At 41.5% G+C, this 62,093-nt stretch overlaps 1 protein-coding gene across 12 annotated transcripts; it reads right to left on the bottom strand.

The window, feature by feature from the left end:
- Positions 1-7,392: 7,392 nt before the first annotated feature.
- NFYC (nuclear transcription factor Y subunit gamma) lies at positions 7,393-56,054 on the bottom strand (the record flags this gene model as incomplete). 12 transcript variants are annotated; one of them, XM_084243159.1, is made up of 10 exons in its annotated part: positions 7,393-7,512; positions 8,772-8,831; positions 11,823-11,930; positions 15,147-15,305; positions 18,454-18,627; positions 23,465-23,560; positions 26,899-27,012; positions 28,308-28,379; positions 35,973-36,085; positions 55,885-56,054. In XM_084243159.1, the coding sequence occupies 9 exons, from the start codon at positions 36,075-36,077 to the stop codon at positions 7,393-7,395; spliced, it is 1,008 nt and encodes a 335-aa protein (XP_084099285.1). The 12 variants fall into 12 exon arrangements, with proteins under 12 accessions (XP_084099285.1, XP_084099289.1, XP_084099292.1 ...); XM_084243163.1 differs by lacking the exon at positions 55,885-56,054 and having other exon boundaries at positions 7,393-7,509; positions 35,973-36,077; XM_084243166.1 differs by lacking the exon at positions 55,885-56,054 and having other exon boundaries at positions 11,823-11,924; positions 35,973-36,077.
- Positions 56,055-62,093: the final 6,039 nt, after the last annotated feature.

Genomic DNA, 62,093 nt, shown 5'->3' with positions numbered 1-62,093 from the left:
GTTGGCCTGATAGGACTCAAGGAGCCTGGCCAGGCCTGAGCTTGGCATGCTGCTGAGGCTGTGTCTCTGTAGGACACAACTCAGGTAGAACGGGAGTCATCAGCTCCCAGGGAGGCTGGCAGTGCCAGGGGCAGAAACAGCAGTGAACTATGAGCCCAGGGTTAGGCATCCCGGGTCTACCTCTGGACTAGCTGGTGGCCTTGAGCAAATCACACACACCCTACTCCCCTCCCCCCAGCAGGAGTGAGTGAAACAAGGCATGAAAAGTGAGAGAGGCATGAGAAGTGGCAGAGAGCTGTATACCTGGGAACCACTGATCTTAGCACACTTCAGGTGTGTGATCAGAGTGGAGAGGGGGCGCTGTGAGATTCCCCTAGGCTTAGCAGCTCTTCTCAATCTGGAAAGGCTCCCTAGGAAGGCTTCCTCCTCGGAGGAAGGGGTTGGAGTGGAGGGTGGGCAGGGGTGATGGCATTGCAGGCATCATTTACCTCTAGGGGCCCACCTCCACCAAGAGCAGGAAGAGGAAGTATGAGAGAAAGGTAAGGCCTGCTTTCTTTTCCCAGTGAGGCCCAGAAAGGACTCTATAAAGACTTAGGCCACCCAGCACTGAGAGGTGCTAGGGGCTGCCTGGGGAGTTCCTCTTCCCCCCAGATTGGGGGGGAGGGGTGCCACAGAGCTCAGCAGGCCTGCTGGGCCAGTTAGCTCAGCGCCACAGGAGGTGGGGCGGGAGCAGTGTTGCTGAGTTCAGTGAAAGTGAACCCCCATTGATCCTCTGGGTTGGAGGGGGCCCATAAGGAGGAGACCTTGAGAGAGAAGGGGGTGTGGATATCAAGGTCAAAGTCATCCCTTGTGCTGCTCTCCTCTTCCTCCAGGACTCTTCCTCCTTAATCCCAGCTCCCAAAAGACCATGGACAAGGCAGTGCTACAGCTGTTCTCCATGAGAGTTGGCTAGCAAATGAGGAAGGATGCTTCTGAGTTGCTGAGAGTGCAATGGAAGCAAGCTTCCCTACTCCCCACGCCCTGGTGGGAGAAACCTGGGTGTGGGCTCAGGCTGAGAAGTGTCATGAGCTGGAGGGACTACAAATTGAGTGGCAAGAAAGGGGTTCCACAAAAGAGATAAGTTTTGATAGGGGTAGAGGTTCAGGGAGGAGATGGTGGCTCAGAAGGAGTACTAGGTGCTCAGTGACAGGGTTGAGAGGCTCAAAGAGAGATTTCCAAGTCAAACTTGATGGAACACTTACTGAATACTTTCCTTCTTAAAATATTAGATATCTAGGGCCTCCCTGGTGGAGCAAGGGGTTAAGCACCACACTATGAAGCAATTTGCAGCCTCTGCAGCACGAGTTCGATCCCTGGCTGGCCGGGGAACAACCCACATGGCCCAGCAGGCCTCTCCTGTCTCGCCCGCTGCTCCCCTCAGCAGTGTATTTCAGTCAGTCTGCCTGTTCTGTTCTCCACTCTGTCTCTGGTGAATCCTCTCACTCCTGCATCTCTGGCCTGTACCCAGCTCTTGTATGCATAAATAAATCAATCTTTAAAAAAATGTATTAGATATATAACATACATCTTGGATAATATATATATCTCCAAGCTCAAAAGCATGATTGAGAAATATCAAAAGGCCAGAAATGAGATGGAATTTCAGTAGGAGCAGATAAGTAGGAGTTGAAGCTGTACTCCAGAGGAAGGGCTCAGTGGCCCAGCAAGGATGGGGTGTAGTTCCTCCCCACCAGTGGCAAGGACTCCAGTAGGCTCCCCACTTAAAGCTGGGTCTTGGGGAAGTGTTGCCCCCTATCCACAGAACTAAACTAATCTCTGCCCGATTAGCCACCTGGCCCTGGCTTTGGGTAGAAAGAGCATCCATATGGGGTTGATACCTAAAGCCTGTCCACATGAGGGGGTGGGCTCAGGACTTGATTTTCATGCCATGAAAAAAATCCCAAGTCAAGACATTAGAGCTAGTTTGGGGTCCACACTCTGCCCATGGTGTGGGCAAATACAACAGAGAAGTTGTCCCTCATAGGAGCTTCCCTGTTCCACAGTACAGTCAGGAAAATGTGCTGAAAATAACTATTTGAAGGATTAACATCTCAAGATATAAGAAGTATGATATCTTGAGAGACTTCTTTCTCATGGGAGAATTATACTTAACGATCTATAGATAATGTGACAATCTGAAAGGAAGTTTAACATAGTTAACATCTTCAAAAAGATAAAAGAAATGAATAGCACCTATAAAATAAGAACAGAAAGCTATCAAACAGGAACATGTAGCAGATATGAACAGAACCATAGTCTGAATTTTTTGGATAGAACGTTCTGAGATTATAGAAATAAAACCTGAAGTTACTGACATTTTTTAAAAAATCAATAAATCAGTAAATGTAGCTGAAGAGAGAATTTGTAAGTTAGAAACTAAAATGGAAAGTCTCCAGAATGAAGCACAGAACAATAAAAAGATTAAACATAACACAAGAGCATGGAAGATTGAATGAGAAACTCCAGCACATACATATTATTAGTTTCAGAAAAAGATACTGGAATGAATGACGAAGCTCCTTCCAGAAACAAGATGTGAATTTCTAGATTTAAAAGGTCCAGACTGCCTAGTAAGATACTTTTAAAACAAAACTACATCTAGACACCTTATAGCTTAAGTATAACATTAAGAATAAAAAGAAAATTCTAAAAGCCACCAGAGAGAAAAGATGGTTTATCTACAAAGGTCCAATAATTGAATTGACAATAAGCTTCTCATCAGCAACAACAGATGCCAAAAGACAATGGAATAGTATCTCCAGAGTGCTGAGGGCAAATAATTGTGTGCCGAGAATCCCACACATTGCCAAGTTGTCATTTAAGGCAAAATAAAGACATTTTGACACATCCAAGATCTTAGAAAGCCTCTTTCCCACAGACCTTCACTGAATGCAGGGGAGCTTGGGAGAAAGGTTGGGAGCTGAAGAGGTGGTGGATTCAGGGCTGTGAAAGGGAGACAGCTCTGTTTCAGGTCTCTTTGGCACCAGCCAGCCAGAGGAGCCCAGTTCAGCCTGGCACAGCTGGATTCACCCCTCCTAAGTGACCACCTTGCTGTCCTCCTGTCCCCTCTTCCCATACTAGGGTGTGGGCCAGCATCCAAGCTGTAATGTTGCCAGCCTGGTTCAGGGGGCCTTACAGAGGCCATACCCAAGTTGGTCATGTGACCAGGCTTTGGACCTCACCCTAGGGTCCTCTCCTCAAAGGGGTTGGGGGGCTTAAATACCACCTTACGGAGGCCAATGGATGGCTAGAGAGGCGGGTAAAGACTAGGCCCTGCTGGTGCTGGGCTCTGCAGGTGACCCTCACGGATGACCCTGAGCTGGGAGAGGACTGTCTGTGAAGATAACAGCCCAAACCAGAAAGTTCCAGCAGAGGGGTAATTTCTTCAGAGCTGAACTGGTCTTGTGTTTTGTCTCTCTCTCATTCTCACTCCTACTGTCTCCTCCTGTCCCCGACTAAGATAAACTCCATGATAGCACAGACCTGGTCTGACTTGTTTTCAACTGTCTTCATAATGTCCAAAACATTGACACACAAAGTGTCAGAGAAATATTTGCCTGATGTGTGTATGACCAATAATAGAGGCAATCAGAGCTGTTGGAGATCAAAGAGCTCTTCACTAATTCTACCCCAGGAGTTAGAAGTTGCTCAGTAAGACCACTGAAATGAGGCCTTGATATATATGGAAAAGACATAAAAGGATATTGCAGGACTGGGGCCAGTACATTCTGAAAACATGGAGGTGAGTTTAGGACCAGTGTGATGGAAGCAGAGTGCAGGAGAAAGGAGAATGGAGACAGATGTAATACTCTTGGATAGTTTTTCTTGTCCTCATTGTTGCCCTAGGGAGGCCCCTCCCTTCAAAATTTAAGGGTCTTGGGCCTCCTGGTGGTGCAAGGGATTAAGTCTCAGCACTATGAAGCTATTGGCAGCCACTGAAGCACAAGTTCGATCCCCAGCCAGGGAGTTGACCCACATTGTACAGCAGACCTCTCCTGTCTCGCCTGCTGTTCCCCTCAGCAGTGTATTTCAGTCAGTCTGCCTGTTCTTCTCCCACTCTGTCTCTGGTGAATCCTCTCACACACACACTCCCACCTCTGGCCAGCACCCCAGCACTTGGATGTATAAATAAATCTTCAAAAAACAAACAAAATTTAAGGGTCTTATCAGGGAAGAGGTTAAAGATCGAGTATCCTCTGAGAAAGGGAACAATCACTCCCCGTAAGTTTCCTAGAGTTGGCGAAGTTGGGAAAAGGGTGGGACAGGACATCTTCAGGAAACTTAGGTGTTACATGCTGCCCCCTTGTGGCCTTGGCAGAATTGAGCAGCAGGGTCAACCAGGTGGGCTATTCGAAATCCCAGGGACTTCCAGTCTCCACCTAGTATCAGCCTCCAGAAAAGTTAAGTTATCCCAGCTCAGCTATCCACACCAGATCCGACTGCTTTGTTTATACTGCATATACTTATGGCTGGGCCAGTGATTTTGAGGAGACTTTTTGCCAAAGGAGACAATTCACATTTAGTAAAAATTAATGTTCTCTCTCACACACACGGGCACACACACCCCTTTGGCCAGAAGGCAATAGTGTATGTACAGGGGTCAGCAGAGCAGGGTTTTGGTTTCAGCTCCACCCTTAATTCAGTGTGACCTTGTGCAAGTCACTATACTTCTGAGCCTCCCTGTCTCCATCTGTAACACAGAGATCACAATCCCTCTTCCTGTCTCCCCTGCAGGGTCACTGTGAAGATCATTGGGAGGACGGATGCTGCAAATGTTAGGAAAAAATGTGTAAAGAGTGCTCCGGATGTAAGGGGATCGGCTGGGTATTAGATAGGGACTCTCTTGGGCTGCACCAAAGTGTTTGTTTACACCCAGACAGGCCCTGCTGGCCAAGGAATTTAAAGGGAACGTGCTCAGCAAGGAAGTTGCTTGTCAATCACAACCAATCGAAACATGTCCAGAAGAATGAAAGCCTTTGGGAAAATGGGGATCCACCAACTGTCCTGAAATTCCTGTTACACTGGAGTTTTCAAGTGGCCTCCACATGGAAAGTTAGCCAGGAAGTGAAATTCTGCCTCTTCTCCCAAGCCAGGACCCCTTCAGTGCATGCACACAAGTGCTCCACACACTTTCCACAGGGGGAAGGCCCAGTATCTGTGCTCACATGTCTCATGGAGACGTGTTTGGGTACAGGACAGTGGGAAAGGCCAGATGATCCCCTTCACAGAAAAGTCTGGAGCTAGAATGAAGATTAACTGGATACAGGAGATGGAACGCTGAGTTTGGGATTCAGAAGTCTGTGGGGCTGCCGCTGACCCAGCTGCAGGGGCAGAGCTACTGACGTGAGGTCACAGCATCCCTCTGCACCTGCCCTGAAGACATCAGAGGGACAGAACCTTCAAACCAGTAAAACTTCGACTTTTGCAAAAGATTCTTTTTTTCAGTCTACAGTATCACTCTTGCCTGGCCCCATCTTTTTGCTTTAATGGCCAAGAAGCCGGGGATCAAATGTGAAACCCAACTTCAACAACTATGTAGATCTTTATGGCCCAGATATTTGTGTTCCTGCTTTCTATTAACGCTGATTTCCTACTCAATGATATTCTTCTTCATTCTAATTTGTCATCTTATTTCATCATACATGGTTTTCATGAAAGTCGTCTATTTTCCTGGTGGCATAAGGTAAGCTCCATTCAGGGAACTGACTGAAAATGAAATAGATGGCAGAGATGTCTAAATACTTACCATGGTTGACAGCGGTGGATATACAGTGAGGAAATTCGAAAGGCATCAAGGTGAGACATCATGTAATAGTAAAGCCTCTTGTCCAGCCCCTTGAGACAATCCCAGAGACAAAGGAGTTGTCCAAGGTTTGATGACCTATTACTGGCAGAGGAGAAGTTAATACCTATATCCCCTGGCATCTAGTTCTCTGCACTTCCCGTGACAACGGGTCTCATTCTAGTTGAAAGGATGGCACAGTCGAGGTAAAACACAGAGCTCACCACTGGCCCCTATGGCCAATGAAGCCCAATGAAGAGGAGAAATATTCTTTCTATTCTCCTGGCTTTAATTAGTAGGAAGCAGGCACTCCCTGGAGAACCTTCTGTATCATCGTCTGACAAGGAGCTCGAGCTGCCCTTAATAGCATATGCCATGCTATGAGCAGGCAGCTCAGAGTGCCTCTCCATGCCACAGCAGTTAGCAGTGGAGGAATTTGCCCGGTCCTTGTTTGAAGGCTAGTGACAGCTTTCTCCATGACAGATGCCCTCTTGACTCTTGACCAAGCAGGACATATCTGAGTCTGGCAAACATGCAGCGGAGGCCAGGAGGAAGGCAGGCAGGCAGCTTGAGCAGCAAGTAGATTCTGATGAAGTTCATTTCTTAAATCAGTTGAAGACCTCAGCTTGAATCAGATAACCAGTGTAAGTTCCCTTGGCTTCTGACATCCCCTCCTCACAAGGGTCTCCCTCTTTCACAGACACCCAAGCTGAGGGAAAATAAACCTTTCCAAAGCAAAGTGGCCCCATGGATTCTCCCAAACACAGAAACCCAGACTCTAAGTTATCTAAAATGAGATTTATTGCATTTCATGCAGTTTGAAGTCCATGCAGCAAAGGAGACTAGCACAATTTTTAATGCATTTTAAAAATGAAATAAAAAATGGGGGGAGGGGAGCAAATGCACAAAGTTCTAGTCTCCTCAGGTCCCTAGGAGAGAAGGGTTTGGGAATGAAACCACCCACTCTCTGTGGCAAATGAGTTCATCTCCTAAATCGGGAATGTTTCCATGACCTCTGGATCCTGGATGCAAACATACAAAGCTCCGGGGCAAGAACAGGAGGGCACAGGAAGAGGACCACTAGCGAGAAAACAGGCTACACATAGTCACCTAATTTAATCTGAGGGCAGAACAAGGTGGCAAATCCTCAGGGCAGTAGCCTGTTCCAAGAATCAGGAGATAACATACACCCCTGAACAGATTTGCTCTTAAAAAGAAATGGCTGTAAGAACTAAAAAAGAAAAACAAAACACGTATTTCTTCAACAACACTCTTCAAGAAAATGCCATAAATATGTTATTTAATATTTTCATTTCATAGAATTGGACACATAGCTCACATACTGAAATATTGATTTCTTGGAGAAAAAGTGGAAAAAAGGAAATAAAAAATATTGCATCTTTCTGCTGGAGAATCTCGGCCCCCAGGTGTGGGGCGTAGTGCACCAGTGTCCTAGCCTGCAGGAGGCGCTGAGGTCGACCCGGTCCTCTGGGGAGGGAGGCTGTGCCCACTGCCCGGGGCTATATGGCAAAAATTGTGTTGGGTGTCCTTGACCTTGCCAGCTCAGGCCCTCAGTCGGCGGTCACCTGGGAGGCCTGCCCATCGGAGGGCTGGTTGGCTGACTGGATGAACATGGGCTGGGCGAGGTCCTGGCCGGCAGGCATGGTGACTTGCTGGATCTGGTAGAGCTGCTGCGAGGGGTGGAGAGGAGAAAGTGAGGTCACCCCGGGGAGAGGGGCATGCAGCTCCCTATGGGCCTCGAGCTGGCTGGGGGCCCCAGATACCTCAACCACCACCCACTGCAAGGCATCAGAGGGAGGAGGGGATGTGGAGCTCTGCTGGGTTTGGGCACAGCAGACACAGGAGGCACCACCAGCCTGGTGTGGGTGTGTGTGTGTGGTGGGCGGGGAAGAGGTGCAGGGAGTTGCATTTCCTGTGGCTTTCACTTCTCTGGACTCTGCCTCTCCCGTTAGCTCAGAGCATTGAGCTTACTGCACGCTGTTCCTCTGTGACAAACACAAGCAATTCGAACCACTGTACCAGCAGCTTGGAAGTCAGCATTTCCCTATCTCGGCATTCCTCACCGGTAGGGGCAATATGATTACCCCCTTTCTTCTGGGTACCTGGCTCAGACTGAGGCTATAGTAAACCTGCATTTCCTACATGGGGCTTGCTAAGGAAGAAGCCTGGAATTAAACACTTACTATAAGCCAAGACCCATGAGGGGTGGCGATGATGCTCACTTAGCCACTATGGAAGGCTAGGGCCAACTGAACACTTGGCTTCTCAGGTGTCTCCAAAAGAAACCAAAAGCCAATACCATCTGCCACAGGAGCCCTGGCATGTGAACCTAGCACCTAGAGCTGGTAGAAGTCAGAGGTGGATGAGGCCAACTCCTCTTTCTCTGGGCAAAAGAGAACACAAACTTACCCATGTCATCCAATTATGTCCTCAGGGAACTCTGAGACTGCAGTGTGTGGGGAAAGGGGGTGGGAAAGGAAGAGTCCTTCCTTTCATGGGCTTAGAATTACTGAATTCCAAGCACTGAACAAGCATAAGAGGGCACAGGTTCTCTGCCTTTCACCTAATCCATACTATTAGCAGCACGGCTTGGAGAAAAACCAGCGGTAGAGAGGGAACCAGGAGGCCGCATTCTAGTCCCAGTTCTGCAGTGAGCAGCTGAGTGAGTAGGGTCAAGCTACTGCCCATCTCTAGAGCACAGTTTACTCCTCTGAAAAACAGACTTGAGCTAAGATTATCTTCAGCCCCCACCAGGCTATAAATCTAAAGGACAGGAATCCTGATTTAAAGGCTCTACTTGTTTGTAACAATTTCTGTCCACTTATTGTTAAGGAAGATAGGCTAGGAGCCCTAACCATCCCAACCCACAGATATCACCTGCTAACTTTCATAACTCCTCACCCTGTGCCCCTGTCCAGGCTGGGCCTACCTGTCCATCTGTGAATTGGCTGAACTGCTGCTGTCCTTGCTGGACCTCGGTCTGTGTGATCTGTGGGAATCAAGAGGCAGAGCAGGCATGTCAGCTGCAAGGTCTGGTCACCAGTCCACCACCCAGGAGAGGGTGGTGAAGATCAAATGCGACAATACACATAGAGTGCCAAAATGAGGTCTGGCACAGCACAGATACTCAGTAAGTCAGAGGAAGGCAAGGGTCCCTCCCACTCCCCAGCACTTGGGGCGCCTCAGAGTCAGCTCATGCATAAGACTCCAGAACACAAAATATACAACCCCTATAATTCTCTTTTAATGTCCACCTACCCTCACTCCCCACCCTCTGTAAGGTCTTTTTGTGGCTTCGGGTTCAAGACAAACAAAACCCCTAGTTCCAAGGTGCTGGCAAGATAGGGCGTAACTTTTATGAAGTTTAAGCAGCAACCCTAAGCGTCTGTCTTTCAGCCACTGAAGGAAGACTGCAAAGTGTTAGCAAAGTGGTGAGTGGTCTCTCTCATTCTTGGAAGGTGGGCTCCAAGCCAACCCGTATCACCCAGATTATCTGAGTGGAACATGAAACACCCTGGCAAGCAGGAGGCCTGGGCCCTGGCAGCCCACATGGCAAACCTATGAAGTACTTTTTCCAAGAGCGGCCACATGCAGCCATCTGGGCCAAGGAGGAAGGGGGGAGGGACAAGGGAGATGAGCAAAGAAAACATTTATCACAGACTTCAAATCTTCTGCAGGATTTTAGAAGATTTTACTGATATGTAGAACCACATCATGTAATGCCACCTGATGGACACGCCTGGAAGACTAGAAGGAAGACTGATGCGTGCTTGTGCACACACAGGTGCTTATGGAACATCTGACTAGCAATATCCTCTGTGTGCCCTATCTTGCCAGCACCTTGGAACTAGGGGTTTTGTTTGTCTTGAACCCGAAGCCACAGAAAGACCTTACAGAGGGTGGGGAGTGAGGGTAGGTGGACATTAAAAGAGAATTATAGGGGTTGTATATTTTGTGTTCTGGAGTCTTATGCATGACCTGACTCTTAGTGCCCCAAGTGCTGGGGAATTATCAAAGCTAGGTAAGGACTATCCTCTTGAATGTTGTCTTAACAGCCCAAAACAGCCCGTCAGGCCTACCCATGAGGCTCTGAAGAACCAACAGGTATGAAAGGGCTTCAGGAGGGTTTCTTATTCTCATTCCCTGTTTTTCCTCTCAGCAGTCTTTAAGCTGCTTGAAGGCAGGAGTTAAATTTTGTCTTTACCCCTCCCAGTACAAAGTAAGTACTCAAGAAATGTTTGCAAAATAAATGAGTGACAAAGACAGATGGAAAATATTTCTTATAAATAAGGTTAACTGGCCCCTGTGGCCAGCAAGATTGCCATCCACATTAGCTGAGAAGAAAGCTTCATTTGCCTTTTAAAGTCCTTTTATATATTGTTTACCCAGGATTCAGTCAACAAACATTTACTGAGCACCTACTAAATGCTAGATTTTCACAATTACAATCTCTTATATTTTGACATATTTTTGACACACATATTTTTACTGTATTCTGACAATCATAATTAGCCCTCAGATGCCCGTTTGCGTCTCCTTTTCCTCTCTGTATACTCAACTCTCTGTATACTCAACTCTCTCACTTCCTGGCTTTAGTTCTAGTGCCAAACTTGGCTCTGGAGAACCAAGAATGCATTTCCTCTCACCCCCATGCCATAAAAAGTTTTTGGATGCCAGGGCCTCCCCGGTGGCGCAGCGATTGAGCGCTGGGTTGCGAAGCTGCCCGCAGCCTCTGCAGCGCCGGTTCGATCCCCGGCTGCTCCCCGGCCACCAGAGGAGGGTCCCACATGGCGCGCAGACCTCTCCTGCCGCCCGCTGCTCCCCTCAGCAGTGTACTTCGGTCCTTCTGCCTGCTCTGCTCCCCGCTCTGGCTCTGGTGAATTCTCTCACCCTCCCGCGCTTCTGACTGTACCCAGTGCTTGTATAAATAAATAAATCTTAAAAAAAAAAAAATGCAGAAAAAAAAAGAGAAAAGGAAAAAAAAAAATTAAAAAAAAAAAAAAGTTTTTGGATGCCAGGTTAGACTCCACAAGGTTTCTTTCTTCTTTAAATAGAGGGGCGCCCAAGGGGAAGTGACCAGTGACTCCCAAGGGTATGGCCAGTCTTCAGATCCAAATCTTTATCATTGAATCCCAAGGAAGTTAGGGAAAAGCCCAATCCTTATGCAAGACAAGGAATGAGTTTGGAATGGCTTCTTTAAGGAGCCCAGAGACTATATAGAACACAAGCCATGCTTTTTGGCTCATTCCTCCTATTTTCCCAAATGAGATCTTTGGAGACCTGCTCTACAAACTCAGCTCTGTCACCACTGTCAATAGATACATCACTAGAAATGCAACTGGGCCAGATGGGCCCAGCTCTTAAACGATTGCTGCTTTTTTTGGGTCTGAGGCAAAAGAATCCATTAATAATGCCTCCCCTTGATCAGCACCCCCACCCCTGCAAAATGATGCCCAGGACCCCAGTCCCTGAGCCCAGGAGGAAGCCCCCTCAGCACATGCAGCTCATAGCCTTCAATATCTCAGAACACGAGAGAAGATTCGGAGGAAGGAAGCCATTTCTGGCTAGGGATGGGGGTGAGGAGGGATCTAAGCAAGCTTTCCAAAGGTCACAGGAGGCGCCAGGACACGACAGCTATTTAGGTTTAAAGATGGAAACAATGAGCCTAACAATGAGGCTGTCTGTCAAAAATGCTTCCTCCAGTTTAGATATGCGCACCACACATCAGGCCATCTTCAAGTATCCTTCAGACTTCTGCCTTGTGTTCCTTTTTCCCCTGAGAATATGATGGCTAAGAAACATTGAATCCAATCCTCCAGTTACTCCCATTGGTCCCTTGGGATGTAGAAGAGCTGTGCGGGTGTGGAGATGGCTCTTGCTGAAGGACAGGTGGTCAGAGCTGTGTGTTGAGCGCTCCTCTCAGCCTGAAGCCAGCTCCTGCTGGTCCCCAACTCAAACCCTGCATCTCTGGTGTACATACCTGTTGAGCATTGGTGGCAAGCGTCTGGATCTGTCCCTGCACAACTTGGGTGCCTGATACAGGCTGGGCTAGGCGAATATACTGCAGTTGGCCAGCATTCAGCTGCACCTAGGGCAAGGGCAGAGACCAACAGACCACAGGAGACTGAGTACAGCCTCAAACAGGCAAACTTCATGACCAGAGATGGTGATCATCCCCGACCCATAACACCAGCCCCCAGCCTTCCAAAGAAGTCTACCCAGAAAAGTTCTTTTTTTAAACAGAATTCAAAACAAAATCGTAACATCCCCACGACACAAAAGAATGTTGTTCTCTGAATGGACTTGGGAAAAAATTTCCAGAGGATCTTGTGATATGTGTGAATAGAGCATGGATGCAACCTCAATATTCACTGACTCTTAGCTGTCTGCTATTTACCTTGGGATTTTATCCCAAGACTGCCTGATATGCTTGGAATGCTTGGACTTAAGTAACCCCCAAGCCCATCTCCACACGCCAGTTCCCAGAACGGCTGAGCTAATATTGAGCAGAGGTCCAGCATCCATCAGGAGCCCAAAGCATCCAGCAGTCACTCCATGCCCGAGCCCAAGCACTGTCCACGCCCATGCTGCATACCTTCAAAGTAAGAATGGCCTGTTAATCTCTCTTTATCCCCAAGAGTCAGCACCTATGGGGGTCTGAGAAATTCTTAGGATCCTTGGTGTTCAGCACTAGCTTTTGGGCAAACACCTCCCAAGGGGAAGCTGAATCAATAAACCTTTTACAGAAAACCCCATCGGGGGAAACCAAAGCTACAAAAATACCCTTAGAGTCCCTCATGCTTAAGACTGAGTTTCAGATAATACAATAATACCACATGCTTCTTTTAATTGTGTGCTAAAAGCCTTAACTCAGGCTCTTAACAGTCCAGTATACCATGAAAGTATTAGTGCTGTGAGCATGAGGATAATGAGTGGACCAAGGCAGTTACAACGTGAAAGAAACTAGGGCTCAGCAGAGAGAACAGCAAGCAGAGGAGGACTGCAGACATTCACACTTGGAATTTGGGGGATGAAAGCGATTCTAAGAGGAGGAGTAGAATGGTCTATTCATTGCAAGGGTGAGCTTCTTAAGGCCTACAGGAAAGTCATGATGCCTTGTCCTGAAGTGAATCTTCTCCTTGCCTTAAAGAGCCAGGTTCACTGCAGGGAACTTTATTTCCATGAGGAAAATGCTGACAGGATGAAGCTGCACTCCTGCATACAGTGTTAAATCAAACTGCTTCGCTTAAACGTCCAGCCTCAAAGACAATTTAACCACCAAAAAAGGACTAAATTCTTGGCAGACAATTCCAGAATTGTCTACTAAAGGTAAGATGGACAAAAATCCAAATCTGTTAAGAATATATGCTTCAAAGAAGACATAATACTGTGAAGGCAAAATACTGTGATCAGGGTCTCCCCTGGCGGTGCAGGTGGTTGAGCGCCACGCTATGAAGCTGTCCGCAGCCTCTGCAGCGCTGGTTCGATCCCGGCCAGCCGGCGAGGGTCCCACATGGCGCTGCAGACCTCTCCTGTCGCACCCGCTGCTCCCCTCAGCAGTGTATTTTGTCAGTCTGCCTGTTCTGTTCCCCGCTTTGTCTCTGGTGAATCCTCTCACCCCCCCGCGCATCTTGTATAAATAAATAAATACAATCTTTAAAAAAAAAACCAACAAAAAAACAAAACTGTGATCTGCAGTCATTTTTCCCCTAAGAATATGTCAAGAGGAACTGCTGAGAAGCCATAACACCAAGCCAAAACTCCCCACTGAATCCCATAATGTGGCTTCCAGGAATAATGTTAAGCTAAGTGTGGGGATGAAGACAGCTAGGTAGAGACTGAGGAAACCTCATCTTTTGATACTGATGGAGGCTGGTCCCAGGAGTCATGAGGACTCCAGCCAAATAACGGGACAGAAGACGATCGCCTTGTTGTGGGAGTGGGGAAAGATGTCCTGCCGGACACAGGGATGGTTTTCACATTTCTCAGTTGTGGGGAGCTCTTTGCATAAACTCAAATGTGACTGAAAAGTTGTTGAGGCAAGAAGCTCTTCTTTCAGGCTTAGGTTTAAACATCTGGTGATGTTCCGCCCCTAGTCTTCCACAAGGATAGGTCTGGGAATCCTCATAGCCTTTTTTACATAAATTACAGAACAAGTAAGTCTACCCTTGGACTTTCTAAAGAGAAGCAAAGTTTCCTTCTGAAGGTCATCACTATTCTCTTGCAGAAATGTGGACTCCTGCAGAAGATACCTAAGCACAGTGAAGACAAGGTTCTGAATTTTGCAATAAATCTGTGCTAAATTTCTGTGTCCAAAAGGATTTAAAAACACTAAGTTAAAGTTATTACAAAGTAGGAACCCCTTCTCTGGCTTAAATGAACATGTTTTGGTGCCTTCACATGCAAAATGAAAACCACTCAAGAGAGAAGTTGATGGCCGGAACAATAAGGCAAGGAACCTGGAATTGATTGGGGTGAGGGAAGATTCGATAGAGATTCTCTGGACAAAGAGAGCAATGTACAATCCACTGGCCTGTTACTTTTTAACTAAATGAGAACAGTTCCAAAAACAGAGTTGAGAATACTTTCCTAATTTTTTTCAAAGAGGACGTGGTTAACCAAGTCCAAGTGAGTTTCTATATCTGCCTACGCTGCATTTACAATAGGAAGGGCAAGAGGCAAGAAACAGAAGGATTACTGCACCAAGTCACTCACTTTCCACATTTTTCGGTGACAAAATGACCAATGTATAGACAGCAAGTGTTAAAAGACAACGGATGTTCTTTTTTTCTTCAGAAGAACAAGTACATGTAAAAAACCCAACAACTCTAAGAAATGAAATCCCTCTAGGCACACAGGAAGCAGCAGTCCACAGTGAAGGAATGGAGAAGTTAAATGAAAGCCAAAAATACACTTTGCTCCAGGCTCCACTGGGAACTGACTCATGAATATGCAACAAGTGTATTTATGGCCTTCCCTACACACCTCCCTCTTATTCTCTGCTAATCAAAAGACAGGATTGCCTCACAGGGCCGTTAGGCCTTGCCATGAAATAGTGGTTACAATTTCTCTTGCATAGGTGGAATGAGGGGAAATCGAGAAGAGTTACCCCAAATGATGAACCTGAACCCCTGAACCTGGATTAAAGAAAAGCAGTGAGTAAACAGTGAAGCAGATAGTGGTTTGGGATAACAGGAATATAGACCGAAGAGAACGCGTGTGAGAAAGAGAGAAATCTCTAAGTATCTCCTGTTTCAGCACTGAGTACAGTGCCACAAGGATGTCGAAGCAGAGTAGGGCTTACCGGGATCTGCTGGATCTCTCCCGTGTTCGTGATGATCTGCTGCATCACCTGCATGGTCTGTCCAGTACCACTCTGGGCCTGCTGGGCTTGACCCTGTGGCTGGGCCTGGACAATCTGCACCTGCTGACCTTCTCCAACCTGCATGGTCACAGGTGTGGTCTGTAAGGAAAAGTCATGAGTCATGAGAAGCTGACTGAGCTCTGGCTCAGAGCCTATAGACTTCCCAAGGGGTTAATGAGCACTTAACTAGGTGCAACCCCCTCCAGGAATATCTTAACTCATCTCAACACCAAGAGCAATCTTCAACCTAGAGTCCTGTGGGGACTGCTCATCTTAATCTCCAAAATAAAAGGAGGAAAAGTCAACTGAATTTTTAGGCTCAAAGTACAAAAAATTTGCCTAGGCCCCAAACGTCTATTTCAAATAAAACTTTTCGCAGCCCCTTTAATGATTTTCATACAGTACAAAAGAATTAAAAGCAACTATGACCGTTCACTTGAGAAATGGCCAAAGTCAAGTCTGGAGCAGGTGAATTTGAGGGCAAACTAAGTAGAAAGTGGGGTCAGTATGAATTTACTAAGTACAGGATGCTGGGCATCTTCTTAGGCATGCAAGGCATTAGAAGGAGAAAAAAGTGCACATGGCTTCATCCCCATTCAAGCAGCACAGCCACTCCAGCCCACACCAGCCAGCTGGCTGCTTGAGATCATAACACAGCTTCCCATGGGAGAGGCAAACACTTAGAAGATACTGGACACAAAGACATGGATCTTAACTGAGACTACCCCTAAGTTACAGAATTTAAGAAAGCAAAAATTTTTACATTCTAGAAACAGGAATCTCAGATTCAAGAAATTTCTATCGAATGCAAATGGCCTGGAAGATTCTGTATTTCTTACATACTTAGTGGATTACAGTCTCATGAAACCAGCTCCTTTGAAAGACAGTAAAGATTTGAACTGTCAAAGGGTCCGTCAGTAATTTCTTGGATTCACAAAATTTCAGCCCTAGATGTAACAGATAACCTAAAGCAGTGAGTCCAGCCTATCTTGCTCCTCTGGTGGTGGTAGTGCAAGGAGGGTGGCATCCCACCCAACCCCCAATTTGGATATGATCTTTCCCCATCTGAATTAAGAATCACCTCAATAAGAACTCTGGGCATCTGAATGAGCCATGGGCTTCAGTTGATGCTGCTAGTCTGATAAGCTTACATTCGGATGGCACAGGGCTACTGTGCTTCTAAAGGTACAAGGGGAGGCGATATGTTCTGGGAACTACAGATGAGATTCAAGGAATTACTAGGTAAGGAGAAATTACTACAAACTGGAGGAACATAGGGGAGAACGAGAACAAGGATCTCTGTAAAAATACAAGCAGTGGACTAGGACAATATCTCCTGTTCTCACACCACAATCTTTAACTTGTTCTATTTGGGAAAATGTCTAGGAATTAAGTCTCCAACTCTATGAAAGAGAACACAAGGTTCACTTTACCAAGAAATGCTGTCCTTCCAACATTAATATGTAGTCTGTCCTGCAAAGGACATTCCATCATTAATATGTAGTCTGTCCTGCACTCAATTTAAAATAGCCATTACTACTGACTGCTCCAGAGAAGTGTGACACAGCACAAGGACACCTGAACCAGCAGGACAGTGAAATAACTACTGGGAGATGCTGGAAGAGACCAACTTCACCATCCTTACACAAGCCTTATCAGTTCCAAGCTGAGCAGTCTGGGATGGCAGAGAAGAGGATAGATGAAATTCTTGCTGACTAAAAAAAAAATGCATACTGCCAACTCATCACTGTACTGTATCAACTCAATTTTCCCAAGAGGATTTCCAAGGTATTTCCAAATCATTTCAGGAAAATGAGGGCTTGTGTTAGCATGGCAGCTGTCAAATCATTTATGCTATGCCCTACTCTTAGGACTCAACAGCCATGAGCTTCTTAGGACCATCAGCCACTCAGAACCATTCCTTGGCAGACTCTTATTTCACTCTGTAAAGGGATAAAACCTTTGGCAGGTGAAGCTCTCAGCACTGCTGAGGCACAAGCATTAGCCAGAGAAGGTCCTGGAGGCATCACAGCACAGTGAATACCTTGAGGCAGGGACTAGCTGTGATCATCTTTGAACCCTTCCTGCCTAGCACAGAGTATGGCCAAGTGCTAGCACTCAATAAATTTGTTACATGGATAAAAAGAATGAACAGGAAATTAACCCTAAAATCCTAATAGTTAAAGCTACCTCCATCCAAATTTTTTTTCTTCTGAGCAAATCTCTCTTTACTAGAATATACAAGGTTGCCTAGGACGTGTCCTCTATCTTTTTAGACTGTGTTCCCCTATGTTAACTACACCTTCCCACCACTCCCTGTGCTGTTTCTCATCTCTAAGCCTTTGCTTATGTTGTGTGCTCTACTGGGAAAGCCCTCCTTCTCCTCTTTATTTGATGAATTTCCACCATCCCTTCTAATATCATTCCCTTCAGGGAACATTCTCTGACACTCTCTCCTACCACCTCCCTCACGTCTTTGTTAGGTACTCCTTTTGAGGTATTCTCATAAGTCCCTCTACACAATCCAAAGAATAACTTACACTTTTCACATAGAGGTATAATCTTTAAGTACTTGTAGTCCTAATTGTGAATACTTAACAATAGGGACTGTTTTATTCATGCTATGTCCCAACACACAGCATAGGGCTTCATCCGTAGAGATGCACAAAGTATGATGAATAAGTTAATGATTAGAACTGAAACTGGGAATCTGGATTCAGAACTCAGAGAATGGAGTTCTCTGAAGTCTCTCATGATACCTGACAAATATGAATGTTACTGCTCTCATGGGGAGTAAAAGAATCTTCTGATTACTATTATAAAAAAGTCTCTTGACACAAACATGGAGGAAGACAGAAATGACGGGAAGAAGGGGAGGAGGTGTGCGGGATGACAATGATTCCAATTCTGGTTTAAGTACACAAACATGACAGGCATGGAGTCCACTTAAAATGCCTTCAACAGAGATGCCACCACTATTCATGGGACCATTACTGAGCTATTTTTCCTTCTAAAATTTTTAAACTCATAGGGATCTTGTCCACTGCAGCACTTTCCTCATTTGACCCACAAGGAAAGTAGGTGAGGTGAGGGTGACATGTCACCTCAGTGGGGAAAGGCCCAGTTTCGAGACTTCAAACCCAGTACTCTAACTTGCCTCCCTGCCCTAGTCCTGCTTTTCCCATCCAAACTTCGGTACTGTCTTGCTGGGCAGGCACAGGTACAGCACCCTCCACAGCTCACAAACCTGGCCTTGTTGTGGCTGTGCGATGATGATCTGGCCTGGCTGGATAGTGGTTGTGGAGCTGGTGGTCTGTTGACCTTGTTGCTGCCCCTGGACTTGGACGGCGGTGGGCTGCTGAGCCAGCGTGAAGTAGTACTGGACAGGCTCGGCAGGAGTCACAGACTGGCGCACCTCCTCCTGTGGGGTAGAAGGAGAGGCAGGTAAGAGGAAAAGAATCGACTCAGCAGCCGCCACAGTGAATTTCCATTCTTCCCCCAAACTGGCTCTGTGCAGTTGCCTGCTGAATGCTGAGCTCTCCACATTTGAAGCCAAGGGAAAGTGGAATTCGAAGAGACCAGTTGTGCTAAATCAAACTAAAAATAACAGATTCCATAGGCTTCACAAAATATACAGCCAATTTTCTGAAGTACAGAGTAATCACCCATTGCGTGATGAGTTGCAAATGGGCAAATAATTACCGTAACTAAAAACCACGCACCAGCAGTGCTTGTCAGTAAATGCTGTCAAGGCTTGGGATCTGAGAACAGTGCTAATTGCAAGCACTGGGAAGATGCTACCCAAACTTCATGCTTACAGGCCGGCTCCGAATCTCCCAAACAGACAGCACTTGCCTTCTTTTGTTCCCACCACCTCAGAGAGGACTAAGCAGAGAAAAGGCAAACAGGGCTTTTCCAGGGTTGGAATTTTAGATTCCAGTGTCAGGATCTACAGCACTGGTGGGCAAGTGCCCAGCTTTTGGCAGCACATTAAGGGTTCTAAGGTCACTGAGAACCACTTCTATCCAGCGTCACCTCTGGTTCTGGTTGTACTTAGCCACAGAAGCGCAACCCAGGGGGCCTGAGGACAGCTCTCCGCTGGGGTGCTGCCTTGGCTGACTAGGGAGGTGACATTCTGTCCGATCTGCAGGGTGAAGAGACTGTTTCTTCTTCAGCTGATGTTTTCCATGGCAGAAGGAGTAAACAACCCTCTCCCAGCCACCTTGAGCTCACAGCTGAGAGTGTAGGATGTTTACACACACTACAGCATGGTTACAGCCTGAGGGTCCAGAGCTGGTCAGTCCCTGACCTCTGACACAGAGGTCGGCGTCTGCTCCGGAGGGCCCAGTGACACACGGTGCCCCTGTCTGGGACAACAAGAACAACAAAAACATACAACCACTTGGGCTGAATGAACAAAAATATCAGCTAAGTTTACTCCCTGGTTCTGGGCTAAGTTTGCCAGGTTCAAGGAAAGAGGAAAAGACACTTCTTACACCCTGTAGACTGCCTCCAGCTCCCCAAAGTGACATTTACAGAGTTGGTACTGATTCTATCCCCTCACTAGATGAGCTGCCCTGATCTGTGCTTCCATAGTTCTTTCCTTACACTGTTTTGTACTTGCTTATTAAACACTTTGCCTTCCCTGCTAGAATGGAAGCCCTATGAGGGCAAGTCTAGCTCTTTTTTGCTCCCCAATATCCATACTATCCACTCCTTTGAAGGCACTCAATAAGTACTTACTGAATGATGAATGGGTTTATAGAGCCAGACAGACAGGTGGAGGTAAGCAAGTACTTCTTTTTTATAACTTAAGTTGGCAGCAATGACAAGTTTCTTGAATAGAAAAAGAGTTCCTAAATTCTCTTTTGCTACCTCTAAGATTCTGAGGCCACAGTGTAGGGAGAAGCTCATTTCCCCTATAGGACAGGGCTGGCTATTCTTTTGCTTGCCTGGTGAATGGGGGCCAGGACACTAAAATGAACTGATAATACATAGTCTTTGAGAAACTTAGATTTCTGCATGACAGGGTTCCCCGACTGCCAACCACTCAGCCTGGGCACTCTTGTAACATTCTGGGTTTCTAACCTAGTTCTCAAACATAAACCAGCTTTCTAAGTTAATGCTTTCTGTGCTACGGATCCAAACAGTTCTAACCCTGAATATGTTTATGCTAAGAAAAGGTAGTCTCCTTTTCATTTTCAACTAGGTTTCAGTTTCCAGAACAATTTAACAATGACAATGTCATCTCCATTTCAGCTCCAACTTCTCCCCATTATAAAGGTCAGCCTATCAACTAGCTCTTGGCTATAGCAAACATAAAATACCGATATTCTCCTTAGCCAAGAAAACAGAGACTGACAGCTCTTTTCAAAGCTCTTAAAATAAGTTCAATGTATTTTATTTTCCACTGAGAGGTCCCTTCCCAATTTATTAAAAAAAGAAAAATCAATCAATACAGTCCAACCTAACTTGGAAAAGCTCTTGGGTGATGAAAGGATAGAGAGGACCAAGACCCCAGAACCAACTTGTGGAAGTCAGACAGCAGGAAGACACTTACTATTTCCTAGCCTTGACGTGTGATTATTCTGTCTCCAGTTATTCCTGACTGCAGCTGATGTGCAATTGAGTATGCTCTTGTTACCAGACAAAAAGCAAACCTTTTAAATACTCCCTCAGAAACCAAAACACCCACTGCCAAAACCTGAGAGCAGGGAGAGTATCTTCATGTCTTGTGTCTACTATACCCTCTTGAATACCTTCTTGAATTGTGTATCTACCAGGCAGTGTCCAGGACACTGAGTTTCAAGTAGTGATACCTAGGTTTGTGTTTTTAAGACAAGGTATGACTGTTATCAAATCACTGGAATGGAAGGAATCATCTCTAAGGTTCTTCTATATTACAAAGACTCATTATTCTGCCAATGGAGGTCAAGCTAGCAAGGGAATGATTATGCTTGATTTAAAGAAATGGGTGAAGAGAAAATGACATTTCAATGGGCAGGAACTTTCAACTCATAGCTTTAGTGGAGGTAGAAGTCAGGCCTCAACTACCTTCTGCTTTGCAATAGTCTTTACTTGCTTCCCTGAAGAACAAGAGAAATTCCCTAGCATCTTTGAGAAGTCAAGGGCCTTAGATCCACAAGTCAGTATTTCCTTTCCCCAGCAGTGGAACATCACCCAAAATGCTAAAACAATCTCCACTTGACTGCACCAATCCAGAAAGGGGCACTTGCCCAGTTTTAGTAGTGGCCTCCCCAACCAGGGGGCTTGCCCTGTAGTAGCCTCAGAAGTAGAGACTAACAACCACCACCAGAGAAGAGCAGTATCACCTCCTAGGGCTATCACTACAGTGCTGTGCAGCCAGCCCTAAATTAGAAAAAAGTGCATCTGCTTCAGTAGCAAGAGTGAATTGCTGCCTCCTTCAGAAAGGGTGAGTTTTGGAGAGTAGGCGCTTTTAAAGGACTTAAGGAGGTGCCAGGCAATTTGGAGCTTGGGAAAACTTCATGTCTACAGAGGATTAAAAGTGCTATCTTAGAATTTCAGGCCAGCTTTTAGCAATCTCAACCTTTCAAAGGCCAGGCAGCAGCTGTCCCGAATAGGACGCCGATCAATGACTTGAACACCCACAAAGAACTGAATCCAGGCAGCAAGGAGCCGGTTCAGCTAGACATGCTTTAAAAGATGGATCATAGCACTTTGAGTCAGGCTAGGATGGAACAAGGAGCTGACACCCTGAGAGAGTGAAGCACTGAGGACTTTGGAGAAAAGGAAAGGACATGACCAATCCTCCCAGCCAGCTGGTTTAGCAGGTTGCCCACAGAGAACAAACAGGAGTTAGCACAAGTGTTGAGCAAGGCCTGATTTTGTCACAAAGCTCACCAGTTGGTTTTTAAAAGGAGCTTAGCTTCTGAAACAAACTCCAACAAGTAGTGCAGATGTGTGGTTTCATTTGTTTTGAAGGAAGAGAAGTGGTCTGAGTTCTTGTAGTGACTTCTCAGGGAGGAGGGAAGTACCCCAAGAGGAGGAATTGAGCCTGTGGGCACACCCTGCTATGTCTCAAAGGTGATGCACAGCCGGGGACGACCGTGGCAGCCTGCCGCTGTAAACATCCGACTGAAAGCTCCTCTGAACACCTTACAGCTTCCAGTCAAGGATGTTTACAGTAGCAAAGACTGCCCAGAAAGAACGGAGACGTAGTGAAGCTCTAGTAAGGAGGTGACAGAGGAGTTGCTAGTCCAAAGGCCCCTAGGCAGGGTCAGGATCACAAGTGTCCTTTAGGATGCCCACTTCTATACTCTGCTGGTTATTAATCTAAGATAGCATGGGAGAATGGTTGTCACTGAATAATTATAAGGATAATATACTATGAAATAATTCATTAAAAACACAATTGTATTAGCAATATAAAGCAAGCAGAACAAGGTACAGTTTTGCTCTTGCCACAGTCACTGTTCCCAAAGTGTTTCTACTATTTCTTGTGAGTCATGCAATCTCATAAAACAATGAGCTATACAGGACAAGCGTCCACTACAATTCCAGTTCAGAGTTGTATGCACCCAAAGTACTGAAAACAATCGGTGTGGAGAGGGGAAGGCAGAAGAGAGGGAAAGTCAGATATTCACATTCTTTCTCATGATAGCTTAGAAAATGGTTTAAGTGGTGGTTCTCAAGTTTAGATGCACACTGAATGCATCTGGGGAACTTTAAAAAGTACTGATGCCGGGGCCTCTCCCTCACAGACTGATTCAGCTAGTGTGGGGTGGAACCTGGGCAATGGTATTTTTTTTAACCCTAACAGGTGATTCCATGCGTAACCAGCGCACTATACAGAGAACCACTATATAGAGAAACTAGCGTAAGGAAAGACCGAAGCCCACTCACTCCAAACACCACTGTGCACTCCGAGAAGCCACTTCTTGAAGATCTACAATCTCTAACTCCCTGGGAATACACCCCATGCCAGATTAAGAACTCTAATAGACATCCTAAGATATCTTGAAATGAGCTTCACTTTACTGTTCATAACTCAAGTTTTTAATTTCATTTTGTCTATTTTCATTAAAATACCACCTCAGAGGCAGTGAGTTAAAAGTACCCATAAATGAGAAACAGAAGGAGATGTTACAGATGGATCTGGTCTAGAGAAGAAGCAAAAGGAATAGCATATGACTGTGCTGAGAGGGGAAAAGAAGCGTATTTGACACCGGTGTGCAAGGTGCTCTTCAGTCAGCAGCAGCAAAGTCTTCCCAGCTCACCTGACGCTTTGGAGGTTTCAGTTCATCTCTTGGAACAATATCGATGAGAAAGTCAAACTGATCAAATTTTGTAATTGCCATGGCGATATCATTCCTCTGGAACAAAGAAAAGCACAGTGAAAAATTAGACTGGGGAGAAATGAGTTCACCTGGCTTTATACCTTCCAAGTTACAACTAAGATAAGAGTATGGCTTCTAAGCCAAACTGAATATCCGTGGCCAAGTCTATAGCTGAAAAAGGCACAGTCAGAACTTCAAATGATCAGACATGATGGGCAGACATCAACAAATAAGAAAGATGCGCAGCTCATGCTCTACAAACTGGAGATCAAGCCTCTGACAACTACTACCCCTGCTCCAAGGTGGGCCCCACAATTGTTAAATTATCATCCTCCTGCTAAAGGTGTCCAAATTCAGCAACTGCACCTGGCAGGTTTCAGGTCATTCCGTGGTCAGCAGGGTTAGGCTATCATATAATCTTACAGTCTTCTTAGGGTGTAAATATTTTGAATTTTGGCTCAAAAATAGTATAATTTATTTTGAATCTCTGGCTGAAATCCTAATTCATTTACTTTTGGCAAAAATTTCTAGTCATTAGATCTATATATGTTAGTTCTCACAAGGCTACAATTTTTATTTTGGAATTCAAAATCATACTATTAAATTTATGATTTTAATCTTTTTAATGTGATGTGAATATTGTAAATGTGAAGTAACCAGACTAGAGAGCGGTAGGTGTGAGTAGAGAACACGGGATTCAGCTGACTAATGATACTGAAACGAAGGCCTGCCTTCTCCTGGGTTCTTTCTAAGAGTGACATTCCCCTGCTTTAAATAATTTTTTAAAAGATTTCTTATTAAAAACCAACATTTTATGTATACTTAAAATTTGTGTACTTCACTGTAAGAAAATTTTAAAGCAAAAGAAAAGAAGAGAAATAGTGAATTCTAGTGAACAAAATGCATGCTGAAGTATTTAGGAGAAAATAAACTTAGGAATACATTTAAAAATAGCTTACTTGACAGAGGGACAGATATGGAAATAAAACAAATAAAATGTTAACAGTAGGCTCTAACTTGTGAGCCTGTAGGTGTTCACTCTAAGTGTTGCTTATGTTTGAAATTTTTCAGTGAAATGTTGGGAAAGTCAACATACTAACAGAAATCCCTAGCAACCTCTACACATCACCTTTCAAGAGGTGACTCATCAGACAAAACATGAGGGGATGGAAATTTTCTGCTTTTTCCTTCACTTGTCAGATGGCCTCAAGCCACTGAAATGCAAAACTCTAGTCTACCCTTCTTGCCAACCACTAGCTTGATAATAAACCCTCCCAACCGAAGCAGGGCACATCTTAAGGGTGCCAGGACTCTTTTAAGATTAATACGATATAGTATCACATTCTTGATGATGTCACCTACTCAAGTTATCTAAACGGCTAACTATAGATGGAATGAGGGGGAAAAAAGGAAAAGAGATAATCACCTCCAAACATATACTCAAGAATTCACAGTGTTTTGGAAATACAGCTATATTTAAATTGCTATTTTCAACATTTTTATTTTGTGCTTTTTAATGCTAACATTTTACTAAATTTCTCATATTCAGTAAAATGCAGAAATCTAAAACACAGCTTGATAAATTTTTAATAAACATAGGCAACCAGGTAGCTATCACCCAGATAAGAAAATAAAGTTTCCTTCTGTCTCTTTCCAGTCAATCAGCCGCTCCCCAATCTGAGGCAACCATAACCCTGGTATCTATTTCCTGATATCTATTGATGAAGTGCTACAAATTTTTTCCTCTGCTTTCTTTTGCTTAACACAGTATTTCTGAGATTCATCCATGCTGTATGGATCAATCATTTGTTTTTACTGTTGAGCAGTAATCCATTTTATGAATATATTAATTTACTTACATATTGTCATTTTGATGGGTTTCTAGTTTTTTGGCTATTATAAATAAGGTTGTCAATGAACACTCTGGGGTGAATACCTAGGTCACAGAAACTGTATTAGAAAGTGCCAATCAGTCTTTCAAGTTATTGTACCACTTTTCATTTTGACCAGCAACACAAGTTCCAGTCACTCCTCCTCCTCACTGACATAGGTATTGTCCGTTTTTTATTTTAACCATTCCATATTATAGTGGGTATGCTTTCAATGTATCTTCTGGATGACAAATGATACCTTTTCATATGCTTACTTGTTATCTGTGTATCTTCTTATTTGAAGGGCCTGTCCGAGTATTTTGCCCACTTTATTTTTTAATCTAAACTGATCTTGAAGGAAGTTTTAACTGAATCTCTCTAGACTCATGGACATTTAAAGGAGCATAAAGTAATTTCTCAATGTGTAGCTGAACTAGAATGTAGGTTGCCCAAGGGTGGGGACTTAAGTCTGTTTTGATTATTACTCCCCCAAATCTAGAACAGAATTTGGCAAGTTATTAAGTATTCAATGAATATTTGTAGAAAAGTAAATAAACACATGCAAAATTTTCAATTTTAGGGGTGAAAGGAAACAAGGAGAAAATTATTCACTTTCTTGACTGTTAATTATCAGGAGACTTTCAGATGCCATCACTGCCTTATATCTGACACACCCTTCCTCTTACATCTGGACAATCTTTCCCAGAGAGCAAGGATCTGGCTTTTGAGAAGAGGCCCTCTAAAGAGTCAATGACCAAGGGATCTTCATACAATAGGAATGCTGATCTGCTGAATCAAAATACAAAGAAAACAATAACAAAGAAGGAAAAGATTCCCAGGAAAGCAGACAGAATAGGTTGGCTAATGGGCCTCCCCTGGTGGTGCAGGTGGTTGAGCCCTGTGCTGTGAAGCTGTCCGCAGCCTCTGCACCGCAGGTTCAATCCCGGCCGGCCAGCGAGGGTCCCACATGGCGCGGCAAACCTCTCCTGCCTTGCCCGCTGCTCCCCTCAGCAGTGTATTTCATCAGTCTGCTTGTTCTGTTCCCCGCTGTCTCTGGTGAATCCTCTCACCATCCCACGCATCTGGCCTGTACCCCGGTTGTTGTATAAAATAAATAAATAAATCTTTGAAAAAAAAAAGAATAGGTTGGCTAATAATGCTAGTGAGACTAATTCTCCCTATAACTGTTCTTTCCTGGAGTCTCTCAAGGCTTCTGACCAAAAGTTTTTTACATCTGGAAATAGGTAAGTATCAATTTAGCCTCTGTTTATAGTGAGGGCTTACTAAGTGGACTTCAGTCACTGAGCTGTGAAAACCATGACAGAATTAGAAATTAAGGTTCTTGGGGAAATACTATCATGGCTATAGGATATGCCTGCTTCCCAACAGACAATTACACATATCATCTTGAAATGGAAAACCTTTGGTCCAAAGTCATATAAGAGAAGGAGTCAAAGGCAGTTGCTTGCCCAGTTTCCCCATGTTGTGAGGCTACAACATTACCTGCAGAGTCCGTCGCTTGTTGTCCTCTGTGTGGATCCAGGCTCGAAGAGTCAACTCTGTGATAAAAATCTGGGCTGCCTTGGCAAAGAGCACAGGGGCTTCTGCACTGATCATCTGCAACAAACGCAGGCCCTCCCTGTCAGTCACCAGCAAGTAGTTCAATCCAGTCAGTCTGCTCTTGCCTCATGTCCTGCCATAGGACTATGGGGCAAGGGCTGGAAAGGTGGTAGCCTTAAGAGATTCCCAAGTAAAATAAATCCACAAGTAGGGACAAAGTAGATAACAGGTAGAAGGAGGGATGAGGGGAAAAGAATACTTATTTATCTAGCACCTACCATGCATTTCCTTACAGGCTTTAGGAGCAGGGAAGTGATGTGCCCAAAGACAGTAAGAGGCAGTTTAGGTTCTAACCCACAGAGACAATGTGGGAAAGAGAATGAGTTTGAAAGTCAGTGAATTTAAGTAAAATCCCAGATTTCCTATCCGTGGGGGCTTTATTTATCACATACTGAAAAAGAGGCTAACTTTCCAGTGTTGTGGGAGTTGAATGAGATAATATACCTAAAAGCACCCAGCACAGGGCCTGGAACATAGTAAGTGGTCATGTAATTGCCTTGCTGTGTCTACTTTCAAGTTCAAGTTCTTGGTCAAACAAGGCTCTGAGTCCTTGGTGAGGCAGTCTATGCAGAACAGAGCTTTGGGAAGAACTCTGGAGTTAAGGAAACAGAAATGGAGGACGGGGATGGCACTTAACCTTCATGTCTATTTCCCACTCTATAAAATGGAACAATTCTTCTTAGTCTATCACATTTTGCAAAGGTTCTATAAGGAGGAAATAAGCTAATAAAGGAAGATTGCTATGAACTATTAGCTTTCTATACAAATACAAGAGAATTAATTTTGAATAGTAAAGAAAAACAGTTGTTCTTTTCAGGAGAGTCATAACCTCAGGTGGATGCCTAGGACTGCAGAAGCGGTCACCCCCAAGTAAATCCACTCACAAGCATAATTCATGTAAAACAACTCACAAGTCAAAAAGTAGAGCATCATTATTAAACATTTCTTAGAGTTCAGATCAACAAGCTAGAAGTTGTAATATGTTACTAAGAAGATGGCACCTATTGATTTGATGATACACATTTATCTTACATGTTGAAAAGAATTAGGTAATTCAAAAGCAAAAACTCGGCATCTAGACAACACGGTATCTCTAATTTTCAAAGATGTGCCATATAATAATTAAAACTATTCCATTTCAGCCAACATAACAATATTAGACAAGACCCAAATAAAATAGGCAATAACTGTATTTCCATTTTTGTTTAATTAAACTTTGAGCTCTAGAGAAATGAGCAATAACCTATCCATTGCCTTAGCTTTAATGTGAATAAAAATGAATGTGAATTCACCTTCACATCTTCATCCAATTTCATAATCTTCTTAATACGAGCCAGTGGGAGTTCCTGAACTCGGAAATCTTTCTGAAATGAGCAACAAGAAGTACATTCATGGTGGAGAAAACCAACAGAGCACAACAGGTAGCAGGAAATACACCAATGGGTTAGCCCCTTATTTTAGGAAATATGGCAGGAGAGGCGGTACAGATGAAATGAAGAAAATTCAATTTCCAGAGCAAAATTTTTCTTCACTAATGCATAACTTCAAATATTAAAGGGTTTTAGGATAAACTTTCATGGCTTGTAATAGTGTCCCCATGAAAAGTAGCCCAGAAACAATAATCAGATTCTCTGCCAGGACAATACAAAGGTGCATTATGGGTGTCTCCCCCCCATCTCCCCCCCCAAAAAAGTTTACCAATCTGCAAATGCAAATTAAAATGAGGTTTTTGCCTCTGTGGGATTCCTCTAAATTTCCAATTCTTCTGTTCAGGGATTATGAGGGCAAGTGCCAACAGCACCTGACCACCAAGCCTGACAGTTGTCTTCAGTCAGTGGGTACTGGCTACTTCTGACCTTTGCACTAACCTGACACCAGAAATAAAGAGAGGAGGCCCCTTTCCTATCACAGCAGCCAAGGTCTTGTCTCCAAAATTTGTGTGAGGTAGGGATGGGAGTAGAAGAACATGGAAAAAGGGTGAGGGTGAATTTATCAGCTGCCTCTTAGGAGCAGCATTGCCACATAATTTTACTGCAAACAGAATTTAGGAAAGGGGTTTTCAACGAGCATGCCTAAGTTATTTGCAATTTAAGTCCTTTTTTGTTCTATTTTGATACTATGGTATTTAAACCCATTCCCTAATAATGGATGCAACTCTAGAAATACAAATCAATTCTGAGTTTCATAGATCCAATGAATAGAAAAGTGCAATGGCAGATTAGCTAAAATCAGCAAAATCTCTATTGGGACTAGGTGTCAAGTGATTGATTCTATAAGTGGTCTGAAATGTGACTCACCAAATCCAATATGCTCACCTGGGAATTTGCATCATCACATTATGGAAGGAGCAGCTACTATTTGAGATTTAGTGTAATTAACATGCACCATTAACTTTCCCTTCCAAGGCCAACAGAACACCTCAACTCTATGTCAAAGGTGGCAAAGGGATATTTTAGAAAAACATTGCAAGTCGTCCCAGAATCCACTTACTGATTACACAAGGAAAAGCAACCACTAGGACAGAGCGTACACACACACATCTAATTTTTCCACATATATCCAATAAGTTGCCTGACTACTCAATCAGCTCTGCAAACTTCTAACACCAATTTTTTATCTTTCCCTTTTCCAAATTAGCAATAACATTTTCCATGAAGCCTCTACTAAAACTAACCTTGGAAAGGCAGAGGTTCTGAAGTCCAGTTTATTAAAATTTCACCAGAGGCAGTAGGGCACATTCTTTCTATTCTTATTTTCTCTCTTCCTCTTTAATTTAGTCATCATGCAACTCAACTAATAGCAAATGTATGATACCTACCACTATGTGAAATATGGTTATCTATTTTTATCTTTGAACAGCTTGTAGTTTAATTGTTAGAGTCTGTCACATTAAACATTGTAATCCCTTATTCTATACTAGAGTAGGGCTATAAAATCCCACGGGGACACAAAGAAGAAAAAAACCAGCTGGCAATGGGGGGTTGGAGTGAGTGACAAGAGTTGGCAAATGTTCCACAACGGGGCTGACATCCAAATTGGATCTAAGGGATGCTACAAATTTGCTTGTGGAAAGTATGAGGATGCCATTCAGATCAAGGGAACAGCATATGCAGAAGCACAAAAACACAAAAATTATGGTCTATCTAGTAAGTTTTAAATATATGACCTGACTACAGATGGAAGCAGCAGAAAAGGAAATGCTGGATTAGGGCCATACCTTAAAGGGATTTAAAAAACTTTTAACCACAGGAATCAATCACAGGTCTTCCTTCTTGCGTGGCATATCACACAAAATGATATTGCTAAACAGAAATGTCAAAGAGAATACTAGGGATGATAATTCCTTTGGAATGCTTCCCAGGATGATATATACAGCACAAGTTTATAACCACAAGACTTAGCTCTCTTGCCAGTGAGCTTTCATTTGGCTTGGTTATTCAATATAATTTCCACAAGAATTTTCTAAATGACTTAACCAAAGCTCAAAATTTGACTTAACCAAAGCTCTCCAATTTGAAAGAGTAAAATATTACTTTTAGGATTTCTATCATACCATTCTTTAATCAAGCAACAAGGGGTCAAAGATAAAGAGATTGTATCATTCTCACCATGGAAAGTTATAAAAAAGTGGTATAACTTTACAAAAAGTTCTATTCTAAGCCTCACTCCCAACCTTTTCCTTTGTGAGAAACTTTCTCACGATCCCCAAACTTCGGGATCTCATGAGACAGTGTGTGAAAAAGTAGATCTTTAGATGAGGGTGACGATGTGTGTGTTTCATTATTGTTAACAATAGCCCAGTTTTCTAAAATCTCATCCTGGCTTTCCAGTCACATATTAGGGTTTATAATAAGGGCTATTGGAGAGGGGAGCCCTTTCACTATCAGCAGATTGAGGTCCACTAACTTGGCTTTTTATTCAATGCTCCCTTGTCTTGGCAACTATGCAACTGATGTAATATTTAACTTCTGATGCTGATCTAAATGGAGGAACAATGGACACATAACTAACTTTTTCTTTTTACTCCTGGAAGTGATATCAACAAGGTGAATGAGCAGGTCCTCTTTCAGAACATTCTAGTGCTCCTGACCACCTTCAAAGAGCTACATTTAAAATGCTGCCATCTGAACCTGCCAAGTTTCAAAAAGTCTGAATTTACTCAATGAGAGTTCAGAGCCAAAGCAAAGTCAAAGGGCCTCAGACTGCACTACAGAACATCCGGAGTTTCAAATAATGATGAGAAATCCTTTCTAAGGCACTCTGGCAAAACCAAGATTCTAATCCTCTTAAAAGCAGTGATTTTCAACCATGCCTGCATATTAGAATCACCTAGGGAGCTCTTTAAAAACACAGTGCTTGGTTCTACCCCAAACTAACTGAATCAGGAACTCTGGAGGGTGGAGTTTGGCATCATTTTTGATCTAAACTCCCCTGGTAACTCTGATCCACAGTGAGGGCTAGGACCACTGCCTCTGATGGTCTAAGGCATCACCTGGGAACTCAAAAGAAATGCAGACACTCAGGTTCCACTCCAAACCTACTTAAATCAGTATCTATATTCTGATAAGACCCTCAAGTGGTTCATAAAGACAATCAAGTTAGGGCAGCACTTATCTTGCAGATAAGTCTGATTTGATTGTAATGTTAATAAAGTCACTGTCTAATCTGGTGGCACCAAAAAACAAAAAGATGTTAACTGGCAATTAAAAGAAAGTGACCTAGGCATCAAATTGCAGCTAATTGATGGCTGAATAGGATGCAGAGAATAGTTAAGGGAGAATTTAGAATTTTCAAGAGTCAGCATTGTTGCTGTTCCACCCACCCCCTAAAAAGACAAAGGTAGCTTTATCTTCCTCACTATAAAAGAGATTTAATGGGGTAAAATTCATTTTTTTAAAGATTTATTTATTTATGCATACAAGAACTGGGTACAGGCCAGAGGTGTGGGAGGTGAGAGGATTCATCAGAGACAGAGTGGGGAGCAGAACAGGCAGACTAACTGAAATGCACTGCTAAGGGGAGCAGCAGGCGAGATAGAAGAGGTCTGCTGTGCCATGGGTAGCTCCCGGGCCGGCTGGGGATCAAATTCGTGCTGCAGAGGCTGCGGATAGCTTCCTAGTGTTGTGCTTAAACCCTAGCGCCACCAGGGAGGCCATAATGGGGTAAAATTTAATGCCAAGAAGTCTGCCAATTATTGTTTTCAGAGCTCTGCTGAGCAGGAATATGGTATTTCACACAATCATCCTGGAATACAATCATTGTCATATGATTTTTAGTAACTTCAATCCCAGCTGACCACCACCTGGACTTATGGACAGTTACAGCGCTTTTAAGAGTAAACAATGTGATGAGATGAAAGATAAAGACTGCTTTTGTAGAACCTAGATAAAAATGACTGGGGTCAGTGTTTCCAAAATATAATGAAATAAATGATCGAGCAAACTTCAATTGCTTTTTTGAGAACAATCTTTGTCCCAGTCTGAGAGAGACAACAACAGTCTCAAAAGTCCTACTACTTATGTTTGGCTAGTTTGAACATCAGACTTTTTAAAAGTCTATTAAGACATTTTCAAATGTCAACCTAACAGGAGATCTGAGGGAAGTCTAGTTATAAGTGCTGATGAGTTCTGAAGGGCATCGACTAAATGCTAAAGAACCTGGCAGAGAGGAAAATAAGAGTCTTACATAGAAGAGGGAAATCACTCCAATTTTACTGGAGTGCGTTCTCACTCAAACTTGTCAATGATGTTGCTCTGCACTAAATCTGATTTACTCAAATACTTATTATTTTTACTTAGTATATATATCAATTATTAAATGGCAAATGTCATTGTACGGGTCTTCTTCAAAGACAGGAAGAAAATTTTACTCATCAATAGAAAAATGATTAAAGACAACTTTCCTCCTTACTGTTCTTTCTCTTTATTCACTAAACATAACTAAAATTGAATGTCTCAGAGTAGTCTACTTTTAACCTCTGAAGGACTAGTTCTCTAGGTACTAAAAGTTGGCCAGCTTTGTTGGGAATCAAAATGAAAATTAAGACAAGGCGAGTAAAAATCAAAGGCCAGGGTCTCAAAGAGATACTTGCACATCCACCTTCACTGCAACATTACCCAGTAGAGCCAAGAAGTAGAGAGACACAACCTAAAAGTTCACTGACAGATAGATGAACAAAATGTGGCACATACTCATGTATGTGGAATATTATTGTTTTAAAAAGGAAAGCAGGGGGCCTCCCTGGTGGCGCAAGGGGTTAAGACGCAATCCATGAAGCAATCCGCAGTCACTGCAGCACGAGTTCAATCCCCGGCCAGGGAGCAACCCACATGGAGCAGCAGACCTCTCCTGACTCGCCCGCTGCTCCCCTCAGCAGTGTATTTCAGTTGATCTGCCTGTTCTGTTCTGCTCTGCCTCTGGTGAGTCCTCTCACCCCCCAAGCCTCTGGCCTTTTCCTCAGTTCTTGTATGCATAAATAAATAAATCTTTAAAAAAAAAAAAAAGGAAAGCAATCCTGCCACATGCTGCAACGTGGATGAACCTTCAAGATAGTATTGCATGTGAAATAAGTTCAAAAAGACAAATACTATATGATTCCACTTGCACAACTGGACCACTTATAGTGGTCAAATTCATAGAAACAGTAAGTAGAATGGCGGTTACCAAGGGCTGAGAAGAGTTGTTGTTTAATGGGTCTACAATTTCAGATTTGCAAGATAGAAAATCCTAGACATCTGTTATACAACAATGGGAATATACTTAACACTACGAACCACACGGTTTTAAATGGTTAAGATGGTAAATTTTGTTGTAGATTTTTTTAACATAATAATTTTTTGAAAAGTTTAATAAAATACAGAAAAGTGAAATGCTAAGCTTGAACCTCCAGAGCTTTTCTGACCACCTGCCCAAACCTCCAGCTGGAACACAGACTTGCCGCACACCCAGTCTAACCACACCCCAGAGGGCTCTAGTTTTACACCAGGCTGAGCCTACCACTAAAGCCTGATAAGTTTAACCATGAGGTTACTCCCAGAAAATTCTCTACTTTTGACTTCATAATTTCTTCTCCGTTCTTTCTTCATATATGAGACAGTATAAGCAATTATCATCTTTAGACTGCAGACAATAAACAACTGACTTCAGTGGAAATTCACCTGTGAACACAGGCCACTCTGAGATAGGCCAACCCAAATTCAACTGCTGAAAAATCATCCATAGAAACAAATATGACCCAGAGGTACATCCAGAATATGAATTAGTTTTCTCCCCCTGAGTCAGTGGGCACTTAGCACAATAAGGTTTTTTTTTTTCTGTCCATCTCCCCCACCAGAATGTATGTTCTGTGAGTGCAAGGATATTGTCTGTCTGGTTCACTACTGAATCCATAGCATCTAGCATCGCCACAGTGGTACATAATAAGTATCTGTTGGGTGAATAAATAAAATGACTTAGTACATCAGAGGTTAAGGGTCAAGAGTTTCATGAAACTGCAACATTAGTTCTATATTAGGAAGGAATCCAGTGTCTGCTCTGCCTGGACACTATCACCTTCAGGGAAGGAATATCTAACAGAGTTCCTTTAGTATTTGCTAAAATGATATCAATGGAACATTCTTCATTCAGAACATGACATTATACTACGAAAATAATCTAATTTTTACCTGTCTCATCTCTTACTACCATTGTTATAACACTTTACTCCTACCCACCACACCCCTACTACCTACACAGTAACCTCCAGCCACTCTGAATCTCTTACGAATGTCCTAAGATATACTCTTGTGCTCTTTCCATCTGGTGAACGCCTACTCAAAATTCAAGACCAACAAAGATGTTCCCTTTACTTAAAGCCTTTCTAACACAACCAAGAAGGAACTATGTCCTCCTTGCTCTGACTTTGACTTTTTTTGCTTCAGAGTCATCACTGTGCCTGACTCAGTAAGTGTTTAATAAACAGTTACTGAATAAGTGAGTCTGGTTATAATTACTAGATATAAGCTCCTCAAGAATCAAGGTTATACTTGGTTTTTCTAAGTCAATGTTTCTCAACAGGGGATGATTTTAACCCCAAGGGGACATTTGTCAATGTCTGGAGATATTTTTGACTGTTAAAGCCGGAGATGGGGTGCTGCTGGTATCCAGTGAATAGAGGACAGGGATACTATTAAACATCCTACAATGCACAGGACAGTCCCCATACCCACAAATTATCCAGCTCCAAATGTCAATAATACTATTGTTGAAAAACCCGATTTAAGTGTATTTTTTAATATCAGGAAAGAGGGTCTGCTTACAATAGAGCTGTTTAACCAACAGTTTTGACCAAGTTGTAGAAATGTGGCAGGGCCAATAGATCAGGCCTAAGAAAAGAGCTACATCTATGTAAGGAAGGTGGAAGCTCTGCTTTTCTGCATTCACTAACATATACATATCACATTAAACTAGCTCCAAGTCAAAGCAGTCACTATAGGCCACATGCCTAAAAGAGAAACCACTAAGATACAAAAAGAGCCATGTAGTTACCTCACCTAAAATAAATTATATTTTCACTTTCCCACCAAAGGTCAGGAATGAACTATGCCTTAGTGAATGAGCTTAAGAATAAAAAATGCTTTAAGTATTCATCCCATAGCTCTTTACATTCTTTAAAAGTTTCTCACTCTTGGGCCTCCCCTGGTGGTGCAGGGGTTGAGCGCTGGGCTGTGAAGCTGCCCGCAGCCTCAGCAGTGCTGGTTTGATCCCCAGCCATTGGCGAGGGTCCCACATGGTGCGGCAGATCTCTCCTGCCACACCCGCTGCTCCCCTCAGCAGTGTATTTCTTTGTCAGTCTGCCTGTTCTGTTACCCGCTCTGGCTCAGGTGAATTCTCTCACCCTCCCGCGCATCTGATTGTACCCAGTGCTTGTATAAATAAATAAATCTTAAAAAAAAAAAAAGTTTCTCACTCTTTCTTACCACTGTTAAATTCCGGATTTCTTCCATGACACGAGGCCAAAAGGACTGTAGGCTTTGCTGGGCATCACTGCTGCTAGTGCCACCAAATCCACCTTCTGTGGACATTTTGACAACTGAAAACAAACATGAGAGACATGAGAAATAAGGTCAGACCTTCTGTCCAAGTAAGTCATATCTCTCCTTATTTGTGTTTTCACTCATTCAATTTTCAGTCTGAGAAGGTATATAATGGTGCCAAAGAGGCTTTTAACACAGACTCAGCAAAAATACATGGAGGAAATGACTCCCTTCTACCACCCAGATTATACCACAAAGACAATCAAGGAGCTCCAACTAAAAATCCTAAAATTGCTAGAAATCCAAACTAAAATCTTATTTTGAATCAAGGGCTTTCAATGTCTTATCTTGGGGGAGGCCCTTGGTTTCCCCAGTCTAGTCTATAATTTTAAATCCTATTCCCCTCCAATAGTTTTCCAAGTTCTGCATGGCTTCTCACATTCCATGCCATAATCTGTAGCAGATACAACAAGGGTTCCCAGTGATTAATACTATGAAGAAATGTAAACCAGAAGTCTTGAGAAATAAGAGTCAAGGTTATTCTTTTGTTTTAGTACCTGTAGCTTCATTTCTTTTGGGCCATTGATGAATATTATTCTTTGTATTCTCAAATAAACCTACCCCAAAGGATATAAAAGCCTAAAAGAAAAGCAAATAATTGAATGGGTGGCACAGTCTCTGAACTGAACTACCTCCCAGTTCTCGCCTTACCTGAACTTTGCTATTCAGCACAAAACCAAAGAAAGCACACCATCATAGAAGTTTTACAGAGGGTTAGAAACTAACAAGAAATTAAACTTTAGGTTAGAGTGAAGACAGAACCTGCATTTAGTTACCTATTTTGTGATGGGGGAGACAGAAACAAGAATCCCCACATCAACTTTTACTGCAGATAATATTGTAATGGCTTTAAGAATTTTAGGGGGTAAGTAAAATACTCCAGATGGCTTAAATGTTTATTTGGAAAATACTTAAATGCAGAAAGTTTAATTAAACACAAAGGATGAGAAACTTAGTGACACCCTGAGAATTTCTATTCTGAGAGATTACTTGAAAATGTTACCATTATCCATGCCAGTGGCAGGATCCTGGGAGAGAATTATGGAAGTCATTAAGAACTAGCTCTAGGAAGCTCTTCTCCTTGCCTGCCTGTCACTATGCAGGTCTCTTTTTTTCTTTTCCCTTTTCCTAATAAACCCATTCCTTTTAAAATATTTTAAAAAAACAAAACCTAAGTCTGGAGGCCTAAAAGAAAAGGACAAAAGCCAGGAGTCACATGACCAAATGTGTTACTTTCCAGGCTCCCTGTAAATGCATGCAGCTTAGCAGGATGGAATGAAAGGTTGATAAATCTAGACTGTGAGGATATTTGATTCAATGTTTGCCTGAATTTTTCCTAAAGGTCTCTGATTTTTTTTAGTTTTCCTTCTAAAGGAAATGACGAGAGGAAAGAAACAGAAGGAAAACAAGAATACAATCTTCAAACAGATTTCATTCTGGTGTAATGACATTAGTGGGTGGTGATGTAATGGGAAAAGGTTTGAAGCCAATTTCTGGCACTAGAGGCCTACAAGCCGCTCTATATATCAACAGGAACTCTAAGTACTAGGAAGCAATACGATCTTGAAGTTTCTACAGAGAATTCAAGTGAAGAGTGTTAAATCACAGTTGGAAATGACTAGATAAAATCTTGAATCATAAATAACCAAGTAAGGTCCTCTTAACTCACATGATATGTTCACTTACCACTACATGCATACAGCCTATACACACTATTCTCTTAGATGTGCTAATGATGAATAAATCAATCTGAGGGGATGAGGGAAAGCAAATAGTTTAAAAATGAACAATGATGTAAAAAAAATTAATAAATAAAAAAGAATGAATAAATCAAAATAGAGTAACATTTATTTTTAGTAACAAAGTATAGGATACTCTAGACAACAAAGCAATTCACTCTGACTTTTAAAGTGGGGCAAATAAAGAAATCTAGAAATTAAGATAACGGTCAAAAAACTTTAAAAAACACCTAACCTTTTATTGTATGGACTCATGGGTAGGCTGGATCTTAGGAAAATCTGCCACGTAAATTGCTATGGTCAAAGGGGGGAAGATGCACAAATACCAGTGCTATCTTGCATACTTGCTAATGATGAGTAGGTTTAGTCTGAATTCAAAGATTTGTGAGATTTTAGAAAGGTGGTAACAAGTTTGAACTATCTTCTGATCTCTTACCATAGACATTAATCAGAAAGGCGCACAATGCAAGAAGCACTTTAAAACCATCTGTATGTAGTTTGCTTTTAAATTTTTGAGTTGCCCCAACTAAGAATGAGTTGGGCACAATCATTTCCCAAACTTCTGTAGTCAGTCAGTAGATTTTGAATGAGCTTTTGGCAGTCTCATAAACACATACTGTGAGAGTGGGGGCTGGGTCCAAATTACCAAATCTCTCTGGACACAAAAATGTACTAAAAGTTAAGTGTTTAATTTGAGATGCCCATGTGTATTATCACAAAGAGATAATGGGGGAAGAGACTAGTCAATGTTAATATCCTTTACATTTTACTGTATTACAGAAGTTTACAACTAAAAATGATATCAGGAACCACAATACCACCCCTCTAAACAATGGCACAGTTCTACTACAAACCTCTACCCAGTCCCCTCAATCTCACTCAAAGTGGTCTTCAGCTTAAATATGACCTTCTCCTTTTCCAGTTCTTGGAAAATGGCTCAGTGGTAAGACATTCTTTTCTATCTGTGGACTGCTTTGATGATTCTTCTTTACATTAAATTGAATTTACAAAGTTCCTTTTAAGCGTTGGATTTAGAATAATAGCCACTAAGACTTTTCCACCCAGAAAACTAATTTTCTAAATTCTAGACTGTCCCTTCTCATCACAGTCAGAAGACCCTCTCGTAAGGATAAAGAGAAAAAGATCTAGAGCATGTCTTAGAGCATCTCTACACAAGATGATTAGTAGCTAATAATTTTAGTATCACTTGAAAGGATATACGTTGCTATTGCAAAGTTCCAAAAAAGGGTGAATATTTCATTTAAAAAGCTTTCCTTTAAACAGATCCAGTTTTTACATGGGGCTTTAAAAATTAGACCAGGGCCTCCCTGGTGGCACAATGGGTTAAGACACAGCACTAGGAAGCTAGCCTCAGACACTGCAACATGAGTTTGATCCCCAGGCGGGGAGGTGACCCACATGATGCAGCAGACTTCTGACTCGCCCACTGCTCACCTCAGCAGTGTATTTTGGTACATCTGCCTGTTCTGCTCCCCACTCTGTCTCTGATGGATCCTCTCACCCTCTACATCTCTGGCCTGTACCCCAGCTCTTGTATGCATAAAATAAAATAAATCTTTAAAAAAAAAAAAAAAGCAATGGCTTGCCTTTAAAAAAAAATTAGACCAAATATCAAGGAACCAATTTTATGAAAACAAACTGGTGTTCTCAGTATTTTCTGCCTAAGGCACATCTTAACGTTAAAATAATAAAATAATAAAACCTAATCATAAACACAAATTTTGCTCACCAAACATCTCAACAAGTTTAAAAAAAACCAAACAGCAAACTCAGTTAATATTATCACTTCTTTTTTTTTTGCCACAGAAATAACCTATTTATAACATCTCCAGTCCATGGGAAATGCACCAGGTTTATTTTCTAGGGTGATGAGAGAATGTAGGTATTTAAAGCAAAGAGATTTATATTTCAGGATCCTTTTTATTCCATGTTAAACTGCTCTCTCCACCACATTTATATACAGTTGACAAGGATAAAACTGCCTTAAAAGCAAACCACATTAGCTTAGATCACTCTAATGAAAAATGCAATATAGAATTTCCCATATTTAATTCATTATTAATATCAGATTTATCATTCACATTCATTAATTACTTTATAAATACTTAAATAAGCCTGCTATTTAATGATTTAATAAAGACTTAAGGATCAGATGAAGTATTGAATGGTTGTTGCTAGAAGTAATTTCAAGTCCCAATATCTATTAATTTACCTGGTTTTAAAAACAGTTTGCGTTCCAAAGTTAGAAAGGGAAGCATCAAAGTCCATCAGGAAAACACTATTTCTCCAATGCTCAGTTCAACTGTCATCTTTCCACAAGTTCTTTTTAAATATTCCTACCTGGAAGTGGTCACTCCTTCCTGCGGTCCAAGTCCTTACTCTATAACCTCTTTCTGCCCTCACATTACCTTGCATGATCACTATTATGTGTATGTCTTATTATACATCCCCTTCTGGTTTACAAGCGCCCAGTGGGTAGGATATGAGTATGATTTATCTCTGGATTCCTCATAGCATCTAGCACACAGTCTGATATGTAATTACTCATGAATGAAAGATTAAGAGAGTTGGTGGGTATGGCCTTTCTGAGAAAAAGATACCTCTTGGAAAGCTTGACCCTGAAATAGACTTATTGGGATTACTTGAACAACCAATGGAAGTGGTCACACATGATGTCGTAGGAAGCTCAGAATAAATGAGGGTCTGGATCTTTACACTAAGAAGGAACTTCATATCAGAAATCCACCTGAGGCAGACTGCCTGAAGTGAATTTAAGAGAAAAGGTATGATAGGAAGAACACAAATACAACCCCCCACCCCCACATATGTGTGTGCACACAGTGCTGGAAGTTGCAAGGCGGACTGAAAGGCTAGAAACAGGGGTGTATACTATTCCCAAGTATAACTCTTTTAAAAGCCAGAACCCTTCTCAGAAAGGTAACCAGGACAGATTAGAAAAATCTGAAAAATTAATGACAATAGATAAGGAGCAGAAGGAGGGCAAATACCTCTATTTGGCCATCCATTAGCAGGAAGACAGGAGAAAATCATGGAGGAAATGAGATGATTCAATCACGTCACTCAAACGTGGATAAATCTAGCTGTCACTCTAATATCCAGTTACTTTTTATCATTCTTGAAGAAAGAAAGAGACCTAAGCAGTTTCCAAAACATCCCAGAAGCAGAATGCTCCTCTTTTAAGATTCTCTTGGAAATCTTTCAGGTTCTTGCTCTTGACCAGGTACCATGCTCGCCAAATCCTCCCTTAGTGATATGCCTAGATGTGGAACAGGATGCATCAAAATGATCAACCTCATAATATACAAAGAAACACAGGGTTCTATTATAATATTCACTGGTTTCTGAAACACTATACCTTTAGATTTTAGCTCTCTAAACCGTCTGAGGTAACTAAAGCCAAATGTTGATGGGGAGATCATACCTAAAACCTTACATCACAAGGAAAAAGAATACAACATATTCCCCTAAAATGAAGTCTAATCCTTAACTAATGCTGCTTCCTATTAAAGTACTGGAGCTGACCCATCCCAGACAAGTTTTACCTCTCACTGCCCAATGCAAGGGAAGGCAGGGTGACCGGAGAAGCACACATCAAGGAAGAAAGCACTAAGTTTAGCTTAGCACTAGAAAAGTTACTATTTAAGTTCTAAAGCCTTACCTGACTGGATACCAGCTGGTCATAATTACCAGTCTATTATTACACAGAACCCACTACTTACGAATAAATAATGTAGCCTCATTGGTGACCCCTTCCCCCATCTTTAAGTTCAATGTTTGAGGATAAGTCTATTTTTAGCAGCAAGCAAGTATGATGTCATTTTTCAAACTGCCTACTAGGAAACCATGCTTTCCAAATGACCAAGGAATGGAACTTAGTCTTTAAAGTTAGCACACTGCTCTCCCTATAGATCTGCTCACAAAGGCACATTTTCAAATTGGCAGCACACATACTTTTCCTTCAAAAATACGTTTCTGTTTGCTATCTACTACAACATAATCTGTTTACAAATGGGCCAGATCATAAAATAGATGTAGTACAACTGGAAAAAAATAAAGGCAAAGCAACTAACATAAGCAATGAAATTGATAGGAAGGCCTGAACAGAATATTTTAAAATCTTTCTGTGGAAAAGAAAATGGTATGTAAACATCATATTCCACACATTTTCTTCCTCATTCCTTCATAATGGTCAACTCAAATCATTCCTACATATATGACAAAAATAAAACTATCAGTATTTGCATGATGTAAAAAGACCAAATATTTTATCAAATTTTTGTAAAATAAGGTTCTGTTAACCATAGCACACGGGCCAAATCTGGCCCACAGTCTGGTTTATGAATCAAATTTTACTGAAGACTGCATCCCTCATTCATTTACATTGTCTACGCCAGCTTTCACTCAATAAAAGTAGAGCTGGGGGTTACAACAGCCAAAAGTAAGATCTGGTCCTTTACAAAAAAAGGGTAATTAAAAAACATACACACGGGCCTCCTCTGGTTGCGCAGAGGTTGAGCGCTGGGCTGCGAAGCTGCCCGCAGCCTCTGCAGCACTGGTGTGATTCCCGGCCGCCCGGCGAGGGTCCCACATGACGCGCAGACCTCTCCTACCGTCCACTGCTCCCTCAGCAGTGTATTTCGTCAGTCTGCCTGTTCTGTTCCCCACTCTGGCTCTGGTGGATTCTCTCACCCTCCCATGCTTCTGACTATACCCAGTGCTTGTATAAATAAATAAATCTTCAAAAACACATACACACACACACACACACAAAATGAGGTAATAATATTAAGACCCATTCTAAAGCACTCATAAGTGTTCTATTTCATTGAATCCTTCTATGACAGGGGTAGTGTCATCCCTCATTCGCCGAGTGCCAGAGATTGAGAAGCTTTCCCTAGATCACCCAACTGTTACATGGCTCCCTCACCTGTTCCGCTTCCATTAGGAGTCACAGGGGCCAGCCTCCTTTGCCCCACAAAAATATAACTAATCTCTTTAACCATCCAACCTAGTGAGAGTAAATAAATTCTTGCAGGAATTATAGTAACTGGTTTTTCAGCCTGAAGACTGACGGAGAACTCTCAAATGAGCTACACATAGAAACTGTGCCTGTAGCCTGAGTTAAACTATATCCTAAAACAAAGACTTGTTTTGCTTACTAGATCCCTTTTGAGATTCAGAAACCCTGAGAACCTCTTAACAAGCTTCTGGTAAGATTCTATGTCTATATGTGCCCAAGTGTGTTTAAAGAATGTTTCAAAGATGCCAACTTTAGAGTTTTAGGGTTTACAAACTACTTATTACATACATAACCCTCAATTTATCTTCTACCCAGCTCAGTGACTGATAAAGATAGCAATATTACCCCAGTGTTATAGATAAACTGAGGATTGGGTATCCGAAGTTAACTGCTCAAGATCACAATATAGTAAATGGTGAAGCTGGAAACACAAAAGCTCTAAAATTTTGTTCTTTTATTCAAACTGTTGAGAGAGATGAGCTGTCTCACTTGGCTAACTGACTCAGATCCTTAAATCGAAAGATCACTTTTATCCACTTGCTCCCAACATTTCTGTGGCAACCACAGAAGGGAAAATGCAGTGCATCTCCTATAACATCTCTCTCCTATTTCACTTTGCATGCCTGTTACTCTCTTCTGTTTCATCCTTTCTCTTTGCATGTCTCTCGGCCAGTCAGCAGCACCTATGAATACTTAGCTGCGAACAGCTGGGGGCAGTAAAGTACAGGGTAAAATACAAAAAGAAAATGTATTGGACGTGGAGGCTCTCTGGCTCTACTAACCTGCTGTATGTTTATGATCTTGGGCAAATCACTTAACTTCTTCAGACCTCAGTTCACCGACAGCACCTCACAGGCAGGCAGTTGTAGCACAGAAATGGGAAAATACAGTTATAAATGAAACCACAATACAGTTAGAAGACTGAAAGATGTCAAGCATCACACAAATGCCAGACGGCATTATCATCATTGCTGCTCATAACACAGTAACATCGACTGGCCTGAAGAGCACCAGACACAGTAGCAAGGCTGACCGAACCTGTTTCCTCTTCTCTTCTAGAGTACTTAATTTTCACCAAGTTTCCTAAAAGCCCAGTTTCAGAAGCACAGAAACAAATGTGTGGAAATCTCCCATTTAAAATCTCCCATCTAAAACTGAAGTAAGTTTTAGAGTTCTTTAAACTATTAAATTTAGAATGAATGTACTAATTCCAAATAAGCAAAGAACTCAAGATGGAAGTGATTAGGAATGCTCCAAATTTAAATCTCAGAACATCAATGATCTGTAGCTACACATTTTCCCCTTCAGAATAATCCAAAAACATTTCAATTCTTAAAACATGCCTCCTTGAATACCTCAGACTCTTCTGTAGGTTAGGTGTGTGTGGATGTTGTCTTGCAGAAGGAATCTTGTTTGCTGTGACAGAGGAGACCAGGAGTCTAGGCTACATTCCACCCCACCGGGCCCCACCAACCAAGTAAAGAGATTCTGTTCTGAAAAGACCTCTGGCCGCTTCCATGTCCATTCAAGACCCTGGAGTAAAGTAAAAGGAATTTTTAAAACTATTTTAATATTTTTTTTAAATAGCACTTTAAGAAGTTTACTTTTACAGTACAACTGTACTGTCAGAAATAATTGTTATAAGAAATTAAACTAAATAGACACATTCACTAGTCAGTGACCACTAAATTTCTCTCTCCCCAAGAAGTCAGTTCTGGCACTGATTAAAATCTGTTTCTACAATTAGCACACTGTAGCACAAACACTTTCTTCAGACGTGTTTATGTGACGTATTATCCGGCACATTATTTCTTTTCTTTTTTTTAAAGATTTATTTATTCATGCATACAAGAACTGGGGTACATGCCAGATATGCGGGAGGGTGAGGGGATTCACCAGAGACAGAGTGGGGAGCAGAACAGTCAGACGAACGAAATACACTGCTGAGGGGAGCAGCAGGCAAGACAGGAGAGGTCTGCCGCTCCATGTGGGTATCTCACCAGCTGGCAGGGATCAGACCTGCGCTGCAGAGGCTGTGAACAGCTTCACAACACTGTGTTCAACTGCCGGCACCACCAGGGAGTCCCCAGCACATTATTTCTTAAGCCTAAAATTTTCATGCTCATTATTTACCCCTACTTCTTATGCAACTGTCTTTGTTTCTGGCATATTCTCAAGCGAGTATTTAATACACATGAACTGAATGAACAGAACATTCTCAAGAATTACTTTTAAGACCCTAAGTATCTTAGCCTCCTTTTGAGTTGTCTTTGAAATGTGTGGATGGGGAAATCCCTTAAGTACACGTGCTTAGTTATCAATAACATTTGTGCAGGGTCCTCCCAGGTGGCGCAGCGGGTTGAAAGCAGCACTATGAAGCTGTCCACAGCCTCTGCAGTGCGGGTTCGATTCCCAGCCGGCCCGGGAGATTTCCCACATGGCATGGCAGACCTCTCCTGCCTCGCCCACTGCTCCCCTCAGTAGTATCTTTGGTCTGTCTGCCTGTTCTGTTCCCTGCTCTGTCTCTGGTGAATCCTCTCACCCTCCTGCGCCTCTGACCTGTACTCCAGTTCTTGTATAAATAAATAAAAATCTTTAAAAAAAAAAAAAAACCCTCTGTGCATTAAATCAATGGAAGAATCAAAAAAGATTGGGGATGGAGAGAAATCATAAGACTCCACTGGAAAATAGAAAATTGCACTGGTGATTTAATCCACTTAGAAAAAGTGGGAGAGGGTAACAACAGAGAATTTTCAACTAAAACCTACAGGGTGTGGTAAGAATGTCAATGAGTTTGGCTGTATTGACTTGGCAGTATGGATTCTGTTGATTCACAGACACAATGAATTCTGCCCTCTGCTTAGAGTCTTTAATCAAAAAGTCCTATAAATGAAGCTGCCCTACTCCTGGTACTGGGGAGGGAGGGGGGAGAAAAAAGAAAGTAAGAATGAGAAGAACAAATCCTCCAAGCCAACCAAACCCTAAACCTCCCACCTCTAAGTACACAAGCTGTCAGGAACTAAGACTGTAAAGACTAGTTCAAAGAGTGCAAAGCAAAAGAGATAGTCACACTGATCCCTTGCATTTGTGCACATTTTCACTTTGAAAAGTTTCTCTTCATATTTCACTTGTTTTGTTTTTGTTTTTGTACAAACACAGCACAGGTACTAATAATCCCATCTGACAGATAACAATACTTTATCCTAACAGACTGAGGGACTTGTTCATAAGTCACAGGGCAAGTGTAAGCTAGAGCTGGAACTGAAACCCATATGCTCAGATTCTCAGTTCTGTGCTCTGTTACAAGTTCTCTTCCCCTTTTGGAATTCATAATTCAATGGAGAACCAAAACCATAAGAACCTGTGGGTCTTCTCAGCCTGGAACATAAATCCATCAAGCTTTTTATCTTTAATTTTCCCCATCATTCTCCTGAGAAAAGTACTCCAAAATGCAAGATGTCAGATTCTCATACATTTCAAAGTTTAAACAGGAAAACTTAAGGGTTTTCAAGCTTGTTAAAGCTGCAACTATCCACAAGGACTGGGACTTGGGGCTATCTGGTCACCAACCAAGAGTGGAGATGAAACAGTCTGGTAGATCAATATTGCTTTCCAGAAAGACACTAATTTTTTCTCTTTAGTTCAAAGAAATCGCCTTAGCCTAGCCCCCTTGTTGGAAATGTTTCCACAGCTGCACACTTACAGAAGGAATGCTCTGGTTAAATTCTAAGAGTGTTTTGAAACTATAGCTGCTACCCTGTGGAAATGGTGACATCCATTTGCACAATCCTCTAAGAAATCAGCGTTCTTTTGTTCTAATTACCTCACTAGGGGTAAAGCAAAGATTATAAATCACAGGTAGGAAATCTAGAGCAACTGATTATTTAAGAACACCATGACTCATCTAAAAATATCAGTCTCAAAAAATAAATAAATGAAAATAAAAACATCAGTCTCTCTGGTCCAAGACAAAAACCCCAATCTAGAAGGTGTTCAGTACATACCACAAAGTGTGCATTAGCACAGCTAAGGAATACCATAGACACAACTGTAACCGCACATCTATTTGGAAAAAGTCCTTCAACTACTTACTGACCTAATCAAAATTTATGAAAGACAATTTCTCAATACACTGGAAGTACTCATGTAGGATCTATGTGCACTATGCTTTGTTCTGGGGGAAAAAAAGGCATTTGTGTTCCCATATGTAGTTTGATTAAAAAATTAAAAATAATTCAGTTTGACTGTATATTCGCTCCCTTTATGATCAACTTATTAAACAGTCACATTATCTAAGATTATGTAAGAAGCCTGGGGTAATCACCACCCCCCTTTTTAATGTGTGTCTTTTGGGGGAAAGAGTAAACACAGGAAAAGGGGAAATGGGAGGAGGAATTAATCCCATAAAATGGGCACAAAGTAACAAGGAGCAGTGCAAATGTTTGTATCACTAGACTGTCTCTTGTTTCCTAATCCAAAAAATAAGGATAATAATCCTCTACCAACCTTAGGTAAATACCAAGTGTGAATATAAAACAACTCCAATAACTGTAAAGTACTCAGTTTCACATAAACATTACATAATAATTGCATTCTTAACTACTGTCAAGAGTAGCTTCATGGGCATCTGGCCAATTCATAAACAGGAGACAATAATCATGGAGTTCAGGATATAATAACCAAGTAAGAATGAATGGTTGGAAATTTATCACTACTTTAGCAAAAAAATTGCTATTGCCTTTATTTTTAAGATTTGTTTATTTATGCATACAAGTGCTGGGATGTAGGCCAGTGGTGCAAGGGGTGAGAGGATTCACCAGAGACAGAGTGGGGAGCAGAACAGGTGGATCTAGAAATACACTGCAGAGGGGAGCAGCGGGCAAGACAGGAGAGGGCTGCTGCGCCATGTAGGTTGGTCCCTGGCTGGCCAGGGATCGAACTCATGCTACAGTGGCTGGTAAAAGCTTGATAGTGCTGTGTCTTTAATCCCTTGCGCCACCAGGGAGGTCCTATTGCTTTTATTTTAGATTGAAGATAACTGCAATATAACTAGCCTAGAAACTAATGTAAGTGCCTTATATTTTAAGAATTCTGCTAAATCCTGTCCTATTCCTGGTAATTTATTGTATGTGGTGCTCATTAGTGTGATCATGATCACATGGTTATAAATTACTTACTAAACAAATACTGCCAGATTCCTATACGTGTATTTACAGTTGGCTTAAAGTAGAATGGTACCATTTGAGGCTTTACAAAGCTAACACCAGTAAAGTCAAGCTCAACACAACTCAGAAAAACTCTAGTCTGCGACTGGACGGAGATGTGACTGTAATTAAAGCTTAAGCAAGAAAGCTTAAGGTCACACACACACACACACCCCACCCCACCCCCCACCCCCCGTCCGTCCATCCAGGAACTACTGGGTAACATTTCCAGGAAATATGTGTACATTTTCAGAACAAGTGAAGGCCACCAGATTCTAGGGCAGTATTTCTAATCTTACATATGAAGGCACACACACAAAAAGTTAGTATTAGCTTTTTGAATTTTTAGCGTACATACGGGCTAATATTGATGCCCTCACTCACTTGTCACAGGTCACGTTTTATTCATGATGCTTTAAGTACTCTGTAGACTAACAGCTTTACTTTGCATGTGTGCCAGGATAAAAGAAGTTATACATAATCTCCAATTTTAATTAAACTAATATTTATAAACAAGTGGCTTCATTTATTCATAAATAAACAAGTGGCTTTTTAGAATATAGAAACTAATTCATATGTAGAAGCTGCATGTTCAGATAAGAGGTGACTCGACCATGCTCCCTTCAAGATGATTCAACTTCAGGGTCTGACTTTTTTTGGGTTTCCATCTTTAGCACAAAGCTTTATTCTTCTGCCCATTCTCTCCCATCCCACCCCCCAAATTCAGCTATAATCTCTATGAGCTTAAATTCCAAATATATATTCCAAATATATTATTTCTCCGGAGTTCCAGTTCTGCATGTACAGCTGCCTCCTGGAATCTCCATTGAAAAGTTACCTAGAACCCAAATTCCACGTGTAAAAATTACATCTATCTTCTTCCTTCCCCAAAATTGCTGCTTCTAACTTCTCTCTTTCTACCCTCCAGTCACTCAAGCTTAAAATCTCGGCATCCTGGACCCTTCAATTCTATTCCAATTACATGTTAAATTCTGTTAACAGTGAACAATGGTGTTCATCCTCTCACCTTCCTTCATACTATAACTATTTCACCTCCATGTAATAGTAAAAATAATAATTAATACTCATTTAGCACTGTGTGCCAGGTATATTTCTAAGTCTTTTAGATTGCTCTCTCTTTTATCATTAACAATCCTTTAAAGGGGGCTTCCCCTGGTGGCGCAGCAGTTGAGCGCTGGGCTGCGCAGCTGTCCACAGCCTCTGCAGTGCCAGTTCAATCCCCGGCCACCAGCAAGGGTCCCACATGGCGCGCAGACCTCTCCTGCCCCGCCCACTGCTCCCCTCAGCAGTATACTTCGTCAGTCTACCTGTTCTGTGCCCCGCTCTGGCTCTGGTGAATTCTCTCACCTTCCCGCACTTCTGACCATACCCAGTGCTTGTATAAATAAATTAATTAATTAAAAAAAAATCCTTTAAAGGTTGTGAACCTGTACATCAACTCACTCATTGTTCACAGTTTCTAGTGTCTTCTACTCATTTCTAAATAGTGATACCTAATAAATCTTATAAAAGCACAGCTCTGATAATGCCACATCAACCTATTCAAAAAGTCTTCAATGACTCACCAAAGTCAAGCAGAGTTCAAATTTCCTAGCCTGTAGTCCAGGTTCTCTAACATCTGACCCCAACTTACTTCTCCAGGCATCTTTCCTTTACCATTCCCTCGTGTCCCTAACACATCTCCCCTTGAGCTCTAAGCAGAGCTTAACTTCACTGCTCTCTTCAAGCCACAGTGTACTTTCTGAAATCATGACCTTGCTCCTCCTGTTCTCTATGCCTGGAATGTCCTTGTCCTCACTTCCCTGAGTCTAATGCCCAGTTAAACTGCTTTCCTTAATTCGAAAGCCAGAAGCAAAGGTCTCCTCCTCTGAATTCTGTTCTTTCCACGTCAGTTTCATACACTTGAAAAACAATGGTTTTCCCTACTAGATTGTTAGATCCTGGAATAAGATTTTATTTGTATATATTTTGTTAATCTCCATATAATAGACATGCATGTATGGTGAATTGATGAAAGCAAATGTAAAGCATTCAACTTTAGTATTTTGTGAAAGAACTACAAACTGTAAGAAATACAGCTATAAGAAAATATCTACTTTCTATAAGAACTATATAGTTTAAGTAGATAAAGGAAAAATTCATTTTATCTAAGTATTTTCAGTCAATCAGGTCTTTTCCCTTTGGGTTTTGTTTGTTGTTGTTTTGTTTTGTTTTTTTAATGTAACTGAAAGTATGGAGACAGACCAAAATGGTAGTACTTCCAAGAAAAAAGGATAACCAAGTGAATCAGCACTGTTTGCTGTGGCTATTTTAGTCTCTTTATTTCCTTTGAACTAAGGAACACAAGGTCACAAGTTATGTTGTGCCACTTTAAAGTTAAATATTTACTAGGTGCTTTTTTTCCCCCTTTAGTTCTTTCTTTATACTGGAATATATCTTCATTCTTACCCTTCAACTGCCCTTTTTCACTGCAAGATGCAGAACTGTAATTTAATTTGTAGTAAATACTCTAAATAGAGAAAACAGTGGGGTCTGGCTTTGGGATGCAACATGAGAGACAGGAAGGTAATACAAAAAGAATCTGATCGGGCCTCCCCAGTGGCGAAGCGGTTGAGTGCTGGGTTGCGAACCTGCCCGCAGCCTCTGCGGCGCTGGTTCGATCCCCGGCTGCTCCCCAGCCACCGGAGAAGGGTCCCACATGGCGCGCAGACCTCTCCTGCTGCCCGCTGCTCCCCTCAGCAGTGTACTTCGGTCCTTCTGCCTGCTCTGCTCCCCGCTCTAGCTCTGGTGAATTCTCTCACCCTCCTGCGCTTCTGACTGTACCCAGTGCATGTATAAACAAAACAAACAAATAAATAAACATGCCTCTATTTAAAAAAAAAAAAAAAAAAAAAGAATCTGATCAAGTTCTGAAGAGTTGGACCCAAAGAAGCAGCAGAAAGAATAGACTGATAAGAAAACTATACTGTGAAATGCAGACATGAGGTGAATACCAACCATATCTATTATAATTTTCAGTCAGAGCATACCTCAAGATTTAAATGTTACATAAATTGCATAATTCAAGCTCTCACTCTTTCAATAATCTGAAACTTTTGTTCAAATATATGAAGGTGATGAAAAGAAATTTAACTACAGAAGAAAAAAATTAACAATTTAAAGTAGATTATGGTCTATCAGAGAATATATAAAATTAAGAGCAAAAACCAAATCCACAACTACCACACACATGCAGATATACAATACCTCTGTGCTGGTGGAAAGAATACATAAAATCAGCATGATTAAAATACCACTTTGGGAGCATAAAGACAATGATTTTCATTTCAGCCTTCTCAAATGCTTAAAATGAGCCTGGGATCTTTATTAAATACAAGTTGGACTCACTTGAAGAACCAAGTCCAAACTTGTTCAGGAATTAGCTTGTTCTTGAGGTGTGTTAACAAAAATAACAACAACAACAAAATATTGGCACGCAGCTGTTTGCATACCTTAGTTTACTTCCTTGTAACTCATAAAAGTAACCCAGCTCGCTGGGATACCTCAGCCAGGTGGGCACCATTAACTTTCTAGCTGATTCTCAGTTTCATGAAAAAGCAACTGGCTGAGGCAAGAGAGCTTCAGCTCCCAAAAAGGACTGCAAGTCTGCTGCCACAGCAGACTTTCTAAGAGACTCCACATGGAGACTTCCAAACCTCTTTCATTCATGACCAATTTTCTCTGTTCCTTCTGTGTTCAAATAGCAAACCTGTACAGATGTAACAAAAGGAAGAGAAATAAGAAAAATAAAAACCTAGAGGAACATAAGAAATATGCAAGGAACTACATGGCAGCTGAATCTCTGAAGGTGCACAGGCCATTCATTAAAAGGCTTAAAGACTGGGGTACCGAACCTCCTGGGACCTCAACTTACCTACTTTACAAAAAGGGAATTAGATTTAATCCCTAAATGATTTCCATGAGCTTAATTTAGGGGTATTCAAATTCTGTAGGGGTAAATTATTAGGGATGGAGACAGGCAAAAATAACTTGATTCACGAAGAAGACGATGTATCAATGATTAGCTCTAAGAATATTTTTTGGAATTACTGCAGTCACCACTAAGTATATAGCTTCTTTAAAAGGAGACCTCATCTTGTTTTAGGAACAAAAAGTACACAGTAACTTTGATTGCTATTTTCAAACATACACCCCCCCCCCCCGAACAGGAATTTTATTTGGAGATGCTAGTGCCAATATTGCCAAACCTTGTTCTGTCTGAATATGATTCCTTCAACGCACAGAAAGGAGGCAGGCATCAAAGCTGACTAACCATGACCTAGAGGAAGTGACTTAATAGACTAGGAAATCAAATAGATCACAAAATATCTACCCCACCCCAGGGAGGGGAAAAAAGAGTCCTAAAAACAGATGACACCAAGAACATAAAATGGGTGAGAGAAAGCTCGTGGGTTTCTACTTTTTATCTTGGAACTGTATCTCACACATTATCAACTGTGTGAAATTTATGCTAGTGTTTATATTTTGATGAGACCAATTTTTTTTTTAACACTTCCTCCCAATATTTACTTGTTTGATACTACTTTGCAAGCTACAAGTACCCCCTAGCTTGAAAACTGACAGAAAAGAGATCATATGACCACAAGGGAAACCAAAAAATGGCTCTAGTTTACTTTCTAAATATTTGGTATACAAACTAAAAGTGTAACTTCTGCTTGATAAACACCAACAACGATTACAACTTACCTGCAGTATAATGCAAATCTCAGTATCCAATCAGAATAGCTTCCCAGTTTTTATACATGTTTCTAAATTCAGTAAGAGTGGTTTTTGTTTTTGTTTTTTAAAATCACCATTTCTATTTCACGTATTCTAGGAAGTCCTTAATTTTTGACAAAGGGGTTAAAATTCTTTACTAGGAGTCCTGGCAAAGGAAGGTTTGATGGTCTCAATGTACGTATTACATAGGGTCATGTCAGCATAAAAAGGAAATATGCAGGTGAAGGCATGTGGAACCATTTTAAAAAGATGTGCTAGATTGAAACAAACTCCTTTGTTTACATATTAAAATAATGGCTTTTTTATTCTTTAATATACACCTAGCTTCATAACATTTTAAACCCTCCACCCCAATAATTAGGATTAGGAACAACTAATATTTATGGGGCACTTCACAATTTTCAAAGCACTGTGGCATACATGGTCTCATTTGAGACTCACCGCTAAATAGGAAGGTGCTATTTTTAGGTCCCATTTTTACATGCAAGGAAGCTGACACTAAATGGCTGACTTGCCCAAGCTCACAAACGTGGTGATAGTTGAGTGAGGTATGATCATAGGTCTCCTGACTTTAAATGATGTTTTTGCTACTGCACCATGTTGCCTCAAATACAGACTAAATAGAAGCCCAAATCTTAGACCCTATCTAAGTCTCCCCCACCCACCCCCGCCTATCCCCACCCATCCTCAATCTGTTACAGTTAGCTCCAAAAGATCTTTGCTCCTTAAGAAAGTAAACTTTTCTTCATTTCTCTGGGAAACATTTATCTGGCCAAAATGTTAAATGAGGAGATCATACAAACACCATTTGACATATACTGGAAAATATCTTAGTCACCAGGGGTTTTGCATAGGCATGCCTATGTGCATTTTTCCAGGTAGTGGGTCAGATTCTCAGAGCACATGACCCTAAAGAGGTTAAGAACCCAAGCGAGAGGCAGTGAGTGGTTAGATACCTTTGCAAGAAGCTAAGTCCACCAAGTTCTGAATACAAAGACTTTCATCTATGCTTCATACTGTGTCCCACTTACCTTCTGCCTCCCCTGCTCCAGACCTTCTCCCAGGGCCAACATGGTCACTCATCATCTACAACTGTTTTTGAAATCATCTATAAACCTAGAGCAACTGATGAATATCAGTGACTTATAAAAAGCAAATTTCAATTAATTATCTGTTAAAATGTAATCCTTAACACACACTCATTTCTCTTGACTTAACATCCCAGAACGACTGTTTCTTTTTACCATAAGTATTCCAATTCCCCAAACGAAGTTTCATAAACCTAACTACTTTGAACTCCTTAAATGCCATTCTTCACTAAGAACCCTCTACATTACACAGAAGACAAGGTAGCATGCAAGGAATTCCCAATCTGTCAGGCAGTTCACTCAACTATTATACCAAAAGGATTCAGAAAATTTTTACTGGGGGGAGGGAATGGAGAAGAGTGGGAGAGAGAATGAATGCAGCCCTATTGTCTTATTGCTTGAAAACTACTAATTTGAATCACAACATATTCCTACTAACCACTCCACTTGAACAGCAGAAGTACCGTCTCTTTTCATCTTAAATAGAGCTTTTCAATCCAAATTTGTATAAACAAACTTTGTCCTTTAATCTTTCAACTCCTCGGCAGTTTTTCAAGGTCACTTTTGCAAGCAACGACAGAGGCCTACATCTAGCAACTTTGACTACTACACCACTCCAATTCAAAGAGTCCAAAAGCAAAGCCCTATGGATACTCTCAGGTAAATCCTTTTCCGGAGGGGAAGCAAGGGGAAGGAAAACCAACACCCTCCAAACTTCTCCTCTGATAGGGCCTGCTCCTTTTCCCTACCCAGAGACTGAGTGCTGCTGGCTCACTGCTCCACACTGAGTCGGCTGCAGAAATGTTCCAATGACCTTCATTCCATATTGCAAATAATAAGAAAACAAAGAATTGATTTTTAAAATCAGGTGTATTATAGATCTTAGTACATAGGAAAGAAGATTTCACTATTCACAAGAAGTGGCCGGTTACTGATTAGTAACAACCTACGTTAGCTTCTTACCACTAAAGAGGAAAAAATATATCAAGGGCAAAAGACAGGGTGTCTGACTCTTAACTTTTCTACTCACAAACTGCAGGTACATTAGGATTTCAAATATTTCATACAGATAATGAAAAACATTTTGCTCACATCATTATAAAGAACCAAATCAAATCTGACAAAATGTGTGAAATTGGTGGAAAAGATATGCTTGTCACTGCCAATACAGCAGAGAAGAATGTTTCTAACCAGCATCCTAACCTAAAATGTGCATTTCAAAACAAAGATCATTAATAACTGCTACTTATTTGAATCTAGATGCAGACAGGCAAATCAAGAAAGTTACGGGAGAATTTCACATTGGTAAGTGGGCCTTCACCATTAGAACCTGCAAATCGTATTTCACACAAATTCAACAGCAATAGTGTTGCTTCTATCACTGAAAACACAGATGTCAACAAAGTGCATGAAAATAGAAAAAGTCTTACAACAACTCAGCTTATTCTGTAGGAAAGCTTCAGTGCACTTGAACAAAGGAAAATTATTTGGAAAACAGTTAAGTTTACCCAATGCAAAGAGAAAGTGCTTTGCTTCTGTGTGCCCCTGAAAAACGATCAGTCTTTTCTTCATGTACCTGATCTTGTCCATATTCAACCAGGAAAAGATACCCTAGTTGAAGGGCATGCAAAATCTAAACAGAGCAAGGTATTCTAGGTGCACCAAAAGGTATGCATGGAATGTAAAGTGGCCATTTTCTGAAACAGTGCAACTTGCCTACACTCTGAAGCTAAACAGTTTCTACTAGTTTAACACAAAACAAAGAATTAAACTTACCGGGAACTGCATTAATTTTACATGTAGTTATTTATATCTCCTCGGACAGGGAGAATTTAAGTCACTCCTATCCCTCCCCCCCAAAAAAGGACGGAGGAAACAAAAGGCAGCAGGAGATGCAGAAACCTGAGTCTGGAATGTCCACTCCAGTGAAAACCCGAACAGCTGTTCCCCCCACCCCCCAGCAAACTATTCGCCATTTTTCTTTGTCTTTCAGCTGACCCCTGCCTCAGTGAAAAACTCCGAAGCTCCAGTGAAGCCCTGCAGCCTCCTTCCACTTTAACAGTCAAAGGCATTCAATCTAGCATGCTATTTGACACCAAACCTTGCCTCCAGAGTGGTCCCATTGGCTAAGCTGCTTTATTGGCTAAGAACACAAAGCCCTGATTGGCTGTTCACATCATCAGTTACACCTCCTTTGTACACTTCCTGTTTTAAAGTTACCTTGAGAAGCAGAACAGGGGTCAGATCGACTTCAAACTATGGGGAACTTAGGTTTGGAAATGCTTGGCAAATGCACACAGCAGATACACTAGAGCCTTGTGCACTTTTAAAACAGAGGGTACTACAAATTTAGAACTGGTCTTAAAATCACTAGAAAGGGTTGTTACAGTTCCCACCCAAAGCATTTCTTATTGGCTGTCAGAGAACCATTTAAAAAATTTAAGGTAATTTAACTGCTTCTGATTGGCCATCAAAGATGTCTGTAAGATATTGCTACAGTATCCTATGTCAGTAAACCAGAGAAGTATCATGACAAGGTCGGAAAGTTGTGACTTAACTATCTTCAGTTTTCTGCTGCGCATTAACAGAAGCAAATGAAAACTGGGTGAGCTAACCTAAATGGTGCCAATGAAAATGCAGTTTCTTTAATCGTATGATACCAACGGCCATGAAATAGTTTGCAGGATACCTATAAAAGCATCTGTCATTACACACGGGTAATTTCAAAAGCACAGTATACTAAGCCAAATCATTTTATTTTGAAACACAATCTAAACAGGAAATTCTGGGATAATGTATGAAGTTATAGACAGGGACAGCATTATTTCCAAAAAATCAACCCAGGAAGCCCAAGAGGGAAATATGACAAATATGTGAAAACTTTGCAAAGATGATAAAATCAGTGTCTGTTACTGTTTAAAAGCACATTATAGTCTGATAACTAATTTATTTAGTTGCTGACTAGCTTTTAATATTACAGAGTTTTGACATAGAGGCTAACTTTTCTGTCACATTTTCAAGGTCAAGCGTAGGGCTGATCACTGGAGGAATATTTTGAGTAGTATAGTTATCGATGAAATTCCAGGGTAGTGAAGTTAACCTTGATGATCAAAGATCGGCTTATGGATTTGGGACCCAACTGTTTAGGTTTGAAAAAGGGAAATGGTGGCAGTCAGCTAACACGTCTTCTTTCTTTTCTTACAAAATGCTGACATAAAAACATCTATTACCTGAGCCTTTAACAATCTCCTTAGATCTGCTTCCTCCCATCCAAGCTAAGTACTCTAGGACTAACACTGATATGCGAGGTAGATGAGATCCTTTCTAGAAATACCTGGGTTGATCTTACATGATCTCACATTCAAATGTCTGGTAGAGTCCTTGAAGCAAGGCAAACTGTCCAATCATTTTGTCATTCTAACTTCTCTACATGTTATTCCAAACAGTTCCCATACTGAAATAGAGTAATTTCTGATCAACAATTAGTATTATGTTCTGTGCAGGGTATATTACAGATTTTATCCCTCTAATCCTCACTTTCCCTTTTTGCATGTGAGAAAGAATGAGGTTCAGAGAAATTAAACCACCAGCCCTAGCAATACATTTAGAATGCAAACTCAGGTCCTCCCTAGGAGGGTATTTTTTCCACTGCATCACACAGCTTACCAAGACATGAAGCACCTCAGGGCACATGCAAGGAAATTCTTAGATGTAACATATATTTACACATAGCATATATCATTAACGAAACTTCATTCATTTAAAATTAAAATTCTGACTGCTGAACTTGTACTGTTAGAGAGCCAGCTAAGTATGTTACAAAAGAGCACCCTATAAGTTGATACAAATTCTATTATTAGGAACATTTAACCAGTAGCAAATCACATTTAATTTCTAAGGACTTGAAATAACTAGCAATTAAATAATTAAAAACCATATACGTTAAGACAGGGGTGGTACAGAAAGTTCATAATGACATCTAAGTAAGAGTTTATTTAATGCTAACAGGATTCATCATTATGAGGCACCTTCTGAAGCTACACAGACTTGCAGGTATTATAGTTATTTTCTCAAAACTTATGATTACAAATTCTAAATTACTACCAGCCTAGAAAGTAGAAGAGAGGCAGAAGGTCAGTTCTATGCCTTATCCACATATGGCTCTCTTAAGACTTGTGGGGCTTTAAGCCCCACAATGCTGGGTGTCAAGTCAGCTGCAAGGAAGCAAAGAAGCTATTGATAATTTGAGGGATGAAAGCAAAGGAACAGGGAGAACATATTCACATTACAACTATTAGTGTCACCATGGCAAAACAACTAAACACTTGGGAGGTGGGCAGAGCTAATTTCAAATTCTGACTCATCTACTTACTAATGTTATGACACTGGACTAACCCTGAGCTTCAGCTTCTTCACTTGCAATAGATATCACCATCTATCAGTGTATCACAGAGCCACTGTAAGGAATAAGTGAATTGACATATGTAAAATATATTGAATTGTGTCTGAAAGGAGCAATGAAACCATGAAAAGTGCTAGAAGTCATCCAATTCAAATGCTTTGTTTTATGTAGGGGCTAAGGTTCAGAGAGGCCTACTCCTTAAGGCACTAAAGCTACTCTGAGCTAACGTCTCTCTTCTATCTCCATTATACCCTGACCCTGCTACCCAGCAGAGAGCAATTCCTGAGCCATACCACTCCAGTGTGAGGACTACCAGCTCCTACTAAAAGTCTTCCTGTTTCAATGATGAAAATGTATGCATTTTACCACCAGTCCTGGCCAAGATCTGGTTATTATTCCAAAAGCCTACCATTTGACTTAGCTTTTGATGTACCAACTTAAACCAGTCATGTCCCTTTGATACTCTATGGTCTTTGACATAATTTTTGTTAGTTCTTGGCAGGATGCAAGAAAAAAACTTCAACCCTTATTTCACCTTAGTAGAACTCAAGCGACTAGTGGGAAGAGAACTATTTCCACTTGGTAGCTTAACCTATTCACTTCCTATAGCTTTCCCTCCTCTAGTCTGTCATCACTGTGGACTAAGAGTCTCATGAGATCTCTAGGATTCCAACTCACATTCTTCCCTGGTCCTAGGTCTCAGAAGCCCTTTACACCAGTCAATTGCATCCTCTTGTACTAAGAAACACCCAGATCACTACAAGACAAAACCAGAGCTTCTGGCTACATGACTCAAGCATTAATGCTCTCAAGAAGGAATGCTGGGAACTGATGCTCTTAAATAGAACACTGATTTCGAATCAAAGCTACCGTCTAGCTGTAAGGCCTTCGCTCTGTTATTTAACTATCTCTGAGCTCACTTCTTCATATGTAAAGCAGGAAAAAAAATAACTAACAGCAGTGTTGAGGCTTAAATGAGATAAGTGAAATCACTCAGAAGTAATACCTAACATGTGGCAGGTGCTCAATGAATATCTAAATATACACTTGACTACAGCACTTACTGCATATTACACCTTTTATTGCATATTATACTTTTTACGGCAGCTATTACCAAGGAAGGGCTTCTTGAAGGCAGGAACTATGTCTTATTTCCACATACCATCCCAGTGCTCAATACAGAGATAGAAATCAAATCCAAACTTAGTCATAGTGTCAATGAAATAACAAGAAGAAGCAGGGGTTGAACAAAACATGTTCCATCTACTGGGGCAATTACCACTCAGTTCCAACTGCCAGGGCCATGCAGAAATGCTGGTCCATGCAGTTAAGAGTTGCAGATCAATAAAAGCAGCAAATACCAGATCCTGGACACAAAAAGATGATGCTGAAACAGCTTTTGATCTGGCATCCTAAGGAATATCTAAAGGACCACAGTTCTGTTAGAAGTTGGCCTCAACCTCCATAATCCCTGCCAAGGACAGGGTCTTGCTCAGTACCCTGTATTACCTGATTTTAGAGGTTACACTGTACCCCGCAAAGCAGAAAGAGCAGTTAAAAGAAAACAAAACAAAACACAAGCGGACACTTAGAACTGAACATCTTATTGATGGTGTCCTTAACTGACCCCTTTAGACTTATTAAATCTGGGGGGTGTGGGGAAAGTGTCCCAGGAAATAAGCTGAGATGGATGTATACAGCAGTCTTGTACTGATGTTGCTCTAAGTGGGGAGGGTGGGGTTTTTGTTTATTTTTATAGAACATCTTTAACCACTCAGACTCAAATACTATTTGTATTTTGCATTATATATTTTAAAACATTTTCCTATATAAAGAAATACAAGGCTGAGTTAGTCCCTGTGATATTAAATACTATACAAACTGTTTTGTAATCCTTTTCACTTAAATAATGTGAATAATTTTCTGTATCAAATAATCATTTATAATAACAATTATATTCTATTGAATGGATGTACCATAACTTTTAACCAGTTTCATACCAAAGATTCATTTCAATGTTTTCAATTTTAAAATAGTGTAAATAGCATAGCAGAGAACATCCAATATGCCCATTTCTTATACTACTAACCTCATGATCTCTTCCAAAACAATTGTAGTGACTTCAAAAATATTATTTTGTCTGGTTCTTTAAAAAACAACAACAGCTGGAAGCTGAAGTGTTTCAATGTTAAATCTTTTCATTTCAATTTTGGTTCATTTTTTTAAAATGATCGGCAGATCAAAGAAAACTGCCAAATTATAATTCTTACTCATCTCTTTCACCTGACTTGGCTCTAAACTATTAGCTAGCTATTTCCCAAATCAAATCCACTGTCAAGGTTAAAAAAAAAAGTTGTCAACAACATATTTCGAAAGAATCGGACACTTCTGAAGAAAATCCCCAAAGAGGTCCCAGAAACATTTTGAGCAATAAATTTATTAGCATAAAGAACACTATGCTGATGTTTAGTAAATGGATGCTCAATAAAATTAATGGATAAAATAAATGAATAAATGAAATCATAAGTGGATCATAAACTCTCATTTTTTAAAAATAAGTTAGATCCTCCAAAGCATAAATTAAGACCAGTGGATGGAAATCTATTCTGGAGGGAACTATTTCAGCTCTCAGCTATCTAAAGATGGCACAAACTGCTTCAGAAGCTATGGATGGGGTTGTTAACACAGGCTGTTTGAACACTTGACAGGAATATGCAAAGATAAGATGAAAAAGAGCAGCCATGTGGAGAAGCGAGGAGAACAAAGCCAAATCTTTCCAACTAGAGAGATTTAGATTCTAATCCCTAGCTACTTCTTTTTAGTTGAATGACCTCAGTCTAGTTACTTAAGTACACTGAGGTCAATTTCTTAAACTGTAAAACACCTTGCAAGGTTGTAAGGATTAAGGATGTCATTCATTCAAATAAATACTTAATATGTGTAGGCACCACGCTAAGATCTGGAGAATCCTAAGCAAAACACAGTCCCTGTCCTCAGGGAGATTAAAGTCTATTACAACAAAGAGGAAAACTGATAGGCAATACAGTGGTGTATGTTAAGCATTAGAATATTACAGGACCAGGGCACCAAATGCACAGAGGTTTCTTGGGAGATTTAAAATACTAAGGAAAACAGGAACCTACTAAGATAAAGTAAACTGCATGTACAAAGGTCTCAAGCTGACAGGAATATTACATTCCTGAGAGGGTTATAGTTTGGTATGCCAGTGCTCAGAGGCAAGAGGCTGTAAGTTAGAAAAGTAAACAGAGCTGGACAATGTTTATGCACTGGAAATTTATTCTGAGGACAACAGTGAGTCACCAAAGAGTTTTTTTTTTTTTAAAGATTTTTATTTATTTATTTGTTTGTTTGTTTATTTATTTATTTATTTATACAAGCACTGGGTACAGTCAGAAGCGCGGGAGGGTGAGAGAATTCACCAGAGCCAGAGCGGAGAGCAGAGCAGGCAGAAGGACCGAAGTCCACTGCTGAGGGGAGCAGCGGGCGGCAGGAGAGGTCTGCGCGCCATGTGGGACCCTCCTCCGGTGGCCGGGGAGCAGCCGGGGATCGAACCGGCGCTGCAGAGGCTGCGGGCAGCCTCGCAACCCAGCGCTCAACCGCTGCGCCACCGGGGAGGCCCAGTCACCAAAGAGTTTTAAGCATGGGGTTGGCACCTAAGAATTTCCTATTTAAAAGATCATTTTTGGTT

Source organism: Talpa europaea (genome assembly GCF_964194135.1).
Source record: "Talpa europaea genome assembly, chromosome: 9".
In the NCBI taxonomy this organism is placed as follows: domain Eukaryota; kingdom Metazoa; phylum Chordata; class Mammalia; order Eulipotyphla; family Talpidae; genus Talpa; species Talpa europaea.
Note: the sequence above shows the minus strand (reverse complement) of the source record. Positions and strands in the feature narration are given on the sequence as shown.